This window comes from Pavona decussata, unplaced genomic scaffold (genome assembly GCF_977016875.1).
Source record: "Pavona decussata unplaced genomic scaffold, jaPavDecu1.1 SCAFFOLD_51, whole genome shotgun sequence".
Lineage (NCBI taxonomy): Eukaryota > Metazoa > Cnidaria > Anthozoa > Scleractinia > Agariciidae > Pavona > Pavona decussata.
Genome location: NW_028145473.1, coordinates 3,762,780 through 3,834,868, shown reverse-complemented (window position 1 = coordinate 3,834,868; position 72,089 = coordinate 3,762,780). Strand labels below are relative to the sequence as shown.

At 39.1% G+C, this 72,089-nt stretch overlaps 3 protein-coding genes, 1 long non-coding RNA gene and 1 pseudogene across 4 annotated transcripts; 1 reads left to right on the top strand and 4 right to left on the bottom strand.

The window, feature by feature from the left end:
* Positions 1–26,262: 26,262 nt before the first annotated feature.
* On the bottom strand, positions 26,263–63,608 carry LOC146481140 (uncharacterized). Its single transcript, XM_085108773.1, has 3 exons — positions 62,787–63,608; positions 62,357–62,701; positions 26,263–26,995 (listed from the first exon to the last, which is right to left on the bottom strand). The coding sequence occupies exons 2-3, from the start codon at positions 62,468–62,470 to the stop codon at positions 26,735–26,737; spliced, it is 375 nt and encodes a 124-aa protein (XP_084964899.1). The 5' UTR covers positions 62,471–62,701; positions 62,787–63,608; the 3' UTR covers positions 26,263–26,734.
* Positions 32,630–50,385, bottom strand: LOC146481143 (uncharacterized). The gene is made up of 5 exons (XM_085108775.1): positions 46,546–50,385; positions 46,415–46,489; positions 45,616–45,698; positions 34,631–34,749; positions 32,630–33,734 (listed from the first exon to the last, which is right to left on the bottom strand). The coding sequence occupies exons 1-4, from the start codon at positions 46,648–46,650 to the stop codon at positions 34,677–34,679; spliced, it is 336 nt and encodes a 111-aa protein (XP_084964901.1). The 5' UTR covers positions 46,651–50,385; the 3' UTR covers positions 32,630–33,734; positions 34,631–34,676.
* Positions 50,614–51,681, bottom strand: LOC146481142 (uncharacterized; annotated as a pseudogene).
* LOC146481141 (uncharacterized) lies at positions 53,259–58,439 on the bottom strand. Its single transcript, XM_085108774.1, has 2 exons — positions 56,685–58,439; positions 53,259–56,573 (listed from the first exon to the last, which is right to left on the bottom strand). Exons 1-2 carry the CDS (start codon positions 56,956–56,958, stop codon positions 56,485–56,487), a joined length of 363 nt encoding a protein of 120 aa, XP_084964900.1. The 5' UTR covers positions 56,959–58,439; the 3' UTR covers positions 53,259–56,484.
* On the top strand, positions 58,432–63,614 carry LOC146481139 (uncharacterized). The gene is made up of 2 exons (XR_014864531.1): positions 58,432–61,514; positions 62,303–63,614. It is a non-coding gene; the product is annotated as an uncharacterized LOC146481139 (long non-coding RNA).
* Positions 63,615–72,089: the final 8,475 nt, after the last annotated feature.

Below are 72,089 nucleotides of genomic sequence, written 5' to 3'. Positions count from 1 at the left end.
ACGGTCACTATTAAGCCTACATTCAAAAACAGGGAGCGTTTAATACTGTTAAGCTTGAACATGATACATGCAGCAATGAAAACACAACAAATTTCAATCCATAGTACTTTATTAAAACCAAATCTGAAATGACACAACTTATACAAATCCGCTTACTGTAAATTCGCAGGAAAACAGAGGTTGGGCCGCGGCATTTTAAAGACTGTTTTGTTGGTCTTAAAAGTCCCGTAAATTATAAAGTTTGCATTGCAGATTGTCTGAATTGTCACTACACTCATTCCTTTGATCGGTGACGCAGCAGAATTGCAGGACTCATCTTGGTTTTCAAAAAACAGGCGGTTTAGAAAGCGACAGTAATTTCTTCATTCCATTTTCATTCCGCTGAGTGTGCAATGCATGCGCTTAAGTTCGTGTATAGTTACAACGTTTAGCCGAGGGCTTTAGACCGTATTTGATGTCCAGATGTCTCCTCATTTGAATACTGAAGTTGTTGTCTCGAAATTCTTGTAAATTCTCCACTCTCCGCCGCTTGAAAAATATTAACGGCTTGTTTTAAGTCTGAACAAGGTGAGAGTTTGCGATGAATCAAAGCTCCAGACTCCAGCCCAGACCCCGCATCTGCAGAGTTTGGATCAAAATCAACCAATCAGAAGAGAAGTCCTGTTCCCTATGAGGTCTGCATTTTTTTAATGAACCAATCAGGAAGGGCTTTCCAAAATTTGGATCCTTTTGTGTTGGAATTTTCTATTTCATCCAAGTTTGCCTTTTTTTTAATTTATTTATTTATTTATTTATTTATTTATTTTTTTTACCGAGAACTAAAATGGTGAAAGTAGAGATCGGCGTATTAAATCGCCGATATCTGGCATGTCAGATATCGGCGATTAAATTCGCCAAATGTGCCCGTTCCCGCGATTTTTTTACGCTCATCGCTGCGAATTGTCAGTAAAGTCAATTAATCAGGTTGGGCGGGTTTATCACAGGAACAACGCCGCGATCAGCGAAAAAAAATCGCCAAGTGTGTCCGCATCAATCGGTGGCGAAAATCACTTGCGATTTTCGCTGGCGATCAAATTCGCTGCGATCATCGCATAAAATGCCAGTAAGGCGTATTGCATCTTACGTAGGATGGCGGTATCTTATAGCCTGCTTAGGCGTCTTAAAATTTCCACAAGACCAAAAAACGTCTTAAAATAAGGACCCCATCGACTCAGATAAATATAATTAAGACTGGTCTTTCTTAAAGTAAGATGCCTCAATGTTGATTAAGATAAGCGCTTCTCAAATGAAGACGATTTAAAGACAATATTTAAGACGATCTTTTATCTTATATACTAACCGAGACTCCGATAGTCTTCATTTGAGATCTCCTGTGTTAAAATAAGATGATCACCGTCTCAATTTAATGTGGTGGTGGTCTTGCATAAGACGGGAAACGTAAGGTAAAATCTTAGTTTAAGATTTTAGTTTTTACGGAGTAGTCAATCACCAGACAATTTTGTTAACCCTATGGTGTTGTCCATAATTACTGTACACACAAATAGAAATATGGGAAACGTTTTATTGCATTTCCGTTTTAACATTCTTGCGTATTTGTCAGCCACAGGAGATTTTAGGAGGCAGCACCAACACTAGCTTAAATGATCATGAGCGTTCAAAGCGTGCAACATATAGCGGATATTAATACATGCAATTCCGGATCAATGAATAACCTTTTCCTATATTCGCGCCTTGTAAGATAACGGTCAAGTCCTGATAAGATTCCTCTGAGAGAAGATGTCTAATATTGTTCACCTTTCTAGCCTGTGAGCAAGCTCTCTTAGGTCAGCCACAAGAGGATTAGGGTGGGGGTGTAAGAAAGGGGGGCTTACAATGGTGACAAAAGAATTTTCATTTCCACCCTGGAAATGGCTGGAAACTGGAAATTTCTTTGTAAGTGTGAGATCTGACAGGCGCTTTGCTTAAAATCAACTTCAACATCATTTCCATGATTTCATATTTTCTTTATCTGCTGAACAGAATAGAATTTTCCTTAATGACCTCGGCTTTCGCTTCCATTTTAACTATTTTTTCCCTCCGCTTCTCCTTCTCTCTTTTGAGCCGCAGATATTTCAGTTGTCATCCCGCGTATGCAAATTAGTCAATGTTTACACCCTGGGCTTCCTATCCTAAACACAACAAGATGCCAATGAGGGGGCGTTCACGTGGGATCCAACACACACCCAGACATGCATGCACAAAAACGTCCTGCAGGCCTTGAAGAAGCAAGGTACCCAAAAATTACCCTGAGTCAGGGCTGCAAATAACTAATGGGTAGGCACCGGTCATGTTGTCCGGTCAAAGATGTTTTTGCTAGGACACTACCTGTTTTTGCCCGGTCAAATTTTAGCAGTCGTAACTGTTGTGATAGTGAACCCAGATTGCATAGAAATCCATTTATAACTAAAAAACAACTGAATCCAAGTCAGTTTGGCAATAAAAATTACAAGTAAATAGTTTTACTACTCTTTACTGCAGAAGCAGCCTCACATTCAGTACGTGGAACGGTTACGCAAGATACAACCGTAATTGTCCGTTCTACTTTTACTGATCTGGCAAAATCACTTATAATAATTTTAAACATTACACTTTGGCAATTGCCACATCATTTCCTACAACTGAACTTTAAGTAAAATGTGCAGAATATATGAAAGCTGAAGGGTTCAATCGATCTCTTTATTAATTTGAAAAAAGAAGCTAACTGAAATGTAAACATAAACAAGAAACACTTAACTTTCATTCATATTGTCTTGGGGTTTCGAAATTCGCAGCACTGTATGTAGGTAATTGTATTAAATGCATGGCGTCTTATTCAAAGTACTATTGTTGCGCTCGCTGACTTTCTTCCATTTAGAATCCCTTTAAGACAACGTTATTCTTCCACTTTTTTTTGTTATACGCTCCATTTTTGAGTTGCATCGAGTAATGAACAGAAAGTTTAGTAACCAAGCATGTTTTGCAGGGTGTGCTGGAGTTAAGTATGGTTTGTTCACTTTTCGCACTATGCAGCAAATGCTACATGGAGTATTCTCAGTGAAGCGAGATTATTCTTCGTGAGGGTGCTTTCCGATCATTCAGTCAATCAACAATCAATCACTTTATTTAAGAGTCAATCATGGTATCTAGCCAAAGGTAAAACCGTATACTAATTGGGAATACTTAAAGTAAATAAAATAACGCCGGGAAGGCACGATGATTTGCGGTCGCGACAGGACTTGATGACACCGTAGAAATTTGCGACTACCGGGAATTTCTCGACCACTGATTTGTCTGGCTTTATATTCGTTTTTTTTTTCTTTCGGAAACATGAATGTTGCCCCCTGTGATTATCAAATAGAAAATTTCTCTGAACGAGTCGGTAATTAGGGCCGGCAATCCAAGGATTTGTCCGGTCAATACCCGATTTTGACCGGACATTGTCCGTTGACCAGCTGTTATTTGCAGCCCTGTGAGTATATTGGAAAACGTTTATTTGACTCGTTTAACAGCAATTACAATATTTACAGAACCAAAGTAATTTAAACAAAACGTACAGGAGTGGAAAAAATGTTATTGACAGAAAACTTACTAATAAACTCAAGTACAAAGAAAGGCAGAGTGATCAAGTTTAAAAAAATGTTTCAACTTACAAAGGTGTACAGTCAGCTAGACTTGACATATTATAAAAGTAAAGTAAAAAGGAAGAACTGTTAGCCCCAGCCTTCTGGACTATTGGCTAGTTGGACCGTCATAATACACAATGTATCTGGAAGCTTAAAACATGCTGTATGAAACGGGAATTAGTGGTTTGGTTTTATTCACAGATTTGTTCATTATTTGTGTATCACTGTAATAAAATTGTTCAGTTTAGATATAACCGCCGAGAAATTGTAATTGAATCAGAGTAATCTTCAAAAGAACAAGAACAAAGAATGGCAACTATGACAGTGTAAACATTATCTCCACTCAGTCCATAGTATAACAGAACACCTAGTGTTGTTATTTATTAAATTGAATAAATCTTCAAACAGCAACACTGACAGTGTAAACATGATGTACACTCACTTCATGGTATAACGCAACACCTATTGTAATCTAATACAACTGATCTTCAAACAGCAACAATGACAGTCTAAACATAATGTTCACTCAGTTCGTATTAGTATCAGCTAATGTCTACTGTTTTGCTAAGGACATGTCTGACACAATTTTGGTTGAATTGTTGTACGTCAGTTCAACACTTGAGAAACTCAGCAGAGCTCAGGTTATGTCATCTTCATTGGACATTGCATGGTTATTGGGCAGAAATGACGTAGCTCTGATCAGATCATCAAAAACAAGAAGGTTAAGCTGACTGGTCCCTGTGTCAACAAGGCATTGCAAGTTGAAGGTGGTTTTACAACTTGAGAGCTTTTGCTTCTTGTTGAAGCTGGGGCATTTGATAAGGAGCGATTGGTCAGGAGACACCTTTTTGTTGCAATTTACACATGAACAATGCAGATTGAAATTGTTTACACCTATTATTTGGTCTGTTACTGTAGATGATGTGTATGGCTCTTGAAGTTGTTGTGGCTTTGCAAGTGTTTCCTCAAAGTCAGCATAAAGGTGGATTGAACAGCCTTCTATAGGTGTATTGAGGGACACTTCATTTGAGCGAGGATCCTTCCTTACTCAAACATTAGAAAAAATATAAGTTTTTTGTTCTTCTACTTCGTTCACAAATTGTTCCCAGAGAACAATTGTAACAGACCCAGAGGGATCAACCAGACCTCAGTCTCCTGCAACTTGGTCCTAGCATTCATAAGGATAGTGGGGTAATTTGTTGCAGCATCCTTCATAGTGATGTTTGATATTTTCACTGGAGAGTTCTTTTTGGAGAGTGCACTGAATTCCCCATGCCTTGTTGAAGAGAAGCAAACACCTCTATAGTGGCCAAGAACTACCACTGAGTCTTCGGCACATTTTTTCTTTTTTTTCTTTATTATAAGTAGATTGAATGTAAAACAAAATGAAAATAACCTTTAAATCAAATAAAGCACTTCAGTCAGATCGAGAAAAATCTTATCTTTGACGTACTGGCTGGAGAGCGTGGGCCATCTTGTGAAAAGATGGCCCATATTCCAAACAGAAAAGTGTTCTATATACGGTTTATAAAACGCGAAGGAGTGGAGGTCGTTTCCGAAGAGGATGGATCGTTGGAATGCAAGGTAATAGCACAATAAACCCGTAATAATCAAAATGAATCACGAGTTTTATTTGCACTTTGGATTTGGATTATGCACTCAAGACCTTTCTTCTAGGAATTCTGATAAGGACATTTTAGGTGGTTGAGGTTTTAGTCACCACAAGAACAGTTGAAAAGTTCCTTGAATTTCTGAACAATATCACCGTAAATCCCTCTTATTTTATACACTGGGTCTTTCTTCCTCGGTTTGTTTGTCATCTGGGTCAAAAGAATATGTGCGATTTTAATTTGAAGAAACGTTTTCGAGAGCACAAAAAGGTTTTTACTCGTGGAATGTGAAATAGCTTTGTTTCTGAAGATGACAAAAAGAAGCGCTCATCGCATTGGACAACAATCATGTCATTCAAATTGATCAACACAGCTAGAAATGCCTTTAACTCTTCAGACGTGACAGGTTGCCAATTTTGTGCCTCTGTCTTCTTAGCATTCTTGTTTGTAAACTCGGCGATTTTTCCAGTGATTTCCTCCATGAAAAACAATGAGAAAAAAGTCAATAGCCTTACTGGAATCAGGCAAGTTTATTGTTGGGCCAGGTGTTAGCGTGAACCATCCCATGTTTATATCGATGTGCTGCCTCTCCCAAACTTCGTATGAAACCACGTGTGGATGAAAAGACGATTGTGTTACTTGAACTCTCCTCAAGATGTTGGCAATTTTCTTAGCCCCCCAATTGCTAAAACAGCTTGGTTACACAGCAATAGTGTATGCTAATTCATTTGGCTGCTAAAGGGGCCATGAATGTTAAGGTATCTTTTTCCCTGTGGCCTCTAAAGGGGCCACAGGTGGTCAAAGGGTTAAATTGTGAGCTTTTCAGTTCTTACAAAAATCATAATACCTTAACCCTTTCACTAATTAGGTGCCACCAGTGAATTGGTATAAAATCAAAACATATATTCTCAGTAGGGTTTGAGGGAATGTTATACTAAGAAAAATACACAGAAGTAAAGTTTGAAGGTTGGTTTACTCATTTCACCAATAAAAATACATGTACAAATAATTAACTGAAACGAAATATACAAAAATGTTGCATGAAAGTGGTCATCAGAAAAAAAATTCAAATTTGCCGCATTGAAATAGTTCAACATCAATTCTGAACTTAAAGAAGTCGATCTCGCGCATTTCAAACACTTTACTCTGCCTGTGTATGAAACTCACCGTGGCAAGTGCACGAAAGTGCAACTTTGCAAAGTTTACACTCAAATCGCGTCTCGACTTTGTACCCTCTAAGCGTTCTTCTTCCTGCTTTGATACACTGCTCATTGGAAATAACAAGATTAAACTACAATTTGTAGTTTTACTTTTCAAAAATGAAGTTACAAATATCTCTGGGAGTGCTGACACATATAAAGGTTCGTTTGCATTATTTTAAACCACATGCACACAGTTACACAACACTGGACACATGCACAAAAACGTACACCACTTTGACGGAAATGTGTTCTTCTCTACTGACTGCAGCACCATTTGCTGATCAGCGCAATCAACTCCTCCCATGTTAGCCGTGTAGTGATCAGCAACGTGTGGCTTCTGGATGGCTGTTCTTTTTGCGTTGTACAGGTTGCAAGGTTCATCGGGTGAGATACAAGTGGAGAGGAATGAAATATCTCGCTTTTCATGTCACTTAGTGAAGAGCAAATGTCCATGTTGAGCCCAAACTATGTCTCCTTGCTTGAGTTATTCTTTGCACATGGCGGAAAGTCCTTTTGGTTACAGTGAACTGTTCCACATGCATACGTTTTCTGGGCCAAAAGGTAGTCCATGAGACCTGTACCGGTGAAAAAATTGTCAAAAAAGACTTCTGTATTTATGAAGGAATGGACGGGTCATACTTGTAACAACATCGTAGCCAAGCCCGTTAGCGCGGCCTTCATTTCCTTCGTGTCCAAGCTAAAGAGAGAAGTTTGCCACGTAGCCATATTTTGTGGGCTTTGCAGGCATATACTGTCTGAATGATAGCCGACCCTTGAACGCTATCATTCCTTCATTGACAGAAAGGCTTTTGGAGGGCTCATAAACTGCTTGAATTTTTTCAAGAACACTTGAAAGTACTTCACGAACTTTATACAACTGATCATAGTTTGCATCGCCATGCTGTGGTTCCAGAGTTGAATTGCTGAATTGGATGTACTGGGTAATTGCTTCGAATATTTTTTTGTCATGACACTGTGAACGCTTGAATTTCCGATAAAGGAATCAGAAGACCAGTACATTGCAATTCTATGAAGGCTGTTTATACCCATGATGATACAAAGACCAAAGTATGCCGTCAGTTCTTCGCCCGTGATGTCTTGCCACTTCTTGAGCATAGCTGGCTTGTTTACTAATTTTTGCTGAGCATATCGGTTGGTTTCACGGACAATAAGATTCACAATTTGGTCTCCAAAAACCAAATTGAAGGAAAACTTGGCCTTTGGCTCATTTGGCACAGCGACTTTGATGCCTGGTGTGCCGCTAAAATCCTCAAAAGTCAAGGCTTGAAACTTTTGAGACCACGCAATCCCTTTGTCATCTTCATCTTCGACAACACTTTTACTGTCGCTTCGAGTTTCACTAGAACTCTCCAGCCCTTCTATATCTATGTCAGATTTATCGGGGTCATTCTCTGATTTAAACTCTCCTTTAATTTCTTCGTCTGAGAGCTCAGAATTGTCCCCAACTTGTCCTACAGTCAAATCTCTCGATAAGGTCGCCATCTTTTGACACGTGAAGTGATAGAGAGAAATTACATACGCCCTCTACCCTACTTAGGCACATCCAAATTATGTGCACTTGGCAAGATATAATTGGTTTATTTCTACCCTTAGCAAAGGAGCAAAAGCAGAAGACAAATCTTGACTCACAGGGGCATACAAGGTCACTGAGATGGTCTTTGTCTGCTTGGCTGCTTTTGGCCGCTCTAGGAATAACAGAACATTTCCGGTTGGCCGCTTTTGGCTGCTTTGGTAGTGAAAGGGTTAAAGACTCTAGTTGGAATTTTACCAAAAAGGATGTTCCGTGTTTTGCACAATTTACGCTGGCAGCATATCCAGGAGCAGAACAGTAAAACAGAGTGGCGTCTTGATCCTTCCCGTTTCCAACGGAGACTCCGTAATGGCTTCACCATTGAGGACATACTTCCCCTGGGAGTCTCCTTGAACATTCACACTTTCCTGGGAATGTCTGATCAGATGTCAGCTGAAGATGTAATCTTAACACAAGAAATTTCTATCTTAAGAATTCACATTGAAAGGGGTATCAACAAGGTCAAGAATTTTGTGATATTTGAAGGGGGTAATTCTTTGAGCTGGTTTGGGGTAATCAATCAGATGTGGTGTTTGTGGTATGTTACGCAATATGCAAGATCCCATTATCAGTGCTTAATTTTAAACCCATAAGTCCTTATTGGTGACCAAAGTTTAATTTCTCCTAACAATGAATAAAAGGTGATAAGTATGCACAACGTATTCAGTTGAAAAAAAATGGAAAATATAATGTTGATTGCTGTTGGAAGTTAAAAGGTCAAAAGGAACTGGCTCTAAAGAAATCCCAGGGCAGGAAACTTTCTTCTCAATTTGCTCGTCCATTCGGACAAGTGCAATGTGTATTTGGATGCTCCAGTTATCCCCATATGTCCTTTCACTTGAGCAAACTAAGCATGACTCCTTTCGAGTTTGCATTGTCCATTAACAGCCGCACAGAAAAGAATTAGGCATGCATAAAGTGGTATCACATGATATTTTGTCTCTGGACACCACTTCAGCAACTGCAGATGAATTGAAGGTTTTTGCAATTCTTAAAACCTCTTGGAAGCACGACATATACTTTCACTGGTCAAAGTTGGACGGTCTTCCAGCATGGCAGGTGTCACAATGAAGCTGAATGTTAGTTTGGCAAAGCTCACATCTAATTTTCCACAACCAGTAAAGAAATTTACCACTGACTTTCACATGGGTGTGGTTGTGACACTTCACAATCACACTGTCATTTCGTGATGCAATTCTCGTCTCCTCTTGCTCTTTTTTATCTTGGGTTGTGTTGATAATTGTACAATATGGCCAATTTTTGTTTGGACAATTGTTAATGTATGCTGTCAGAGGTCAAAATGCCCAACTCTTAAATGTTTGTGGAACTGTGGTTGTGGACAGGACTCATTTTTATACAGCGTTTAAATGAAAACACCATTCTGTGAATAACTGAAACCCTATCTTGCGGTTAAAAGTGATCATACATATTAAAATAAAAGATAAGATACACTTACCCAATTACAGAGGTACAATTTTGCCATCTGTCAAAAAATTCAATGCAGCAGTCATTTCATTTCTTACTTCAAGGCAAAGGAGTATTTATAGATGAATGATGAATGCAATTGATATCCAATGAAGCTGTGGTCTAGGGAGTTTACAGCCTATGTATTTTCAATGCATGTTTCAACTGAAGAAATTTTATATAAATATAGCTATAAATTGGTGAAATTATAATTTATAGATGAATGGTAAATGCAATATTGATATCCAATGCCCCCGTGGTCAAGGGAAATATGATATAAATACAGCTATAAATTGGTGAAATTATAATTTTTTAGTAAATTAAAATTTGATTAAACATGAAAGGCATTTGCTTCAAATTGGGTCTGGCAGATATGTCACCAGAGTGGCAGGCAGTGATAAACATCTTTTTATGTCCCAACCCTGTATGAGAAAAAGTGGAACCATGAGCAGCAGAGGTACACCTTGGTTGATGCTTAAATTTCCTATCTTGGCGTTGAAGTTCATACTGTTCTTCCTGTAAATGACAATAATTTCTAGGTACAGGTGCACCCACAGTTTCTTACATGCTGTAACTCCGAATGGACTTCCCCTCAAGACTGTTAAATGAGCCATCTCCTGAACTTCCTCCCTCAAAAGTGCACCTGTTGCCTTAAATACGGTTAAGATGTTGAAGGCGTCCTTCACCATTGTTGACTTCTCTCCTTCAATTGTCAGGAATTATGTTACCACTGCCGTCTTTGCAGTCAACAAACCCAGTTGGTATGTAGTTGGCATTTTCTGTCAGGCGAAGATAATTGTGGACGCAAATGGCTGTTTGCGCCAAGAATTTGACCAAATCAACATTTGCCTGTATGGCCCTTTTGTATATTCTCCACTTTGCTGTCAAAGTGCCAAAAGCATTTTCAACCATATGTCTAGGTCTGGAAAGCCTGTAGTTATAAATTCTCTGACACTCAAGATTTTTTCCCCGGATATGGCTTCACGAGCCACAGCCAAGTGGCAAGATGTCATCTCCAACAACAAGATGGGGAAGGCTTGGGTGATGCAATTGTGATGGGTGATGTTCAAACATCTACCCAAATAAAGAGTTTGAAGAAACACTGGCAATATGAGTGTAGTCAGAACCTCCATTTCCACGAATGTGAAACAGTATTTGGCATCACAAATTACTAATAACACCATGATACTATAAAGGCTTTTGATACGTGCCAAGCTCTTGCCCTTTTCCTCTCTTTGATGCATTACCCACAGAACAAGAAGATAACAAACCCACAAGGCACTCTCCTCTTTTTACAGCTGCTATTTTGTTGCAAATCTCATGATTCTATTATAGATTGAAATGTTCTTGTCAATGCATTTCTTACATGTACAGCAGTTGTTTATTCATCCTGTCTTTTATAGTGCCAAAGATTATGGCAAAGATTCCCTCACTATTGTGAGGGAACCTATGCTTACAAGCATCAATGATTTTATTAGGTTTCCTCACCATTTATTTATCTTCTAATTATTATAATTATTGTAAATATTAACTTATAATTGCAAGTAAAGATTACATTAGTGCTCTTCTTGAACCTCTCACCCTTCTTTGCAAGCCTTGTCTTTCAAGTCTTTCTTTTGCCTGCGTGAGACTTTCAACTAAGAGTGTTATACTTGCTGTTCATCTTTCTGGGCACTTCCAGTTACTGTCAGTTTCCTATTTGAAATTACTGCCTTCTCCATGACAATATGTTTGCCACTTGCACCTTTATTAAACTGCAATGGTGTGCTAGTGGCTGCTACTTGGAGCTCATGGTATTTATGTCTAGGAGCTCTCATCCAGACCAACCTGTTGATGCTCTCATTGCTGTTTTGTGAGAACCCGGAAAGGCATTGGCAGAGGGATTCCTAAGATGTCAGGTTCTAAAAATCCTAGCAACAATGGATCGAAATGATCTTTCTCAAATCCTTCAGGAATCTTTTCCTGGGGGTTAATACTGGTGTCTTGTTTTGTCAGCAATATTTTAACCCAATAACGGCCAACCGGCCAAAACCGGCCGTGAATCCTCGCGGGCTCGCGCAAGGATTTCTACCTCCCCTAGAAGGGATAATTTTGTCCTTTATTGTTCTAATTGTCATTGGAAAAGACTGACCAATCAGAATCCACCGACTGCGCATATATTTTTAGGCGTTAGGGGAGTCTAGACACCAAAAGGTTTTTGTTGTTCGAAAAATATCGGATTTCAGCCATCATGGCGGGCCACGCGCTTCAGGCTTAAGGTTACTCCAAACCTTCGAGGGGCTTTTTTTGGCCGAATGTTTATTTTTCGATCAAATTAAAGTTAATTACTTAAACTTACATTTTCAAAAACAAATTATTTAAAATCTTAAAACACGCACGAGAACATTGAGAAAAAGGTATTTTCGTAAAAAAGTTAATAAGTTTTCAAGGTGACATAATCTCTGTAAGGCGTGGACTCCCCAGCGACCTTTTCGCAGCAACGGCTTCATTTCAACTTATTAGCATTTTTTATTTACACTCGAGTTTGAGTGCTGTGGTTTTGGAAATAGGCAAGTCAATTTCTTATCACTTTACAGCACAGAAGGTGCTAAGTATCTTGAATCTTCCTAGACCAGTGAGCAATGTTTAAGTGGACTGCACATACGAAGGCTCCTGAGAAAGCTGTAAACGAGCTCCTCGAAAGAGAACTCAAAAACGCGATGCTACAACTGAAAAGACACAGGCGTACTTCTTCTGTTCACTCATTCAATTTAAAAAATGGGAAACTCCCATCCTTTTAATGCTATAAATGTAGTTTAATTAATATTGAAAACCTTATATATTCTATTTTCAATCTTGTATAATAGAATGTCGATTTGAACTTCATTTTCATTTGAAAAATTCAAGCCAGTTTTTCATTATCTTGCACGCCTGGAAATCATGCGTCAGTCATTAACGTGTAGCCAAAAGTTTGAAAATTCATCAACTAATAATTTAATTTTTAATAAACTATTTGAAAACGTACTACCGAAAGTAGCTACACGTTTAGTTTTTCTTACATCTCCAGTGCGCGTAATGTCCTCTCTGTTGATGCGTGTTGCGTGATACTTACTACTTAAAATTCTCGTTCTTGCACCAAAATAAAGCTATTGAAATGTGCTATGAGATGCAATGAGATATTATTACGCGCGTTTGCTTTTTATTGAAAAATATTCGCATAAACTTTCGTTTCCGGTTTTGTTTACAAGTTCACGATTCACTCTGCGCACTTGTACTTTTTACTGATTTCACCTTGAAACTGTGCAACTCTTATGTTGTTATTGCTGTAAATGTACTTTCATTAAATTTAAAAACCTTATATATTGTAGTTTCAATATTCTATAAAAGACTGTTCATAAGAACTTCATTTTCAATTGAAAAATGGAAGTGAGTTTTTATCATGCGGAACGCGTATGAAATTATGCGTCACTCATTAACGTGTAACCCGGCAAAACAGTTTAAAAAGTCGTATCTCTCGACATATTCAACAAATAAAAAAAATAAAACCATGCTTTTAAACCTCATTTATTACGTCGTATCTGGTTAAGTGTAGGAGATTGCCTTTGGGGGTTCTAGTATTCTTGCACATCTTGGTTTATAAACCCAAATCTGCTCATCAATTCGAAGACTTGCAATGTTACTGAACACAAACAAAACTTACCCGATAGCTTTCATGTCGGCCACTAGTGCCTCCGTATGATGCTGCATTGGCGCTTGCTTGTCGGTTTATCTTCTTTTCTTTTCGTTTCCTTTTTGTTAAACGTTTTTTCCCCTAGGTAATACCGAAAACGTGCTCGCAGAAGCTAACTGGGAAAAACATCACTGAAAAACTATAACTTTCCCGTGAAGCACCATTTTGCTTCCTGTGAACGTCAGGGGTTCTACTATGTTATTGGCTGGCGGCTCACAGTGTGAGCCCGGTGTTGACATAATTCTCCGAGAAGGCGTGACATGCTTCTAAATCTTTAGAAGGCGAAAACTCGCAATACGATTTCTGCAAGATGCCTCCTCTTCAAATGAATTAATAGGGTATGTAGAACTGATGAAATTTCGTGAAATTTGGCCCGAAAGTTAACTGAACAACAAGGAACAAAAGGGTGTCGGCATTTTTTTTTTAATCAAATACTTCCCTCCTGGCGGCCTTGGAAAACAACACGTCTGCAAATTCTTTTTTTACTGGAACTTGACAGATATAATAAAAGAAAACCAATAGGAATACGGGGAAATGCTCACACCCTTTGAGAGATTGATGATTTGTGATTAACACTGTGCAGCTACATTTCGTCAGAGATCACGTTTGATACCCGATTAATTCGACAGAATGGCCCTCTGTCATTTTACTGTTTACCGGCTTCCTTCGCCTTAGCAGGGGAATAACCAAAATAGCTTATAATTTTATCGAATTCTGTATTAAATAAGCTTTTTATTGATATATAGATTGTGGTGGTTTCCTAAAAAACAACGCGCGTACGAATTTTTTTCGGGAAGGCACCCGCGAAGGTTTGGAGTAACCTTAAATATTCAAGACGCCAATTTCGCGTTTTCGGAAGGAAAACACAACTTTTTGAAACGGTAAATCGAAAGAGGAACTTTTAAGGAATACTCGACAGTTTCAACAGCGGAAATCCAAGCATTAACGGCGGAGAAATTATGCTTCGAGGAAAATTTGTAGTGTTACCGAGGCGACGAGCTGGCGGACATCTCAAATCGTTGTTTTCGCCATGGACTTTCTTGGTGATGTTCAAGTGTTTCTCGCAATACAACTCACAAAGAATTACAAGTTTGATTGTGAATTTGTACTGAAATACTATTCTAATTGATCGATTCTTTGTATTCCAAATAGTTTTGCAAAAGTTTTAAAAAAGGGGCTCCGCACGGGTCGATAAATTCGCTTCAAAATTGACTCGCAAATGCTTCAAATCGCTTGCGAGTCGGTCGCCTCAAAGCAAAAATTATACGCGTTTTCTTTTAAGACCAATACAAAGACTTATTTGAATGAATTTTTCATTTAGAAAAGCTTTATTGCCTGTTTTTCTTTCTATTTTCATTGATGAAACGTGATGACTGCCTAATCTTGCGTAAACAAACATGTCTTCTCGAGAGCAGATCAAATTACTGCCATGTGGCGCGAGGATCAAATTTCATCGAAATTTTTGAAATTTTTACCTTCAGGTTTGTTTTTCGAGTAATCTTTAATTCGCAGCTAGGGTATTTTATTCGACAATTAGAAATTCTAGCTATTCTAGACCAAAGGAGGGCTGTTTCTTAGACCCAGTAAGTTGTCAATTTTTACTGCACATTAGGTTATTAATTAACAATATGCTAATTTGTGAAGTGATTTTATTCGTGGAAAACACGTGGCCGTTATTGGGTTAATGTGTGTTTATTCACCACTTTGCGGGCTTTCTGGCTGACTGAATTACAGTGGGGTTCAGATTAGGTAATGTTTAAAACCCAAGCAGCAGTGTTTTATCGGGATTTAAAACCACGAGGTGCAGCGGAGTGGTTTTAGACCTGATAAAACACGTGCTGCAAGTTTTTTTGAACGGCTTCAAAAACATTTGTGGAAAAGCATGTGTCAAGAGAGTTCATAACAATGATGCTCTTGTGAACGTTGGAAATAAGCATAGGAAAAAAAGATTAAATGCCACAACTAATAAAGAGGTTTTATCGGGTTTTAAAACCACTGCGCGTGATGTTTTATCGACAATTTGATAGGTCAATGGCCTTATGAATTTTTAATGTGTTTTTGAATGAGTTGTGTTTAATTACAACACACTGAGTAATGTAAATATCATCCCAGTGGGCCGAGTCTTGTGTGGCTAAGCACAGTTTAGGTGGTACAGCTTTGCAGAAATTTCTCATTGATATTGAAAACACTTGACTATCTACACCTGCTATCTGACTCTTAAGAATTTTTTTCTTAAGATACAGTTGCATCTTTTGCCAAATCAAAAGTAAAACGTTGAAGTCCTGTTTCCGCTGCTTCTTTCACAAAAGCCAAGCTTAACATGGCTGCAAGTACACCTGAGAAAAATTGCACTTGTGAGTGAAAGGGAGTGATACATCAAAATTGGAAGAGATGCATCAAATTTGACATTGACAACTCTCCAATTTTAATAATATAAGCTAAGCTCGAAACCACCTGTAAATGAACCCATTTAAAGATGACATCAGTTAGATGTCATGACATCAGCCTTTTCGTCTGCATTTTCTCAAATGCAGCAAGCAAAACAATCCCTTTTTGTCGCCTTGATGCAGCCTCTGTGAAAGATGATGTATCCACAGTAACATCTGATGCCGCACAAAAAATCACTTCCAACAAACGTCTGACGTTCTTGAAGCTCAAGTTCTTTCCATATGAAATGTGTTCTTTTCCTTGCTTTTGAGGCCTCGGTGTGCTCTTGTCAGTGGTTGATTATCTTCAGGATTAATTATTTCTATTCTGAGCTTCCAAAAGACGAACTTTTTTATAAGAGAAAAATATATACACTATTTGCAATCTGTATTTTTTTTTTATTTACCAAAGTTTTCGTTTTGTTGCATATGTTTTACTTTCTAACAAGTAATTCAATTTTCAAACTTGACAGAAATACAAAGAACCTAGATTTTCAGCTTTTCTGAAAGGATGGGGGTTGGGGAAACTAGAACAGGAAAGTACCATAAGGAATTCAAGGGGTAGGAAATGGCGACATTTAACCAGTGTGAAGACGCTGCAGCAAATGCAGCGACATTTTGGGAATGTCAAAAGTTGTATTCATAAACAAGGCGTGCTGTGAGGTCAGTAGTTAACATGGCACAGTCACTGTCATTCTGTTGGTGTTGCACTGGCATGTGTTGCTTTTGCCAAAACAAGAAAATTTTTCATTGTAAGGTGGTCTGCAATGCTGGCAAATAAATCTTGAGATCATCCGACACCAGAAAGCGTAAGCTGTTGCTGGGTGTAGAAGCTCATCTGCAAGACAACATAGGGCAAAGATGTGGTGATTCAACAGGAGGTAAGCAGTCCAGCTTGAAGTGCTTTCCCTCAAGTAAACCAGGATGATTTTCTGAATAAAACTATTTATTCTAATTCGCTGCGCCGCTCAACTGAATGTAAAACATTTCCCGTGTAATAGACAACCACTGTTTCTAGGATTTATTGTTTGGAAGAGAAGTCTCTCAGGGGTGGCCAGAGGGATGCCCCTCCCCCTGGAAATTTTTTAAAATGAATATGCTTTGAGATGCAATCTGGTGCATTTTGAGAAAGGGTAATAAACTCGACAACGACACTTCCATTTCTTACAAATGCTCGTAACTACCGCAAAATTCTAGATAACTGTAAACCTGTAAATAAAAACTGACCCGGTAAATGCGACTGTTAACTGACAATGTGTCTAATCAAGTGTGAAAACAAATACTAGTAAACAAATCATGGCAATTAATCTTTCGAAAATCTCCCTGATCAACTTGAGGATCTAAATGTACTTTCCTTCTCTAAAAAGTTGAATTGAAATTGAATTGAATTGCAAAACAAGTTTGCGCTTCTTTACACTTTTTTAATGATCAAGCACTGTCTCCAGGACATGATCTGACAACTGGTAAGGGTGGTGGTGTTCAAGTGCATCCTCATTGAGCCTACTGCGGAGCCTTGTTTTTATTAGCTTCGTGGCGCTGAAGGAACGCTAAACAGTGGCTGTTGTCACTGTTAATACATTTACAATCGCAGCTACCTTTGCCAAGTTCGGAAAAGCAGTGGCAATGTCAGAGTTACCATTGTCTATCAATGTCGAAAGCACTTGTTGTAACGTACTGTCTTTGAACATCACAAAATGACTAGGCGGAACAACTTTCATTCTGATTCTGTATTCTCAGCGTTAATGTCAGGTCAGGGCACATGAGAACCTACTCATCCCAGTTAGCCAGGTTCTCATTACCCGTGCTAGACTGGCTCATGTAAATCAGAACTCGGGACCTAAATGTCATCATTATACCGGTACAGGTTATCACGAGGCAACCATTTTTCAGTCTTAGTGACTAATACTGATGCTGCGTAGACCCGAGTAGCAGCATCTGACATAAGAACCCGGCACTCAATGTTTTTAAATTTGATAATAAATATTTTTACTTCATTGTTTCTAATAGCCACAGTAAACTTTCTCACTTGTTCCTTTGGGACATATCCAATCCTATCCCACTTATCATTGACTTTGGCTTGAATAATGAGTGCATTTTTGTCCCTCACATTATCAGATTCAGGCAGGACTCTCAGTTCAATTTCCTCTTTACTGCAGGGCTTATCTCGGCACTTCATAAGAGTGCTCGGGCAGTCTTCGTGACAAGAACTGCCACGTAATCCGACATACTCTGTAAACACTGGAACTGAATCCTCTTCCTCGTCACCCTGCTCGTCGTTTAGCTCAGCTACATCATTTTCTTCGTGTCTAGGCCTTGCTCCTCATCTGAATGCTCTGATTCGTCCTCTGATGATCCGTCTTCGTATACACTGTGAATATCAGGCCTACCTGAATTTATGAGGACACTTCCTAGTGCAGGAAATGTAGTGCAATTGCACTGGCATCTCGTCAATTGGAGCCACGGACAGCAATCGGCCAGGGGATCTTCCGCCAAAGAATTTTCCAACTCTTCCATCGATTTTGGTTGAGGCAATCTTGTGGGGGCGCTTGTGAGGGACACAATGTCGAAATCGATGATGAATGAAATTTTTCTTCCATTAGATTCCTATTTAAGAGTCGGGAGAACAAGCAAATTATTATAGGTGCGATAACTTTTATTAAAAGCTTCACGGTGAAATGATTGAAGAGTATCTAGAACAAACGCAAGCGACATTACAGTAAGAATCGAACTTCGGCGGTACCGGTAAATAGCGAATAAATAACGTATAAGATGAAGGAAATATTATTTACCGTGAAATAACAGGATGATTTCACATTCAGAAGTACTGGACTTCGAGCAGCCGACAGCTTCCCTTCAGACTCCGTGCTCCACACAAAACAACATATGCATCAAACAGCAAGCTCGCTCGGAAAACTGACATGCCCAAGCACATATAAGATTTCCATACAAGGGAAACTTGTAATTGGTACAAATTTCTTGGTCCTTTCATTGATGCAGTGAAGATAAACTAGCTTGTTTACTTCAAAAGGGCTGCATTCATTGTGTTGGAGTCGTAATGTGAGATCACGTGAGCAGCGACCGGTGATAATATAGTTGGAAGCAATGCAACATGGGAGTGGCCTTACTTCCTCCCTGATGTCAGGTTGTGAGATGCCTGTTTCTCCCTGAAATTGGATCCTTTGTGTGACACTGTGGAAATTGATTAGGGTTCGTATCTTTTCTATGCCATAGTCTGCCAATTTATCTTCAGTAAAGAGATGTCGTGGATCAAAAATAGACAGCAGAGATAAGATCTGTAGACTCCATCCTTCTATTAATGACCATTAATGTGATCAACAACACTTTGCATATACGGACAATAGACCTTGAGCGGAAACAAGTTCTTTTCTTCCTCTGTAATGATAACAATATCTTTGGGGGTGAAGCTGGGGATTTTGGGGGGAAGGGTCTACCCCTCAAATACCCTAGATAGAACCCTGCTATTGGGGTGTGTCAACATGAGCTGTATGTCTCTCGCTAACATCTCTATTGTGTTATTTGAATCAAAACTACATGATAACAATATGCAAAATAACGAAACTCAAACTACAACTAAACAGAAACTATTAATGTAGTATAAAGTTTACAAAGAATCTGAACATGTGCAGATATAACAATAACAACGACTTTATTAGTCACTTCATTTAAAGTGGCTGTTCATTAACCATTACAATCCACGTAATAGATGTAAGAAGCATATAAAAATATCTATTAATCTAAATAGCAAAATCTAAGAACCCCTCCAAAGCAGGACTCTTAAAAGCAGAGAATTAGCTAAAGTATTTGCAGTTCTTAGAGATTGAAGGAGTTCATTAAAAAAGCCAAATGGCTCTATATACAATAGACTGCCGGATGGTTGTTGTTCTGAATAGCGGCACATACAGCTTGTTTCTATCTCTAGTATTGCGAGAGTGGACATAGCTCTAACTGTGAATTTGTTGCTTAAGTAAGTTTGGAAAAGTCTGTTCAGGCATTTAAATGCCATTACAGTGTTTCTGATCTCAAGTTGCTGAGCAACTGGCAATCGGCGGAGTTGCGTTAATGTGGATTTGACGTCATCAAAATTTCTTGCCCCAGTGGCAACCCGTGCTGCAAACTTTTGCACTGCCTGAAGTCAAGCAATGTTCTTCTTTGCTGTACTGGCCCAAAGCGATGAACAGCAAAGCATTTTACTGAAAAACAGAGAATACATGTTCATTAGCGTTGATCTATCAAATGGATGTTCTACATGATTTATTTGACATAAGGTAGCTGTTTTCTTCTCTGCTTGGCTCCTCCAAAATAAATTCATTTTTTTTATTTTACAAGATGTAAACAAACTCTAGTTTTTTATTCACGCGCTTGCCGCGACGTTCTCATTACTTACGGTGGCAATCTTCTAGCCAACGAATGATCTCCACACATTTTTCTGGGTGCATCAATCTCCCCGCATCTTCTAAACTCAATGTTCTTTCCATGTTTTTTCTTTTTCGCTTTTAGAACCCCACACTCACTTGCGGTATTCACACACTTACAGAGACGTCCTCTTGCCACGCTTTTCTCGGAAAGAGGAATTGATAACTTTCGGCACCATACTTCAGCGCGCATTCTGCGCGCCCTACGTCATCACTCCTTTCCATTTTTTTATTTTCTTTTTGACCGCGCTCGACCAAGCCCATTTTGGGGGGCAAAAGTTACCTACATATACTACTGAGGGCTATGCATACAATACCAGGCAACAATCTCCTGCTGGTGCTCAGAACTAAGACACAACGTCTGCTACTGTACAGGAATCCAACAACTCAGCCTGTTCTCTCAGACTGACTTCTTCCTGTGAAATAGCTCCTTAAGCATTCCATGGCATCTCTAGAAATACTCACTAAATGAAGTTTTTTCAGTAGGAGTCCTTGTTCGATAGTGTTGAATGCCTTTGATAAATCAAGCAGCACCAGGGCTGTAATGTGCCTTCAATCCATTGCCTCAAGAATCATATCCAACAAAGATGTTCAGCGTTTCTGTAGAGTGCTGTATTTTATTCCTGTCTGATGTTCAGTGAGACAGTTCGTACATATCGTATACTCCATTAACTGGTTGTGAGCTGCTTGCTCACAGATCTGGGATGAGCGATGGGGATTGATTATTATTAGGAGTCTTATGATCTCCATCCTTCAATATTTGTACCACTTCAGATTCTTTTTAAGCAGAGGGAACTGAGCTGAAGTCAAAAGCGACCTGTTCACAATCTCAGTTAGAACTGTCAGGATAATAGGGAGAGCATCCTTTACCACAGCTAGCTTAACTTGTCTTTCGCTTGTGCCTTGTTTAAAGGAAATGATTGAACAATCTTCCGCAACTGTAAGGATGTAACTGCTCGGAGATGGAACTGCTTTAAGCATAGTGGTAGTTAAAGGGGGTAAACAGGAGAGCAGTGGTATGTCTCAAATGAATAACGGGACATACCAGCCCAAGTGAATGGTATATTGGGCTGTCTTTTGTAGCATACCTCACTTTGTAGGTTCCGCTGGTTCCGAGGAGAACTTTACACCAATAGTATCCCTTTCTTTTTCCTCTGGGAGGCCCAGGAGTGTGCCTGTTCTCTTTCTTTGAAAAGCCAACTGTTCCTTGGTGTAAAGTCCCTCTTCTCCTGCTGGGTTAGGACTTGTAGAACCTAACTCTAGATCATTTGAACGCCACTTGCTCAACTCAATGGTCCTGCAGCAAGTATTTCAGTTGCTGTTGAGCTGACCTACTTTGCTTCTCATAGGATGAGCCTTCACTGACTAGGTCATCCACATGCAGACTTTAGTAAGTAAGTAAACTTTATTTGATAAGTAGGTTAGTTAGGGGATCGGCAGCCGAAGGGCTGATGTGGACCTACTATACACAAGATTTAAAATTTTACAAACATGAAAGGTATAAACAAAGAATAAGGACTATTGCAAGGCGAAATTGTAGACTTCCTTGACAATGTTAGGGTATGTTGACATGCAGCTTTGAAGGAGGGGTTGGATACCCCCCTCACCCTGGAAGAAATTGGGATTTCATTAAGCCCTGGTGCTGGTCTAATAGTCAGATTGTTAAGCCAATAAAATCTGAATGCATCCTGGTGTTCATCATGGACCTGGGAGAAGGCTTGACTTAGTGAAGATGCCGGTTCAGGAGCGGTGTTCTTGGGTGAAGGCATTCATCGAGGAAAAGTGCTTTCCTATGGGCCCTCACCAAATTTATAAATTTTTATTAACCATGCTCTCTGCTGTTTCATTAATAAGTACCTTACATGGACTATAGCTTCGTGCTGTTTGCTGCGTCGTAGACTCATTCCACTATTCCTGGTTCAATTTGGTCTTGGATGACTTGGTTGTAGTGCTAAGCCATTTCTTGTTTTTAGGTCTTTGTACAATAGTACTTAATTCTACAGTAAAACAAGTCTTACCTTTAAGTTGAAGTTTGATTTGGATTCCATCTTGTCATCAGTCTGGAATGAAGGAGTAACGTAATCAGTGATAATTTAAAGAATAACTTGCTAGTGCCCACAGGAATGACGGACAGGACTGGTAGAATCCATATCAAACTTTAACTTAGTCTTGTTTCATTGTAGAATTCTGTCTGTCATCAGTCCTAGGTCACTATGGAGTACCGCGAGTCTTTAAGATGAGTGCTTGGAAAAGTGTACTGCAGTACAGGTCACAACAAGACATATAAGACGTGTGCAATGTCTTTCTGGAAACTGCACAAGGATGTCTTACCAGTAGGACAGTCCTCATTTTGCGGGTTTTCAGGAGTGCTGGAATGGTGTTTCAAGATAGCTTTTGTTCTCGGGCCATTTGCTTTGCATTCCCCTTATTTTGTCTCAAAGCCATTCCATAAAGAAGGGAGAGGAACGGGCAGTTTCTTTTCTCCCAATTTTTTTCCCTCCGTAATTTTTTCGGCCGTTTCTCCCTCTTCCCTGATTTTTCACCTTTCTTCCTGATAAGTCTTTTAAGAGGCTTATTTTATCTGCTACTTTACCACAGTGCCTCGTTTCCACATGTCTTAAAAGAAGGAAAACGTATGAAACACGTTTGTCATTTCATAATATCTCGTTCTTCCCATACTACCTTTTGGTTTTGTCATGTAAGTTTGATGCTTTGATGTTTACAACATTTATTTTAACTACCGTGTAAAGATGGATGACCTTTAAAGCTAATTTACTCTTACGAGTAAGTCTTTAAAACATCTCCCTTTTCTGTACGAAAGTAGGGAAGGGTCTTTGTAGATCTCTCTTAGCAGAGGCTGATTTTCTATCAAGTGCCATTTGCTCATCTGAATGGTTTTAAGATTAGGCACAGAAGGGCAATTTCTGTAACAAACCGCAAAATGTTTTTGAGCCTTTTTTGTCTGTTTTGTAGGGCTGACATTCTTTCGTTGAAAATGACTACTGAGAGAGTTTTATCTGTACGGTTATTGGGGTAACCTCTGTAGCGTAATCTCTGTTTTAATAGAGCAATATTTTCTTCGAATGTTCTTTTTGAAGAGTTTTCTGAGAAGTCTTTAGGCTTCCCTTTTGACAAAGTCTGTACTGGAAAGTTTCTGTCGGTTTGAAGTGCGTGCGGTGTAAAAAATACATTCTTTTTTTAAATCTTTCGCCCTGGGGTACACATGTGTAAATGAAAGAGATTTGGATGTTTGAAATTCTTTCCACATGTTCGTTTAGTTTCGGGTCATGTACCGCAGAGAGTTCCTTACTAGTAGTTTGTTTACTTCAGTGCTTTTTCGCAATTCAAGTCCTTGAATTCTGCGAAGTTTGATTGCGGTAATGTCTTTTAAGCAGTGATGTGGATGCAGTGAGTAGTCCTTCATTCATAGTATTATTTTCCTCCATAGTATCTATCAAGCAAGACTGCAGGTTTGATTCTGTCAGTAAATCTCATCAGTTGCTACTGTGTTAAGGTTTTGAGGAATGATTGTGAAGGATGGCCTCATTCCGTACAAAGTGAGGCGTGCAGCTGTTTAAGTACTCGTTCGGTGGATCGAGAATCAAGGATTTCAATTCGCTAATGAGATTTAGCCATGAGGTGGTTGTATTTTCGATCCTGAGTGAAGTTGCATTTCTTGAGAAGGTCTTAGAGCGTTTTATCCAGCAAGTGAGATTTCTATTTCTGCAGCATGGGCCACTGGTTCATTAGCAACAGAGTATTCTTCAATCTGTAAAACACCATGGCCTTGACCTTGATTGTGACCTCGACAATAGCGATTTAATTTGAACTGAAACTTTAAATAATCTAAAATTATTCTATGCATCGGGTTAAATTCACTGAACTTGTAGAGTTTATTTCACATTGCTGGATGTTATTCTTCTGGTGTTTCAGCGTTAGGTCAATAACGTCATAAACCATGCAGCGTTAATTTAGCCTTATACCAATAATAAAAAAAGCAAGGAAGGAGACTTTCGTGATTCAATTTTAAAACAATCTTCAGTGACGCTGTAAACTGCTTTCATGTAAATAACATTCACTCACCTTGATACTCAAAAAGCTCTGAAAACTTCAGATTCGCTAAAACCGACACCAAACAAAAGAAGTCACGAAAGCCCGGAAATCAGACAGATCAGTGCTGTCGTCACCAATCTGGGTATGCTGTACAAAAGATGACCTGACAAGACTCACAAGGAGAGGGCAAGAAATTGTTGAGACTACATGCGAGAACTTTTAAATACACTCTGTACTATGCAGCCAGGCCTTTGAACTTTGGAAATATCCAATAGAGATAATCTTGAAAAGGACTACAGGAACCAGGGAATCATCTGACTTCACACGGATGTAAAAAAAGCGTCCAAAATATATTTGCTTGAATAGGCAATGGCAACGAATGAACAAATTTGAACACGTAACTAAAGATATATATAATTACGACAAGAACAACAAAATAAATTGAGCTCATAATTCAACTCCAAATTTTAACCAGACTCCTCCATTAAGGCAACTACAGATAACATAAAATAACATTTCATACAATCTGAGAGAAAACTGTAATTAGGTGCACCTGCACAATGCATGATTTAAACTTCACTTGGCCTTAGGTACTTGGCCTTAGGCACATATAACCTTTTTGCACACTAAGCAAAACACACCCCCTCCCCCAACAAAAAAGGGGCGTAATAACCGACTTACAGATATTTACTAAAGTTGGCTGTAAAGAAGTATTACTCTTTTGGTACTTTTGTATGTACTAATTTGCACTATCACGTATTAAAAATTAAAACGCACTAACCTTTCATAAACAAACGTATATATACATACGGCACCTGCCCTTTAATCCTTGGGGTGCTCTACAGGCCCTGAGCCATCTTCATCAGCGTCTCTATTAATGGTGATGTAGACAAATTCTATTTTAGTGATTCCATATATCTTTTTTACATCTCAATTAAATGTAAACAACATTCTTGAAACGACATTACACACAAATTTCATATCCTCACCCTGCGCCTGCTTCTCCACGGCTTCCTACTTCTTGAATAGGAACCATGGGCCCTTCTTCAAGTACATCAATGAAGAACTTTTGCAACAGCCATAGAATAACAACTGTTGCAATAAAAACATCTGCAAATATTTAAAATTTGTCAACAAGAATTCGTTGTAATCCTGAGCTTACATCACTCAACACGTTGAGATTTTTACGAAAGCTAAGTACACCAAATTGAAACTTTATCCACAATCTTGTGAAACCACACTACAACAGTCTTTTCACATTTACGAACTACTATTTACCCATTTTGTTACCAATAACTTTAAATACATACCTTTCGTTAAATCAACCCTCTGATCTAAGTTTGTTTCTGAAATCTAATTGCTCAGCAAAAAAGTCGTTAAACAAAAACGTAACAACAAGAGGTCAAAATGGCCTTTGAGATCAATTACAACACATGCTACAGTTAAATTAAAAGACATGGCTTTGTTCAGTGTCTATCGCGCAAATCCTCTAAATCATAGGTAGTATTTAATAAAAAGAAACTCCAGCGCTAAAAGAAAATTTACAGGGAGCACCGCTCTTTTCATAAAGAAAAGGGTGTTTTTTGTTAGTCTGAGTGGCCGGCGTAATCGGGGAAGGGGAAGGGGAGCGAGGGAGACGAGAAAAAATTAGGGGGGTTGGGGAGAGGGAAAAGGGTAACGCCTGTCACAAGAACCCCATTTGATTCATTTCTGCGTCCGCTAGCAAACACAAATTTCTGATTGGCTAATTTTTGACAGTAAGCCTCTTGAGAACTGAAGCAATCTAATCTGTCTTACTGCGTGCTGTGATGCAAAAACAAAGTTGCGGGCGAGGAAGATGTATTATTGAATGCTTTTGCAGATTTGAAGTTGGTTTCAAACAGCGAATTTCGATTGAAACAAGAGATTCACTAGCTTGCGAATACAGCCGCCTCTCATTCGCTCCCGCTACTACGTGCGAAACGCGTAGCGGAAGCGAATGAGAGGCGGCTGTATTCGCAGGCTAGAGATTCACAAGATTATGATCGAAACCGCCGTAGTGCCTGACCATTGCCTTAAATGCTACAGAATTTACTAACGGCCGAAGTACTCGAAGCAACCCCTGGGCAGAGCACGTAATCTGCGTAATCAAAACACAGGAGGAAAATTGTATTAAGCTTTCGCAACACAAACTTCACAGTTACAGAGCTTAGTGGAGCGACAACAAAAGACACAGCCGTAACTTAAGCGGCCTTTAGTCCTCAATTTAATGGCATTGCATAGCTTTCAAAGAAGCTACAATGCTTAAGAACGTATCAAGGGACAAATAACCACGATAAGAAGCACAACATCTTGCAACAAAAGCAAATATCCGGGCCCGGCAATCTGACAAAAGCTGTATAGTTATTACACGGTTCAAATCTTTTCCTTACAACAATAAAAAAAGAGGTTATACTGTCACCAGACGCACTGAAATGAGCCATACCAAACCTAAACTAAATGCCACAAACAGCATAAGAACGACAGTAGCTAAACAGAAACGTAACAACAAAACGTCAAAATGACGAGTCAGTAAGGTCCTTGAATTAAGAGCTACTAAGGCCTTAAACATTCATGCCATCTTTTTTTAAAGAAGATTCTCCATCCTCCGTTTTTTTGCAGGTTGTCCCGTCTCCCTATTTTTTTGCTTCCTTTCTCCTTCCTCCCTATCTTTTTTGGCCATCTCTCCTTCCTCCCTAAACCGTTCCTCTCCCATCCATAAACGGTTTGCATACTTCATCCTTGCATAGCTTTTACTGTCTCTGTCACCCATATAAAGCATGTAACAAAGTTTTTGCTTTTCTTCTGACTGAAGGTAAATCTTTAGTTCTCCTTCTGCTTCCATGGCCTACAGATAAGTGAAGTGACAGAAACAAATAAGAGAATGGTATGGGATGATACCTGCAAAAAATGTTACAATTATGCCCCAGAATGGATATTTCAGAGGCCAATCAACTTTTAAGTGTTTGAGTAAAAAATGGAACGTGGTGAGGGGTATACATTTTCTACATCCACACTAGTCGTGACATTTATGACACAATTCCCTGCGCAACATTGTTTTTGATGAAAACGTCCATTAATAGCTATAAAACAAAAAGAAAACTTTGTTAGCAAGAAGATATGAATCATGAAATCCTTATCTTCTTGCTACCATGGCCTATCTTGTATGAAATTATTTATGATCTCTAAGTAGTGCATACATTGTATCTGTAAGTTATGATTTTATAAAAACTGGATGAAAAAGGAGAAAGATAATGAAAAAGGTAAATGAAACAGTCCACTCTAGTGTGAGTTTGTTCTATTTGGTTACTGTCTATCAATTGTTGACTAAAAACCATAATTAAAAGTCTTAAAGGGATACTCTAGACCCCAAAACAACTTGCGCTTAAAAGGTAGCATTTGGACTATAATAAAGGGTAAACGGCACAAAAAGTACAAAAGAAAAAAGTAAAAGGCCGAAAATTGCCAGAGAAAGGCGAAATTTTCCCCGTTTTCAAGACCCGAAGTAAAATCGTCTTTGGTAGAGCACGTGATCGATGACGTAGAATGAAGAACTGCTCTTGTTTACAACACTGAAGAGGCCACATTTCTCAATTTTGAAGTTGATATGTTCCTTCTTCATTTTCTCTTCATAAGCATTGATGGCATCTTGCTCATGTTTACAACCATGAATTACAGCGTTAGTGTTCAGTTTGTGTAATTCCGGATAGCAGACAGACTGAATGAGAGACTGAGAGGGCAAGGCAGGGTTTGTCTGACATGCAGCCTTGCTCTGAGAAGCCCCGATTCTCCCAGCTCTGTGCTTGAAAAAACTGTTGCCCTTTGTTTGAGCGATTGTATCTCTCTCAACTTGTTTGATTTGCTTCTTTGTTATCTCAATCTTTACCGCATGGCAAGCTTTCAGTAGCTCAGGATAGCTAAGATCAAGGTACTGCTTTTCAAAGAGGTCGCTAACGGTAGGCACAGAACGGCTTTTGAGGATGTAGCTGTCTGCATACTTGGGAACCAAGCTGAGAGCGATGGGTTTGTTGCTAGACTTACTCAGTTGAGCAAAAAATGTGAGGTATGTCCAGGATCGACCTTGTTAGCAAGAATTTGCTAGCAAATTATTTTCGCAATTATCGCAAAAGAAATGATTAAAAAATTATGCTGCCAAGTCATTTACAAATATCGCAAAAATTGCAAGAATAACAAATGTAACAAGATTCAAGACTTAGAAAAAGATGAAGGCAAGGAGTGCCCCGAAATGTCCGCAAATATCGCAAAAGTAACAAGGATTTTTCTTGCTAGCTAAAAGCATTCATTACAAATATCGCAAAAATCGCAAGAATAACAAATGTAACAATATTCAAGACTTAGGAAAAGATGAAGGTAAGAAGGGCCCCGAAATGTCCGCAAATAGCGCAAAAGTAACAAGGATTTTTCTTGCTAGCTAAAGACGCCCGTGACAAATATCGCAAAAATCGCAAGAATAACAAATGTAACAAGATTGAAGACTTAGAAGAAGATGAAGGCAAAAACGGCTCTGAAATGTCCGCAAATGTCGCAAAAGTAACAAGGGTTTTTCTTGCTAGCTAAAAACGCCCGTGACAAATATAGCAAAAATCGCAAGAATAACAAATGTCACAGGATTCAAGACTTAAAAGAAGATGAAGGCAAGAAGGGCCCCAAAATATCCGCAAATGTCGCAAAAGTAACAAGGATTTTTCTTGCTATCTAAAGACGCCCGTGACAATTATCGCAGGAACTATGAATGGTAAAAAAACGTGTTTGATCACATTAATTACAGGTCTGATACGGTTTGAAACTGACATAAACTAAATAATGCCGTGTCCAATTAGCATATACCTGTATCTTGAAATGGCTACATTGAGTTACATAACTACTTATTTCTTCTGATTGAAGAAAAAATTAACGATTTCCGATAATTGATGTTTACTTACAAATTAATCAGTTAGAAAGGTATGACTTAGTTTTGGCTATTTCTTAAACAAAATTGTTTAATGTCAGTATAATTCTTTAGGCCCAAGATGGAAATACAAAACTTTCCAGACTGATTTTGAGAGTCCTTTTTAAGACTAGTTGTCTGAATTTGATTTACAATCAAACGTTCTCCCTTTGGTTATCGATTTAGTAATTCTGATAATCGTCACCTTTGATGATATGCTGATGTTGTTAGCAAGACATATTTGTTTGTCACTCTTGGGACCTTAAGGGTTGCGTAATTCCAAATTATACTAAATTTCATTCAATTGTTAATACCTTATGCAAAACATCTTATACTTCTAATTTGAAAACATTTCTTTGAATAATGTTGGGAAAAAACGAATGCTACCTGTTTAGAGACTTGTTCTTAAAAACGTGTTACATGTTATGTAAGAATTGAGGTTATTGACTATCATTGACCAGTTCAATGTTGTCAACTTATCTAATTATGTTTTGAATAATGTCACTGTTCACTTGATGATGTTGATGGTGTCTTTTCAGCTGCATGTCCATCGGCAGTCTTCTTTTTTTTTGTTTGGGTGTGGTCCACAATTCTGCGTGAATTGCGCCTGGGCATCTGCTGCAGTTGGGTGGGTGGTGTTATTAAACGCACCATTGTAGGCCTGCAGCATTACACCAATCCGTTGTAATTGGGTAACAAAATCGGCTAACTGGTCTGTCAACTGGCTAGCATTTATCTTCTCGAAAAACACGGTCTGCAGGAAATGGTGTTGCAAATAAAGAGAGTCATTGAATTAGTGTTATTTGTAAAAGATTGGAAACAAGGTTATTGGGAGTAAACTTACAATTCTGACAAGGCACTTGTAATAGATTTGCATATGAAGTTTACTGGAACATTTTCGTCCACTGTGTTTTTGCAGTTGGATTAATGTGTAGAATAATAGTTGAGAATGTTTGTAATACTTTCATTGTTCACTTAATGAACTTTATAGTATAAAAACTTATATTTAAACAGCATTTTTTCTTTGGCTCAGTTGTTTGAAGGGCGATTAATGTTAACCTGAGGATAAATTTTAATTGGGGTCCCTATTGAGTATTAAGTTTAATTCCCAAATTGAGTCCTAATTCTGGGTTTATCTTTAAACCCTACTTGGAGTAACCTTGCACAGTTATCTAGTAAGGAATTGTAAGTGATTGCATTGTTGGGTTGAGTTTGTCTAATGGTTGTGGGTCGTGGGTACAAGTCGTGGGTCGTGGGTGTTGGTGTGGGTAAGGATTAAATAATTGTTCATTTTTAATCATAATAATTTAATAATTAACAATGTCACTAATTTTTGTTAAATATTAATAATTTACAATATTTCAAGTTTTGGATTTATGAAAATTAAACAACACTTCCCCTACTCTGTTACTCTAGCAGAGATCATCGACCGCCAGGGCACGTTGACATAGGAAAGCTTTGTCTCCACCATAAACTGGCCAAAAACGCTTTCAAAGGGTCTTACGAAAGCTAAACTTATTTCCCTAACAACGGAAGAACGTCACTTAAAAACGCGAACAACAATGAGAATGGAGTGTCTTAGTACTGGGGAAGGTTATTCATATTATAAGTTATACGAAGAGGCTAGCTCTCTCCTTTAGGCTTTAGATATCCGAAAAAGTGAAGAAATTCAAAAAAATTTAGCATTCCAATACGAGAACAGGAGATTGGTTTTCGTGAAAAGGTAAGGGGTTGAGCCTCTCCGTATAGGTCGCTATTGATCACTTTATTGAACCTCTGTACGTTATAAAAATAAAAGTTTAAAGTGCAACCTCGTTCCCAGGTGCTCTCTCTTTCTACCTCGAGAAAGGACCCCAGTTGTGTGGCTCCTAAGATCTGAGAGCTATCAAGAATAGCAATATCATGGGAGGTATCGGTCATTAGAACAAGGTTATAGCCAAGGCTTTTCCACATCATGTAAGAGCTTTTGACCTGCAAATGCAAGTTGTTGTTGGAATCATGTGTCCAGCTGCAACCCAGGGTCTTGTTTCGAGAGAAGAAGAGAGAGGACACTGGAAATGAGGTTGATAAAATTGCCGATTTGTTAAAAATATATCAATTACTGTTAGAAATAATATGGCGACCAAAACTTCAGACAAACGTCCAGTTCAGTAGACAAAGTTAAATTACTGTCACATGTAAATTACAGTTTTCAATCATGTCGCATTGAGCATAGTCAAAGGATCTCAACTTGTCAAAAGCAATAAAAACCTGCCCATTGAAGAAGGGGTTTTTTCGCTAAATATGGCCAAAATCTAGGTGGTAATATGTATTGCTGTAATCAGCACTATACAGGAAATGTCCTGTATGCTCATCTCTACGAACAAGTCGCCTGTCCACATGCTTTACCACGATGTTGTTGGGAGAATTTCTGTGCCTTTCAGTAAACTCAGCCCCACAACCATAGCACTTCCTTACATTGCCTGGCAACGTAACCAACTCATATCTGTGAGGAGAATATCCGGAATGCCAACCTTCGGCACCGGAAAGGCGTGCTGGCTGCCAATAATCTTGCCCTGTGGTCGAAGGGTCACGCTGTTGAACAGTACAGCCACCTGCCAGCGTTTGAGGATGGTGATGATCATACGAAGGCCCCATGAGAGTTGGTAATGGATGCTCCATGTGGTGACTTGTGGCCGGCAAGCATCTTAGTTGCATTACTTCGCTTGACTGAAGAGCAGAATTGGACTGGACGCTCGCAAATGTCTGCGGTATTTGCAGGGCTTTAGCTTGGTCTGGCCGCTGTGTTTGCTGCGAGGAGAAACCCAAGTTCCTTAACTTCTGTTGCTGCAAATTCAGTGAAGTGACACTTGATTGAGCCTTCTGCTGTTTCCTTTTGCGAGTCGTCTTGTTCTCCGGAGGACGATGCCCCAAATTAGGGTCAACTAAAAGACCATTTTCCGATGCTACTCCCATGATTTCGTCTCCAAGTTGGGCTGCCCTTCCTACTTCTCGGCGGTGCATTTTTGTTCTCCGTTCTTCATAAGAGGGGCCAGCTCCACCTTTTGAAGTCGCTTGCTTAATGGACATGAGTTCAACCGCGAGAAGGATGCTGTCCTTAGTGTCTGTGTGAGCTGCGTCGAGAAGGGAAAGGTTTGACGGATCTTTATGAGCCCACCCGGCATGGATTACCTCGGCCTAATTCATCCGTGGCGCGTGGGTCGGAGCAAATGTACTGAAGGTGAAATGTTCTCCTGTTATCCCACCAGCTCAACCAGAAGGAAAGAAATTGCTTATCTGGTTTTTCGTTAATGAATTCTTCCAACGATTTCTCAACCTCTAAATAAGTTTCCTTCAAGTTGCATGTAAGAAGATGTTCGCACAGGTCTTTAAAAGTCTCGCCTGCATCTTGCCCTAAATTTCGGGCCATTTTGTTCTTGCTCTCTTTGAAACTCGCAACTCTTTATGCAACTTGGGGCATCGTCCCCAAAAAGTTGCTGCAGGCCATTCATGTTAGCTCCGGCCATGTCGGTGCACCAGCCTAGAGGATTAAATACCGTGTTGTTGTCACCTGAGACTTTTCGTAGACCCTCATTAAAAAGAGTCCAAAACAGCTCAATGTTTTCTGAGTTCTCTTGTTCAGTTTCCATAACAGCAAGAAGTATTTGCCTTTTTAGCAGCGGATGGTGTACACCGGCCGTAAGCGTAACAAAATCTCTGCACCTTTTAACTTTTCCATCAAAAAAGCAATATTCTTCTTTCAAAAAATTTTCACCATTCCTGTCCATATTCAAAGCTGTTTTCATTTTATCCTCACTGGTTTTAAAAACAAAAGATGGTTTATAAGGATTGCTGCGCCGATCATTGTCTTTAAATATTAAGAGGCTGTCCTTTTTGTCACAGTACTGTTTCAATGTCACCACTGCTTCAAAATTTTCACCACTTGGATGGATTTCTTGGCGCACCCTTTGTTTTTTATTTTAAATCCATTTTCAGTCGAGCAGTTGTGCTGCTTGTTTTTCTACCTTCTCCCAGTCTTCCTCCGTCTGCAACGATGACAGAACAAAGGCAGGCTGTATTTCTGCCGGCTTCAAGCGAGGATGTTTCTTTATCATTTCCTTCACACGTTCAGTTGGTTTCTCCGGCCTTGATGTTACGGGGCACGTGTGGTTCCCACAATGAAACACCTGTACGCCTCTTTTGCCGTACTTTACATAGCGCCTTGCAGTACAAGCTACAAATTCAGCCGCATCTCCACATACTGAAGAGGCTTGGTCGTTGTTCGACCCATTTTTAAATTGTCTCGTGTTTGTCACTCTGAACTGGACACAGAGGCCACTGTATTAATGCATCGGAAAGAGCCCTTACAGTCTGAATACCGCATCTCTCCCTTTTTTTCCATTGCGTTTCTTCCACCTCCGACCATCCACGAGCAGTGCGGAGCTAACTTCCTTCGAGGTTTTAGCAATAACAATATCATGGGAGGTATCGGTCAATGTTGTATTTTACCAAACCGTCTATGCCTTGTGGAAGTTTCTCTACTTCCGCGACTGGAATACTATCCCACTTCTCAGGGTCACACTTTCTTTGTTTGCCTTGTTTGGGAACGTTGTCTGGTATTCCCTCGTCATCGGTTGTCTCTGATTCTGCAGATGAGTCCCTATTAATAATGGGAAAATATTGAGTCAAGTCGGTGTTGATAAACTGACGGAACACACATTTTGGAAAGCAATTACTCGGCTGCGTAGGCAAAGTTCTTTCAAATTAGGAAACAAACAAACAAGAAGGTAGAGGGCAACAAAAGTTGAGTTAATTGTAACTTAGCGAGCAGCCCCAGTTATTCAAAAGGTGCATAACGCTAACCCGCTTGATAAATCTCTCACCAGTAAATAATCAATCTGGTTTCCCTTATACTTATCCGCTGGAAAGTGATTTATTTCATAGATAACACTATCCAAGTTACTCAAAAATAAATGGTCTTTGCTTTTGAGTACTTTTACAAAAAGAATAACATAATTTAGGTTCATTTGACCTTTAACGTTAACCAAGGTCTCATGGGGAGGTTGAACTATTTCTTTGTATAGCCGACGTCGTCGTCCTACGCGCCCGACAACGATGCCGCTGCCAGCTTTTATGACCATGAAAAAATACATGCGGGATTCTCCTATTTAATCAGGGGCGGATCCAGAAATTTTTTTTAGGAGGGCATGCAATCGTCTCTTGTTCTACTTCAACACCAATAAACCACATGGTGTTTTTTTTGGTAGAATACCAGTTGTATCAAGAAACCGCCGCTCATCTCAAGGGGGGGGGGGGGGGTGCACACCCCCTGCACCCTCCCCCTAGATTCGCTCCTGTTAATGGTATTGATATGCTTACAAGATTCCCTTATTTCTATGGTTCTCGGGCTCCCAAACGAAATGCGAGACGTTCGTCATTTTGCATGCTTTAGGTGTGGACTTCGTTGTTGCCCTCAGCTTAAAGTAAAGCCTGTAATTTTGAAAACATTATACACGTAGAACATACTCCAGATAAGTACTGTGACACTGTTTGTACCCTGCCTTTTTTATTTTTGCTAGTGAGAGATGGTTCGTCAAATCGATCACTTCTGGCTTACTGGACAGGCAAGAATAACCAGAAGGTCCCGGTTCATCATGTCCACTGATGCCATCAGCCTGTATAAAATACGGATGGAAATATTTTTATTGAGCCATTCGCATGCACGTGCATTACACTTTTTTGTACGTTTCTTTGCCCTTGTTTGGGCTCCGTACATTACCGAAAAGAAGAACCTGTTTCAAATTTCAGACTTAACAGGTTCTTTTTCAGAGTTTTGCTGGTGTGAATTGAAGTATCTCTCCTAAATTAAATCTTTCACACACGTATTCCCTTAATTTTTCTCTTACAACTGTTTAACTGTGTATCCACATGACCAGCCATTACCATAATTATGCACCATTTTCTCAATTTTTTTGCAGAGGGCGCAGAGGCGTTATTTGTGAGTTATTGGAAAGTAGTGACAAAAAGCCTTAGGAATAACCTACAGAGCCAGTGGATATAGAATAGAGTGTAAATTTATTATTGCAAATTGAGCTTTTTTCTCAGTTGCGCACCCTTTTGGGGGGTTATATATGACGTTACTGGAAGCCTTTTTGAAGGCAGACTTTCCTGAGAGATCATTTCTGACTAAAGTTAGGTTAAATCATTGCGTTAATAAAAAAAATATATGCAGGGAAAACTTTCGAACAGGAAAATGCATGAACAGCCAATTGTGAGGAAAAACTCCATCTCTTACAAGCACATTGAGGGAAACTGGCCACTATAGGTACACTGATCATGAGCCATGAGTAAGGGGCCAACCATTTAACTTTTGAGAGGGGGGATGATTTCTGGTGGCCAAGAGATTTTTTTCTCAAAACCTGGTGTACAGGATATTTTTTTTCTTCTCAATGCTCTGCAGGATATTTTTTCTGCTTTGTAACATTCTTTTTTTTTTGTTTTTTGTTTTTTGTTTTTTTGCTCTGCAGGTTTTTATTATTATTGTGTAGTTCCAGAAAATATCCATACCCCCACCACGGAGGGAATTTTATATAGGACCCCCCCACCCCTTCGGATTTTCCATTTTAGCGAGGACGCGGTAACCCCCTGCCCCCCTGGAAATTCCAAAAAAATGTCGACCACCCCCCATACCCCCTGGAAATTATATTCTTCATTGCAATCAACAAACAAGAGGCCGTGTATGTATCGTCAGGCATGTATTTGAGACGATGTTGTTAACGTTGCGTACACGTGTAAGTTAAAAGTCGCGAATTAGCTTAAATACGTAACCTTAACTTTCCTTTTTGTACACAGAAGCTGGTCTAATACGTAAAATATAGTATTGCCAGTACTCGATGGAAGGTACTACCGTACTAGTCGTACGCAAGGAAACAAAATTTTGAGCTGAAAGTTTACAAAATCTGCTGCGAAATTAATTTCCCGTACTAGCTTGAAATGGACACGATCGCAAGCACATCTAACGACGTATATATTTTTACGAAATGATGCAATGAAGAAGAGAAAAAGAGAGACAAACGAGTAAATGGTAAGTTTTCTGTACTCATCTCGCCAAATTCCAGTCTCTAATTATGTAAAGATACTTCAAAAAGCAGTCATTCTCGACGAGTATCCTGCAAACGACTGTCCCTGCAAACACATTAATTGGCAAGTTACCAGTCCACCACGGACATCTACAAAGCCCTGGATCCCACAGTGTTTATTTCACCCAAATTCTCATCCTGGGAGACCCAGGGGCAGTTAGTCGGGGCGAAACGAAGTAAACACTGCGAAACTCGGAGCGAAGAATGTTTTCAGTTCTTGAAAACATTCGTTGCTCCGAGTTTCGTCGTGTTTTATACTTCGTTCGCCCCGACTAACTGCCCCTGGGCCACCGAGGATGTCTTTTTCTCAGTGTTGAACTTGAATACATACCTGCGTTTATATTGAACCCAGATGCTGTTTCCAATGCAGTTTAAGAACCATTCATTTCAATTAATTTTAACCTATTGCTTTGTGCTTTTAAAACAACAGCGTAAACAGTTGCAACCTGATGTTGCTGTCAACTGTTTGCAACTACTTATCAAAGGAAGCAAATTTTGTTTTAAATTTAGCAATAAATTGTCGAGTCCCCTGATAATATAGATGATCATTGTAAGAGGGAATTCTAGCTGAGGGGAAACCAAGTCTAGAGGTGGCTGGCGTTAATTCCAGGTAAATAGTCGCAAACTTGTTGAAAAACAACATAAGGCTCTCATCTTACATATACTATACTGTTCTTTTCCAATGTCTTTTCGCAGTCATTCAAGCAGCAGTTCACTGGCTTTCAACAGAACGAATGATGCCATCGGCAAAAGCACCGGTTACGTTTAAACCATATACAGCACGATCCTTGAAATAAAACACAAAAATTTGTCATCATTTTCGTCGTATCGTTGTACCTCTCCGCGGTACCATCCAGGGTCCCAGTTTGTCCCTTCAAGGTCTTTCTCAGTCCAAAGAACATCTACAACTGTGCCAACATGCGTGAGAAAATTTGGACCATCGCTACAATCTTTTAATTTTGCTGGCTGTTTCCTTTTTCTTTCAGATCTTCGAACGTCTTCGCTGATCTTCTTTTGCACTTCTTTTGAACATTTGACCCCCATTTTATCCTTTTTTGGTAGCCTCGTTGGGTTTTGTTTGACAACATTTAATCTTGACTTTTCCTCTAGCTCTAACAATTTGTTTTCTAATGTTGCAAAGATGATCTCTGGATCACGCCTAGAAGAAGTTGCATCGATTGTAGGTGGGCTGTTTTTCAACAAACCTTGGAGGCAACTGTTTCGGGTAGTCAGTGTTTCCGTTTTGCCATGAGCAAATGTCCTTTTACGAATAATTCGAGAGCACGAGACCTGATTACGTAGAAGTTCCTAGCTGTTGTAATTTGATGGAGGATGGATAAACGTTCACTTGAAAAAGCCGCTTCTTGGTGGCCTGCCTTAAGAAGTCCAACTCTAACAATTAGTTCTTCTTTTGCACCAACCTCCAAGACATCATGCGCTCTAAGAATGGCTCTTTAATGTGCCACCGAAAGCTTCATCAGTCCTGTCGTACTACTGGGTATGGAAGAAATATTTCCATCATAAAGATCTTCTTCTGAGAGCATGCTGACAAAATTTTCAGCCTCGCCACTGCTTTCCACAATCTGCTGCACCAGTTCGTACTTCTTTACATTCGGGTTCAAACAGCCTCCGGCTCTCTCAATGAGAGCTGCCCTGTTTTCTTTGTAGAGAGGATGCAACTTCCAAGCTTCTCGTTTCAGATCTTCTTCTTTTTGCTGTCTTAACTGTTTCTGCGCATTGGCATAAAACTGCGATGTTTCCTCGACAGTGATCCAAGCTAGGTGGGCTATTGCCCTCATTTCGTCTTCCAGAGGAGAAGGTAAGACACGGAAAGCAGATTCCAGTAATTTTTCTGGAAGAAAGAAGCCAGGACATTCATCCCAAGGTCCCCTTGGAAAGTCACGTCTTGCCTCATAACTGAGGTAATGAAGCTCCCCGCTCTCTTTCCATCTCTCGTAGTCGGGGAGAGGCTGACGATCAAACCTCTCCAAAGGTTTCCCTGACCTCCAATCGTCGTTTTCCCGGAAAATGGATACACTGTACTTATCAATACACGCCGTTTTTGCCGATGTCAATGTGCGAGAGTCCTCGCTGTAGCACCCTTTAAAGTTCTTCTCTACGTGCCAAACATTTTCCAGATACTCTAATATATAATTTTTCACTGGCTCGTATGTAGTTTCGTCCTGTTTTCTTCTCTCATGGGAAAGTAAACTAAACGACTTCAAGGTGCTCTCGTCGTTAAAGACAATCTTGTCGTCTGCACCAATCCCCCGAAAGCACTGTATTGGCCCCTTATTGTAAACTGCATTGCCTATGCATTTGCAAACTTCGCTTGCCATTTGTTCCATGTTTTGTTTGTGCTCCTTGCTTCCCGGAGACACATGCTCGTGAATTGCTTTGGAACAGAAAGGGCCATGACTAGACAATGCCCTGTTTTCAATGGCATGAACCCTTTCTACAGGATTCCTTTTGCTTAGGTACTCTGCAAAAGCTCTTTGCGTTACCTTATCCAGGTTAAGAAATTTCAAAAACCGAACAAGCAGCATTTGCACGAGAAAACTTGACGGGGATTCAGAAGGACCATTGTCAACTATAAACCCCATAACTTCTTTCAGTTGTCCTGTTTCTGGATTTCGAAAATATTTCTCCAGCGACGGAAGAGTCATTAGATAAAACAATTCATTAAAAACGCGGAAAACAGTCTCTGGTTCACTGAGGGACAAGTTAATCAGAGTTATTGCTTTTCCAGATCTAGTGACATTTATAATGCTGTCAGTTCCGGGGATTTGCAAATCAATATCAGAGATCTTTGGTGTGTCCATAAAGAGATGGGTCATGGGTGTGACCGCATTCACTCTTGATTGATCGAAAGAGTGGTCAGGTGTTTGGAAATTTGACCAACTTTTTCCGGGTTTCAAAACGGGTGCAATATCCCCGCATATAATGCACTTAGTGTCTTTTGAATCCAGGAAACAACCGCTTACATTTTCAGACACTGAATCAATTAGGTAGTTTACATGAGAGGTTGACCAATGAGCATTTACCGGATAAATGTTTTGGCTTGTGTTCGGGGCTTTGTGGAGGGAAATATTGGCGTTAACTCCTTTGCCGTGATGGTGTCTTTCCGCTTGTTTTGAGCCTCTCCTGTAATTCATTGTGTACGTGTACAGGCAGGAGGTAGAGATCTTAAAATCCGGTCTCACTCGATTTATCAACTCTTTCGCATGACGCATGACAGTGGCATTATCAGTGGCTTTAAAAAGAGTCGTGTCCAACAATCGCCGATCAGCCTCGAGCCCACCTCCACCTCGAAGAACTCTGTCGCCCTCGCCAAATGCAAACTCGATGTAATGGGCGAGCTCAGGAAATTCCTCGCATTTTAGTTGCCTGCCTCGGCCATCTGCAATTGATTTAAACATTTCTTTTTTTAATTTCAAAGTAGCTCGCTGAATATTTGCACGTTGTTGAGCTGTGGTCTTTTCTGTTGTGGCAGCCTTTACCTCGAGATCTGATCGCATTTGTTTAAATTTATCCAGATTTGAATCCAAGTCATTTACATGTCCACGTACACTGCCTTTGAAATGTTTTTCTTTAAGAGAAACAACACTTTTTATGCTTGTTATTTTTGCAATGATTGCTTCGAAAACATCCCTGTCTTTTTTCGTATCAAGATACTGCAAAACATCATTGAATTTACCTTTTAGGGTTGACTGAACATTGTCAGCTACATCGTTGCTCAGCTGCAGATTCTCCAAAACAGTTACTGTATGATCTACTACTTCTCTTATCGAAGAACCCCTTGATTCAACCAGAAAGGCCTTTTTGTCGATGTATATTTGATCGATGTTAAGGTGTTTTGCCAGCTTTTCATACGTATCAATAGCGCAAAAATAGTCACTAACTTCTTTGTTTAAGAAAGCAGCTTTTGATTCTTTGTATAATTTTGCAGCATCCATGGTCGAGAGAAGTATTTTCTTTTGAATTTCTTTAGCCACATCCATAGCTCCCATTAATTCTGCTCTTTTTGTTTTATCTTTACAGATGTTCAGTTCGTTTTCAATTCTTTCAATATTCTCTAGGAGGGTTCTGTCAACTTTACTTCGCTGAAGTGATTTCATCTCATTGTTTGGCCCTTGTAGTGATGGTAATTCTGCCCGTCGTGCAGTTCGCGTACTATTTTTAGTTGCACTTAAGTTTTGTTTAAAGTAGAACTTTTTTGAAGCGCACGGAATTGGTAACGATGACCGTCGCTTTAAGTATTGCTCAAATAAGTAAGCTGCTTTTGTTTCCATTAGAATCCATGCCTTGTTTAGCAGTTTGATTTTCATTCTCGGTTTCCATGTTTTGGTCGTCTCTGTTGGTATTTTCTGAATTTTCATTTACTTCAACCATTATGGGAGTCTCTTCGAGGTTTTTCTCGGGCAACATTGTGTCCTGTGTTTCTCCCGTTTGTTCTTTTACCGTGGCAATCTTTTCACGACCCATCGTTGTCTTATCCGTTTCGTCCTCAAATCTAGTTACGTTCTCGGTCTCCATTGTCACTCGTTTATGTTTTATTTGTTGAACTCCGCTGTTTACACGTACATTTTCCACCCCTTTTTCACTGATCTCGTCCTTTAAAGTTCCCTGTTTGGAGTTTTCCCTAGTCTGCAAAGGTCCAGGTGTTTCAATTTGTTGTTCGGCGGTGCTTTTACTCTCACTCTCCTTCCTCACAGTCTTATCACTTTCTTTAGAGTTTCCAGCAGTTAGTCTTGTACTTTCTTGTTTGGCCGTGGTCTTTTTGCTCTCAGTTTCCGTCGCGTTTTCGCCGCGTGGACACCGTTCAGAGGTCTTCTTTTTTTGCGCCGTAACACACGTTGGATTGTGTGTTGGTTTTGCGCTGCGTTTTTTCTTATGTGATACCTTTTCACCTTTAAGTCCCACAGACCAAGATTGCTGCTTTGGGTTGTCATTTGTTTCCAATTTTCGCTCTGTTTTAGTGTTTTCAGTGTCGTCTTTGCTTCGGTTGCGCTTAGCCGCACCATTACTTTGCATTGTGCCTTTTCCTTTGACAAATTTCGCATTTTCCGCCTGTTGCGTTTCTTTGCGCGATGCATAGCTTTGGTGCGGTTTACGATTCTTTGCTGACTGAGATGAACCCGCATTTTTTCCTTGGCGTTTTAACCCTTTTTCACTGTTCCATTGGCTGTTGGTATGCTTTCTTTTATGAGTAACAAATTTCCAATCGGCATCGGGCTTTCCTTCGTGCGAGCTTTTCCGTAACAGAGGAACAAAGTGATTTACTTTGAATTCTTTAGATCGATCTGGCCATCCACTTGTATTTGTCCACATAATTCGAAGAACTTGGTCGCTGTTTTTGCTATTTCTGGGAAGAAATGCGTTTTGGTAAATAGACAACAATTTATTTGTTTGATCTGGGTATAAAGTTTCAAGCGAGACACCAACGACGCTTGCCAGACCCATGATTTGCAAAGTACCACTATAAGTGAAGTTCACTGACAAAACCATCACCTTGTTTAGGAATGCTGCTTCGAAACCTTCTTTAGCAAAAACGCTCTCTGACTCTGAGTTGAAACAAGTGAGATCAAAGAGCGATTCCATAGGGAGGAAACCGGCGCCATCTTTTCTTGAATTGAACTGGATTTTAGCTGCTCCCAACACTGGATGATTTCTGTAAAAATCGCGGTGAATGGCAAGTTCAATACTGGTGCGAAGTCGCAGTTCAGGCGCGAGTCTTTCATCCTGACAAATTGCAATGCTGGCAGAATTAAAAAGACAGTTTCCATCACCGGTAGAACGTACAGGCAAGAACGGTTCTTTAAAGGAATCTGGGATGATTTGCAAGGAAACTCTATCAATTTGATGCTGGCTAACATCCTCGTCCCGCAAGCTAAATGATACTCCGCCGTACTTTTTCTCCAATATTTCACACAATGATAAGTACTGATTGAAGTCCTTACGACATGAAGCCAAGCGCCTTAAGTCCACTAAAGCCATTGACGATCCGATACAATCCACATACAAAATTAATGTTGTTGAGCTCAAGTACGAAACTTAGCATTAACTGGCAGTAAAAGACTTTAAATTATAAATCTTTCACACTTTAATTTATTGGTATTCGACCACTTCAAGGCTATTTAATATTGAGATGTCAATCACTCGCTTGTCAATTGTAGCATATAAACAATAGGCCAAACAACAAATCCCGATCACTTGCGGTTTCCGGTTCACTGGTGACAATTATTCAGGAAATTAGTAAATGGTGTCAAAACCATATGAAAACTGAACTGATCACATTTTTTCCAGTTTGCGTGCCAGTGTAGATATGAGCGAAATCTTGCTCTACGTTAACGAGGAGTTATCTTGCTCTGTGACTGTTGACGACGAAGACCTGACAGTTGAAAGCTTTCGGAAGAACGTCCTTTATGAACAAGTTGATGATATTCTTAACTTCCCGTACAAATTTACCAGGTTGGTTAACAACAAACGTCTTGTTGTTGGAGCAAAGCAGGAGGCTGGTATGAAGATAACAAGATGCTTCGATATTAAAACAGACGAGAAAGCGATCTACCTTGTAAGAGAGGAGGCTAACCCTACAGCCGAGGAGTCCGCAGCGACGGGAACAACAGCTAGCTTAAAAATCACCAAAGAAAGTGGTATAGAGGAACCCAGTTTGCAAGCGGAAATCACAGACGTGGAATCTCCGGCTCCGAAAAGATGCAAGATATCACGTCAGCCCACGATCTTGGACTTTGCCACTGGCCATTCGCGTCCGCAGAAAGTAAAATCTGATGCCTATTCAGCTGCCAGGGCAAGGAAAGTTAAAATCTTTACTGAAAGCGAGATAGAAAGGTGTACAGGTATTCAGAAAGTATACCAAAAGTTCTGGAACGAGAAGGCTGAAGAAATCTGCTCAAACAGCTACCTCAAGGCATTTAAACCTGGCGAGATCCAAGGTGCTATTAATGTTGCATGGACACTTGAGAAGACCCGGCATCTCAAAGAAGACATGGAGAAAATGCAAGGAGAAATCGTCCAGCCCTGTAACTTGTCAAATGCTGTTTTGAAAAAGATGCAAAGTTCCAACAAAACCATCGAAAGAAACCGTAAGAGGGTGGAAAGTGCGCACGAAACGCTAAGCAAGAGCCAGAATGCATTAATGGAAGAACGATTTGAACTCTTCAAGTCCACTAATGGTGACCAGCGCCGAATTGCTGTCGAGAAGATTGAGAAACGGGAGAGGGAATTGGCAGCCAATCTGACGGAACTCCGCAGGACTCACGACGCTTTGAGGAAGGCTCTTGACATAAAGAGGAAACTTTTAGACAATCTAGACGCTGCAGATCAGCAAGAAAAAGATGGTTATCTTTCATCAGACAGTGAATGAGTCCCCTTCGTATACGTTACAAAAAGTATTTAGCCTGTGTGGTTTGACTTTAAGGTGCAAACATTTTATATTTCAAGTTTATTCGAGTTGACTGAAAACTTCCGTTGCTTTTTTGCATATGTTGTGTTAGACCGTTACCCCCTGATTCTTAACTTTGTTAGAGCAGATAAAATACATTAAACTAAAGCAAAACAGAATAAATGAGATTTCATTCCCTTTTTTCTTTAAACAAGGTAGCTTTTAATTCAAATTTTCTCTTTGGCGTAAATAATTATTATTCATTGTTTAAACTAAAAAAGAACCCCTCCAAAATGTCGAACGGTCGTTTACAAAGCATATCTTTCCGTGCTTGTACTTTTCGTTTCCTACTAAACCTTTTTTGTTTCACTCTTTTTGCCGTGTGTATTGATATTCCAGAGGAATAACTTAATTTGCCTTAGGACCCGACACCGTTTCCGCCTGGCGTTGACTGATTGCACTGAGTAATTCGATCGCCTTTAGTTTCGTTCGCTCGGCTGATTGAGCTGTTTGATTTACCCTCCCTCCCTCCCTTCCTGGGGCTGCTCTCGAGTCCTGAGGCCCTCTCGGTTCCTTCAATAAAAGGATGCCCAAACAGATTCACTGGCTCTTGATCTTGTCGGCTGAGGTGCGGGGGACGTTGAGGATAATTTTTTTTATATAATAAAATATAACACTCCGTGACCAGGGTATTGCGAAAACAGTATTTTCCGGCGGCAAAACAACGTAAAGAAAATTGGCTATGTTTTCTAATCCAAACCAAAAAACTGTTTCGGGAGTAAAGTAATGTATATAGCATTATTTGTTCTAATAAAAACTTATATTTTTTATTTTATAATTTTGTTTTTGTCGTTTCTAAAATATTTCTATTTTGAAGAATTTTTGCGCTCGGCTTCTTCAGCTGGCACGAGAAATATACCCCGCATTTCACGTCTCTCCGATTTGTTGAGATGCAAACTGAATCTTTGTTTACTGAGAGAAGTAATTCTACTGAACTATGAACCAACGTTGGTGACTTCGTTTTTAACGCTTCACGCATGAACGCTCGTAGAACGAAGGTTGAAATATTCACATAACCATTCTGTTAATTGATTTGATTATCGATCGTGTCGGCAAAACAAGATTGAAAGATAAGGATCACTTGGCCATTAATCGAATTTAATCAGCGGAATCCTAATGAAAGACTGGAAAATAAGCGGCAAAATTGAGTGATTGAATGAACAAAATAGACGCATGGGGCCGTGCGGTCGGGCAGTGTGTCTTCTTCGTCGAGCTTCAAATCTTTCACTTCAGTTCGATCGAAATATGCCGTGTGCAAAAATCCAGTTCCACGAAAAGTAAAAAACGCCTACTTAGAAATAAGTTTCAACGTGTGCAAGCTCAAAAACACGTGTGCTTGGTTGATTCTCAAACGACCTGAAAAATGAACAGTATCTGACAGTCATTTATAAATTTTGCGAAAGCGAAACGACCTGGCAACCCCCAGGTAACCACTCCTGTTTGTTGTAATCTTTGGAAACTGGTAATGAGTAATGGCGGCTACTTTCGACGAAATCGTCTTTATTTGGTGCTAGTATGCTTCCAAAGCACTATAAGGATAAAGGAAAACCTTCTTTAGCTGCAGCGCTGTTGGAAGTACCGTAATTTAACTACTTATAACTTTAAATCGTCCCAGGAAAGTTGGTATGTGGCGCCTACTAACGCGTGAAGTGAGTCGATCGATTTCCTACCATCTGGACATGAATTTCGCCTCCAACCCCCCCACCCCTCCGGAATTTCCTGGGCCTTTGACCCCCCACCCCCCTGGAATTTCTAATTCCCTCCGTGGTGGGGGTATGGATATTTACTGGAACCACACATTATTATTATTATTATTCCATTTGCGTTGCACGCATTTTTTTTCCAACAAGCGCTTGCAGGAATTTGTCTTTTCAAAATCACCCACCTACCCCCTTAAAAGTTAAATGGTCGGCCCCTGCGGCTACATTAATACGTACAGTGCAGCTTTCTGGTTGCTCTGAATCGCTGGATAGTATGACAGCTGATGCTTTCCTTTTAATTTTTTCGCCTGTGCAACCAACTTATGAAAAAAGCAAGGAATTGCAAATAAGTACATCAATATATGACTTGAGAGCTACATAGATGCTATTGGAATACTTGAAACAATTTTTTCTTAAAAAATCTATTGCTATTTGCGCTGCTCACGAAACAGACACTTATAAACCAAAATAGACCAGCAAGGGTTGATAATGTGGTTTAGTGGGGCCCATATTCAAAAAACTAATAATAGTCTTCATGCATGTAATTCCAATATCATACGTACACTGCTTCTTCGTCCTTCTTTCGAGCCACTCGAAATATCAAAATGTTTCCTTTTTCTTGTTTTTTTCCCAGTGACATTAGGAAACTTTGAAGATAAAGTTTTCGGTCAAAATATAAAGAGAAAGAAGCATGAGATCGAATGACTCCTACATGTAGGTTTTTTTTGTAAATAAACAGCAATGACACACACTTTCTATCCAACCGATCAGATGGACCGCAAAACAAAACTAATAATAACAATACATTACAAATTCAAGCGCTTATATTTCCATGACGCAGGTAACAAGTAACGCTATAAAAGAACAGACAATATAATATGGTAGAATATCTGTTAGCTCTTTTGCGTGTTATGTGCCATTTAGTAATGGAAATTAGATAATATAGACTCATCAAATAATTTCTTAACTTACATACCTACGTTTTGGCAAGTGTTGTACAACTAAAAATTATCAGAAAAGAGCAAATGTTACTTACGTTTTTTTTTGTTCCAGCGCCTTTTCCATTGTTGCTTTTATCATCACTGACGATGATCACATCTGGTTGCTTTTCCTGCAAAACATTTAATTTTGAGCCTTGTAAGCGTTAATTAGTTTTCCGTGTCATACCTTTTTATATTGATAAGTTCCAATTGGAAGGCGTGCAATTCCCGGGGAATACTCTTCTTCTTCCCACGACTCAAATTGCCGTGTTTTCTCTTTCTTTACCTTCATTTAAAGAAAAAAAAAAACACTTTGTTTTATAAAATGCACTATTACGACAGCATTTACATTACCAATGAGGGATGGTTTATAACCTGTTTTAATGTCAAAAAATGTCAGATTAACCTTTACATAACCTTTAAAGCCAGGTGTTGGCCTGTTTAAATAGTCATCGTTATCATTGTCACTGGAAGAATCGATTCGTTCCTCCTAAGGGAACAGCGAAGGATACATTATCAGAAACAAGGACGGTAGCTTACTTAAGGCAACAAAAGATGAAAATTACTGCATGTTAAAACTGGACAACAAAAATAATTAACTACCTTGACACTTTGAGCGATTTAGCCAAAGCAATAGTCGTGGCCTCCTCTTCATTTTCCACTTGGTACGCCCGTAAGCCAGCTACGCGAAGTTTCATCATAATTATAGTTTGACTCCAATCCACTTACAACTACAGCGTAACTAGTACTTGGCTTAAAACTCTTGTCCATGTTATCTAAATTAATCACGCGAACTCATCCAAGCTAAAATTTAATCAAATAGAAGAGCTATCCGATAGTGCTTTCAAGACAGTAGCCGAACACAATGCACAGATGCACATGAAACAGGGAGGGAGCCACAACACCTTAAAATTCTCTTGCTTTGAGATATCTTGTCAGGAATATCTTTTTGTTTCGGAAATGTTTAACACCCCTTAATGTACCGTAATAAAAAACCCCTTGTACGAATTAGACAATCGTCCTTTTTCGACTGCTCAGTCCATACAATGCACAAATGAACTACACAATAATTTAGAGTGGCTTCGTCACTTTCTTTTCTTATATTTCTGCTGTCATCGTCTTTTACAAACTACCATCGGAACTGGAGTACAAGCAAACATACACAAAAAAAAAAACATGTCAACTTAATTTTTTAGTGTTATCGGCACAATTGCATTAGCGTGATTTCGTGTGAAATGAACGTTTGTGTGATAAGAACTTCACTGCAAACGTCATAGAAATGTCCACTATAGGGGTGATCCGTTGTCCGAGGTTACTAAACTTCAAAACAACACAAAGACTTTTCTTCCATTACAAATAAAGAGCAAAAAGAGTTTTAGATCTGACAATATGGAGGTGTTCCCCCAAGAGCGCGAGTCTTGGTATACACCTAGAGTTTATATTGCAGTGTGCAGTACAAGAGCTCCTTTCGGAGAGAGAAGTGGTTTGAAATAGCTGTAATGATAAGAACCCACATAACTTGATAGACAGCCTGGTATTTTATAGTTTTTGTTGTTCAGCGTATATTACGTTTTATTACATACGCTCACCTGTGAGATATTGTTCTTGCCATTCGAACATAAAATTCATATTATCTTTTCCCCACCATGTAATATCCTGTAAATTTTGAAGGGCGACATTCGATATACGATACGTGACCGCAAGAAAAGCCAATCCCTTTCTTGTTTAATTTTATTCACTGATTTGAAAGTACAGATGTCTGCTTTTAAATCTCATTTTTTGAGTTCACCAAATAAATTTGCCTCTTTTTTATGTATTATATATTATGAATCAAAATTTTAAAAAAAGCAAACGTATTTTTCCTTCCCAGCTTCATACATCAATTATTTTTTTAAATTATTTTCCCATAACTTTTCTAGTGTTTTGCCCCTTTGAATGTGATTGAATCGAACTACATTCCTAAAATAGCACACGCACGAGATGTTCCTTTTGAAAAACACATGCATTCTAAAAAAGGTGTTGAAAGTGTGGAAAAAATTCCCTGCTGGTTAATAATTAAATAGAGATTGTTAATCGTCATATTATTAGTTAAATATTAACTTCGTTTAATAAAGTCCAGTCCAAAGTCCAGTCCAGAGTCCAGTCCATATTTCCTGTTGGCCTGTTTTACCCTTCCCACCCTTCTAAAAGTTTTATTTTACAGCCTGTACTTCAATAAATTGTTTTTTGCCCCAAACTCGTTGCTTTTCTTTTGTGTCTACCAATTGGAATCAATTATATGGAACTTATCCCGGCTTCCTTAATTTTCCGATTTGCTCTTTTTAGCATTAAGTAACTTGTGCGCGTGTTGTTCAAGCGTTTGACCAAAACAAATTTTCTCAAAATATTATCAAGAGATTATACTAGTCCTGAAAATAGCTCCTGTGGGTTCCTGCCTTTACCCAACCCCCCCCCCCCATTTTCATGCATTGTATTTGGAAAAATCAAAAACTTATACAATAGTAGACTATTAGTGCTAATTATTAATTACTTATTAATTATTAATTATGGTTAAAATTAATTTTTAAGCATTACCCACACCTACGACTTTTACCCACACCCACACCCACGACCCATGACTTGTACCCGCGACCCACAACCCACGGCCATTAGACAAACTCTGTTGGGTTTCACTATTTTGTAAAATATCGATTCAATTTGTCCTGAATCAACTGCAATAAGGATGAGTATCTAAAACGAATGATGTGGAAAAAGTGGACTTAGGTAAAGATAAATACTTAAACGGTTCTTTCCATGTGTTACAGACCCAAGCCTCTTTTGTTTTAGGGAGTTGAATACCATCAACACCTTTGCTTTTCCTCCAGCCAGACGAAACTTGTTAAGTAGGGTCATTCTAGAACCGCTTATGACGTGTCCGGGTGGTTGTTGTTCAACTATAAGTCTTAATTTAAAAGAGAAATATCACCAGATTACTGGTAATCCCTGTTCAAAAACTATGGGTATTGGACAGAAACATACATGTACAATGCGCGGATCTGATGACCCATTTTCATTTCCCCCAATTGGCTATTGTTGATATTTTGTAGCGATTGTTATGACGGGTTCCTGGCTATGAAAAGTTCTGCTTACGTTTCCGTTTCGTTTCTAAAATTTGCCCCGTTCTGTGAGCGAAACTCCTTTTAATGCATTGTAGCTGTACGTTGATGGAATTAAGAACGAAGCATACACTGATTGATGTTACAGTATTTTGCTACTGACAGTAATTCTAAGTAGCTTCACGTTTGTAACTGATATTGTTATTTAAAATAAATGAATGGGCATACACATCTTAATAATATTCACTTGGTGGTTGTTGTTCAACTAGTGCAGAATTTTGTTAAATTTGTATTCTTGCTGTTTTCATCATATTTGTTACTAAATCCTTTCTCATAGGAAGAAAAAGTCCTGTTTCTTTTGCAATTTTTTGCGTAATTTGCGGACTTCTCGAGGCCCTACTTGACCATTTCCCTTTCTTGGTCTAGATTTTGGTAAAATTTGTCATCCTTACTATTTTCGCCGTATTTGTTGCTCAGTCATTTCACATATCAAGGAAAAGTCTTGTTACTTTTGCGAAATTTGCGGTCTTTTTGAGCCCTACTTTACCATTTCCCTCTCTAAGTTTTGATTTTCGTTAAATTTGTCATTCTTGCGATTTTTGCCATATTTGTAATGAATGTTTTTAGCTAGCAAGGAAAATCCTTGTTACTTTTGCGATATTTGCAGACATTTCGGGGCCCTTCTTGCCTTCACCTTTTTCTAAATCTTAAATCTTGTTACATTTGTTATTTTTGCGATATTTGTAATGAATGTTTATAGCTAGCAAGAAAAATCCTTGTTACTTTTGCGATATTTGCGGACATTTCGGGGCCCTTCTTGCCTTCATCTTCTTCTAAGTCTTGAATCTTGTTACATTTGTTATGCTTGCGATTTTTGTAATAATATTTGTTACTCAGTCTTTTCACATGGCAAGAAAATGTCTTGTTACTTTTGCGATTTTTGCGGACTTCTCGAAGCCGTACTTCACCATTTCCCTTTCTAAGTTTTGATTTTCGTTACATTTGTCATTCTTTCTATTTTCACCATACTTGTTACTCAGTCTTTTCACATAGCAAAAGAAAGTCTTATTACTTTTGCGAAATTTGCGGACTTCTCAATGCCCTACTTTACCATTTCCCTTTCTAAGTTTTGATTTTCGTTGATTTTCGATATATTTGTCATTCTTGCCATTTTCGCCATATTTGTTACTTAGTCTTTTCACATGGCAAGAAAATGTCTTGTTACTTTTGCGATTTTTGCTATTTCTTCTATACTTTTCTAATAGCCGTTTTCTTTGCAACAATTGCGAAAATAATTTGCTAGCAAATTCTTGCTAACAAGATCGATCCTGGACAAAAGTGAAAAATGCCTCCATTTCCGGTTTTGTAGGTGCCGGAATTTTGTTTGCCACATTTCGATTTGTAGAATTTTCAGGGCTAGAAACATTGGGAAGGCTATCAATCTTGGCATCTAAGTCACTTTTCACTTTTCTTGCGGACGTAAAGTTGATATCTCGAATCCTCCCATATTCTACTTGTTTGACGTATGTGGGTAGGAGCCATGAGCACTTCACTTGCGTGCAGAAAAGTTTGCCATTTATTTTCGTCCTCGCTTCTAGATCAGAAAGCACGCTGGCTATATGCGAACAGGATTCCGCAATACCAGCTGTGCAACCCATACAATGAGCAGCCGCGACTGTTCTTTCTCTTTCCGTGATTATCCAAAAAGGAATGAGCGAGTCGTCCATGCCCGGAGAATATCTCACCCTTGCCAAAACAACAAACTTGCTTGCTATGATGTGGCCTTGTATGCTTGCAATAAAACCAGAGACCATTTGGTTGTACGCTTCCAGACTTCGAAAAGCTTTAAACTGTTTCTAAGTGTAGAAGCTTGTCTCCAAAACGAGATAACACAAGATATCTGTGGATTCGGCCGGAGGTAAACAGTCAGGCTGAAAGTGCTTCCCTTCGATCAACACTGGATCAATTCCGATTGTGGATATTTTCTGCAAATATCGATCTCTGACCGGCAAATCCAGCTTCTTAGCATATTCAGAAATCGGAAAAGAATAGGCAACCTTCCAATTATCCTCGGAGCTTGATTCACTTTTGTTTAAATCCATTTTTACTGGTGGGAATTGTAGTTGTGACCTACCAATGCCGTATTACGCAATCAAAAGTGGTACACCAATATAGCGGCGGGCCAATGCGTGACGTCACATGAAAACGATCTATATGGATTCCGGGCATTAGCGCAGTTCTTTTGCTTGTTTTTTTTCTGAACAAAATAGTACAATGGAAATTGCCGACAGAGTTACGTTAGCAGAGCTACGAGGGCGCTCTGTCGTGTGTGTTTAGCTGTGCAACAGCGAAGTGAACTCGGTTACGGACTCTACAAAACGAGTGCGGAATAGGTTTGGTAAGCAGCCAGTCATGCATTCTATCGCAAATTCGGTGTATTTCACATCCGCAATGTGATTTCATTGGGGATTGAATAGTTCTGAGTAGCATTAAAGTTTCCTTTTTATGGTACGGCGTTGTTATTTGAAATCTAGTTAAGTTATATTTAAAAAAAAAATCCACGTGGATTTTTTCCTGGGAATCGGCCTGTTAGAGACGCAGCGTACAAAGCTCAGCGAAAGTTCGGAGATGTGGGCAGCATTCGTTATAACGATTCACACTTTACAGGAGCGGTACCTGTACAAACAGCAATACTACGACGAGAACTAAGCACATAAATAAATTCGGAAGTCATTGTCTTGTGCTGGGCCTTTTGGGATATTAACCGAGTTACCTTTCATGCCATATTGCATTCTAGCTCACTTTACAGGGATTTTTTCCGCTAACTAATTTGACTGGAAATTTTTCATTGTTTTTCATTTTAAAGCAAAATAAGGGTTGTTACCGTTGATATTATGCTGATTTAGAAAACGGTGCTCACTAGCTGTTGTTGGTCATTTTGCCCTGTCCCGCTGCGTATACAGCAAATACATATGACAACAGTCGCGTACCTGAACTGAACAAGGTTAATGAAATAACTGCGATACTAGGCATCTTCAAAAGGTAAGCTTAAGTATCATTATCGGCTAATGCTAGTTTTCTTCAGGCTGCACTGCAATAACAATTTTTTATTTTTCAAACATACAGTGAACCCTAGTTCTGGTGAGTAGCTTGTTTTGTAATCTGTCTGGCGCGAGCGGCTTCATTGGATGTGCTGTCCTCCATCGGGCTTATGCTCTTATTTTCTGATAGTCCTTCTCTAAAACAAGGTTGAAATGGCGTTTTGTGAGCTTTTCATCTTTCCACAGACACAGAAAAGTCTTCAGAAAAGTGAGCAGAGGTCGTGGGGCGAGCAAACAAAACGAATCGCGTGTGTCCAAACCATCCGTACAAAACCCGAAAGAAATGCCAATTATGAAGACCTTCACCGTTGTTACTACAATTAAGCATCAAGCAACTATAAATCGATACAGTATTATTGAATTCTCCACAAAACACGAACCATTCATTTTATTTTGGAATCTTAAATCAAGCCATTTACCGAATCTTGCTAAAGAAATCCAGGGGAATCTAACTGGAAAAGGTTTGGCGATTTCTTCTTTCTACGTCATTTCCGGTTTTCGGCCCAAGCTCTGCTTCGAATCCCATGGCGAGAAACTTTTCGTTTTTCTGGGCAAAATAGCGGAGATCGAACTCCAATTTTGGTAAATATCTTCTATTTGGGTCATAAGCTTTCTGAATTTGGAAAGTTGTTTAGGGGTCTAGAGTATCCCTTTGAATCATTAGTGTCTAATTCTAATTTTTCCTCCTAATTTATTCTCCTTCATGCAACTTTTTTTAAATCTCCGAAAAGACTCTAAAAATTCATAGCACCTTACACTGTAAACCTGTTTGAGCATTTTTTCAAGAGCGTAAAACCTCTTAGAGAGAATACACCATATTTAGGCAGTCAAGTTACATGCAAGCTATGGGATTTTTATAGTTATCAATAATAGCTCGAGTTGTAGAAACTTGAATAGTAGCTTCCTTTTATTGTTGAGGAAACATACATATAATCTCATTGACCAGAGTGAGGGGAAGAGGGGAGGGGTTGGGGGCTATGCCACACCAACTGTCACATGCAATTTTAGTATTATTCTCTCACCAAACAGCTGGCATGCAATGGAGTTGTTTACATGAACACAGTAAACACATGTGTACTCTTAGACCTGTTGCATGCAAACAGTACAAATGGAACATTAACCGCTGCAGTTCCATCATGATTCTGAAAATAATTGTCGCCATGATGAAGATACCACCCAAGAAATTCACATCTGAAAATCTTGCCAGTGTTTCTCTTCTCCATTTTGTTGCGTTCACTGCATGGACTACTTAAATAAACAACGTCCACAACCTTCCCAGTATTGACCGATATCGCAGGAACAACTCCATTGCACCCTGACCAACCTCTTCTGCTCCTCGAACTATCCAAGTTGGCACCAACATCGACAACCTTTTGTTCTTTGTCCGAATAGTCCTTGATATCTCCAATGTCCCTCGACAGTTTCTTAGCTTGAAAGGCGGCATCATTTAGTTCTTCGAGAAGAGTTTCTGCAGCTTTGAAAATAGCCTAAGTGTGCTGTGACCTGGGTTTTTTGCAGATGGGATTTGGCAGGTTGACAATGCTGCAAAACGTTTGAGCGGCGGAATAAGCGCAACCAAAAGGCCAAAACGATTGCACGGTTCACCTCATAGAATTGCAATCTCTTTTGTGAAGTGTGAAAACATTTTGGATTCTCATGAAATTTACAACTGACTCATTTGCATTGGAGAATGCGAATCCGTCTGTGGCCATTTCTTGAACTTTCCTCTTTAAGAAGTTGAAGTTTTCCGGCTTTACAGTCTCTGCAGATGGCACATTCCTTCAAAGCTTTGCTGTGAAAATGTGAAAGGCAATTTCAACCGTGCACCTAGCTCTGGACAGCCTGTTGTTATAATTTCTCTGACACTCAAGATTTCTTCCTGGCTATGGCTTTTCAGGGAAGATTTCATCTCCAACTATGGCATAAGAGAGGCCACTATTTCCGTAGTTTAAAGTGCTTGGGAGATGCAATTGTGATGGGTGATTGAAATTGCTCTCTTGTGCTTCATTCAGTGTTGTTAATCACAGTCTCCTCGACTGCCAGGGAACTCATAAGAGCTCTTTCTGTCGCATCCAGGTTGTTAGGACAAAATCACCACTTGGAACTAATGGAAACCAGGGATAAGTAAACAGGCTTTCTTTCTGTTGTTCTCTCTTGGTACTGACAAAATATCAACCAAAGGCTGGAAGTTTGCCTCTGTGTGGGTTAACTTGTAACTACAGAATGATCCAATTTGACTTTTTCCAAAGTTAGTTTCTACAAACTGTCCACTGAAGAATGGTTTCAAGCCATTATTGCGAAACCCATGTCGATGTTGATTTGCTGGAGGCCTTTATTCAGTTGTATCTCAGTTTGAAAACCATGACCTGCATCAGTTCTTTTCTCGTACAACAGACACCTAACTCCATCTCTACTATTGGTTTCATCAAGTTTAGTTTTTGAAATGGTGACTTCCTTTACTGGCTGTGCAGATATTTTGTCCCCCCTTCCTTTTTTATGCCATTTCTAGAGCTGAGATGTGCAGGCAACATCTGGTTGCTCATTGTGGCACAAGTCATCAGTGCTTGTACTGTCAAATGAGCTGAACTTGCACGCCTTGAACATTAAGGCAAGAACATGATTACGGTATCCCACTTTGCCGGCCTTACATGAACAGTTAGCATCAATGATTTGACCTGAAATGATGAACGTAGAGAAACGAAAAATATGGGATGCATCACTCTTCTTGAAACAGTGGTAACATTTCGCTCTTAACCCTTTAAGACCCAGATTTTTTTTACACCATATTTTTTCCCCCGAGCGACGACAACATTTTGAGTCACAGATCATCAGGATTTTAGTTAAATGCTATAAAACCATGTATGTATGTATTCCTTATAAAATTATCTTCCCAAAAAGCTGTTTTTATGTAATTAATAACAATTTGATCCTTTCAGGGTAAGCACAGTACTTGCTCACTGTTTGCGATGAACTCTAAAAGATGAAAGCACTGTCATAGTTCATCATGGAAAAGATCCCTGCCTGGTTTAGTTTTATGTTAACCAGATTCTGCAATTTCTAAGGAACAGAATGCAAAAAACCCTAGTGAATATCATAAAAAGAACAGAAATTATGCAATTTTTTGTAATTTCGATCGGGCTCCAAAATGTCAAGCCTTTCAACAACAAACCTGATCTGAAATCTAATAACAGGCAAAGGAGTTTAGAAAAAACCCTTCCATTTGCTCAAAAGGTATATCAAAAGCACAAAACAGTTCAGTGTTCTGAATACAATAAAATAAAAATTCTGAATACAATAAAATTCCCTGAAATTCACAAGCCAGTTGCAATCAGTTGTTGCTAAAAGTTGCGGAGACTAAACTCTCGATTTCAAATGTTCAGACTCTGTAAAGTTTATCATATCCAGGATCACCAACTGGGGGTGCAACAGAATTATCAGCCAGGTGAAAATAACGCCAGATTTGTAAAAATCTGGTGCGTGACATTACATTGCTGATACCGTCTTGGTGAATAAGATAATCTTCTTTCCAGTACATTCGAAAACGTGGAAGCTTGATAATGCCCATCAAAATTATTGTGCCTATGAAAGCCTCCATTTCTTCCCTTGTAACTGGGTGCAATGCCTGTTTATGTTTGTTTGGGTCAGTTCTTACCATAAAATTATAATAACTGTTGGTTTCCCGGACAATCATTTGCCAGATGTCATCAGTGAAAAGAAGATCAAAATAAAACTTAGCTGGATTGTTCTCTGGATTCACAAATCGTCTAGAAGGACCATGTGCTTGCTCAGTGAATGGTTGGGGTGCTGTGTGAATTCCTGCATCTCTAGACCACTGCAATTCTGGATCAGCATTGCGTGGTTGTCTTCTGTTTTGGCGACCACGGCGAGATCCACAAGGAACCCCCCTGAAGCACAGTCTTTGCCCTCGTCTTACACGCGCACCTTTTCCTCGACCACGAGTACTTGTAGGACACTACGATCAGGTCCGCCATTATCACTGACTTCTTCATTGCTAACATCTGCATGTTTATAAAAAGAAATTCACATAAGAAGACAAAGAAAAACGAAGTGAAATTATTCGTAAATGACAAATATTTTTCTCCAAATGTAAACAAAGAGCACAAGCCTACCAGAACCATCACTATTTTCGATGAATTCACTCTCACTTTTGCTTGAATCGCCATTGTTTTCGCTTTCTGACACATCTGGTAAGTCTTCCTTGCTTTCATCGAAATCACTGACTTCTTCATCATTTACAACTCTCTCCAGAACCTCTTCCAAAGTAAAATACTGCGCCGCCATCTTTAAATCGCCAGCATTATTCACACAAGAAAATATCGAAGAAAAAACCGTGTCTTGCAAACAGGAATTCGCCAGGAACTGATTTGATAAGAGGCATAACATTTCAATGTATCCAATAATAAGCTTTTTATTCAATCCCAGAATGCCAGTCGAAGTAAGCCCACATTTTGAAGACCACGTGTTGAATCGTACAAATTTGTACAATTGGGTCTTAAAGGGTTAAATAAAAATACGTTTGTTCACTGTTAGCCTGAATGACCTTTAAATATTGGTCGTTCAAAAATGTAGCTTTCCTCAAATTAGTTGGAATAGAGTGATGCTCTGTATTTGCCATTCTCTTCCCTGATTTCGCTGTTGATTCATTTCCACTCTAGTGAATGACGGCATTCGTTTTAGTGACTTTCCCCAGCCATCACTTGGATGCTTTAAGCTTGATGCGGCAGGAGTGTTGTTAGGGAGACTTGAAACCCCTTTTCTTTCTTTTAGTGTATATTTCATCTGGATCAGGATCGATGACCATTTCATCCCCTCTAGTCCTCACATGTTCTTCAACCCTGGAATATAATGAGCAAAAGCATTTTATTTCCAGGGCTACATGTAAAACAGCTGAAACAAAAAACTGTCATTTTTAGCACGTGCTTACTGTTTAACATGCAAAGCTTTTCGTCTTAAGACCTTTAAAAGAGTCGCCACAACAGCACAGCCAGAACCTCAACCCTTCCTTTTTCAGGGAGGAAGGATTTCTTCTGGCCAAAAAGCTCCCGGGATATCATCTTTGGTAAGAATTACACTCGCTTTGTTACTACCACTACCATACACCATTGTTGTTGTGATCTCTGGCCTACCAAGCCTCGCTTTCATGTATTCGAAACCATTTATAAATTTGGTGTATGCTCCAATTAAAAAAACTTTGGCTATGTGTATACAATTCTATAACGTATTGTTAAGTTTCCTTTCCAGTCATTTCCTGGAATAAAATACAGGCATAAAACTGGGAGTAATCAAGGATTATTGAGTGCCTTCGAATGTTTGTTATGGGAATCGAGGTTGGCCATATTTGACCTTGAGGAGGCAGCCAGCCTAGCTTTTTTTTTTAACTCGTAAATGAGCGCATGCGCAATGAACGAATTATAGCAGTAGCGGACTTTTTGCTTGGTTGGTTCTGTCGTTAACTTTCGGGCATGCGCAGTGATGAGTTTTAAATTCAATTTGTTCATGATGCTTCAGGATATTCTTATTCAATCTGTAGAGAATAATTTGACGATCATTTAGTACGAGAATGGGGATTTTTCGTTAAATCTGAGCAAAGTTATGAGTTTTTTCAGTTTTTCAGAAAGTCCAGGGTCGTAAAGTCTATTAGTGAAAAAAAAAACAAGGAAATTTTTTCATGATGTATCAGAATAATCTTATTCAATCTGTAGACAAGAATTTGACAATCATTTTAGTGTAAGAATGGGGATTTTTCGTTGAATCTGAGCAAAGTTATAGGTTTTTTCGTTTTTTCCAAAGTGCGGTGTTTAAGAACTTAAAAATAATTGAATTTAAAAATAATTTAATTAAACAATAATTGAATTTAAAATTAATTTAATTTAAAAATTCACTAGTGAAGTGTCGGCAGGAGCTTGGAATAAGCAAGACGCTTTTTAGAGCATTAACGTGGCATGCACTGATGTATGTTTAGCTCTAGTGACCTTATTAATTGTACGCCTCACTGATTTTTTAACCTATCCTCCTTTCGCGATCGAACTAACTGAATAGTTTTAGTCAGAAAGATTGCGTGATATTGCCTTGCACTACTTGAAATTTTGCCGCTAAATAATATTACCCGCCGGAAAATGTCTTCAGCTGAAAGAAGCACTGTTAACTGAAAAGTTCACTGGTAATCATAACTTTTTACATACATGGAAACTCGACATCTTTCATCATATTTTTGCTTCTTGTACAAAAGTATTTCATCAAGTAGATTAGTTTGCTAAAAAAATTAGTTTGGCTGTCAGTTTTCACGCAAAAGCGGAAAGTCCCATGTCACACATCAGTGACGTCGTAAACAAAATTATGCAAATTTCTTGTGAAATGAACATTTTTAGATTTTTTCAGCTTTTATAGAGGTTTCAAAGGGAAAAAATGTTTCATTTTCGCAATTTACATCTGGTTATTTATGGGAAAGCAAAAGGACGCAGTCGATAAATTTTCATCAACTGTTTAATACATACCGTGTGGAATTTATTGAAATGCATGTGAACCATGAACGCAACTGAGTAACTTTCCTACCGTAGTACAGGATCAAAACCTTTTTGGTACGTTCATTGAATAATGAAGCACAATACAGACAACTAGCTTTTATTGAAATACAGTAATAGCCCACGCATAAGAACCTGAATTTTTCAATTCAGCCTAAATAGGTTCTTATATAAATGGTACTTAAAGCAAATTTAGGCTACCGAGGTTCTTAAGATAGGTTCTTACATTTTCATATCAATTTGATCTGAATATACTATATATATTATAAATGTCATCTCATAATACAGTATAATGGCAAACACAATAGACATACAACATGGTACTTAAGCTTGAAAGAAAAAAAAGTTATGTCAAGTTACTTTTAAATAGATGATGATCTTAATTCAGCAGTTTCTATCTATACACTTTCACGGCAAACCCACTGATAAGAACCTAACTTAAAATTTTAGCCTAAATAGGTTCTTATGTGGAGGGGGCTTAAAATGAAAATTTTAGCCTAACAGGTTCTTAAAACCCAGGTTCTTATACGCAGGCTATTACTGTAATTCTTATTTAGCAAGAGTTAGTCATATTTCAACTTATTTTTACTTGAAGATTGTGTGGACTGAACTCCAAAGGAAAAATTTCACGCATTTATGTCAGGCATGTAATGTAATGCAACACTTTGTTCAACAGATTTCCCTTTGTGAGATCAGCTTGAGCAAAGTTGTTTTTTTCGTTTTCTCCATAAAGTGCGGTGTCTTAAATTCAATCAATGAAGTGTCAGCATGAACTTTGAAAAAAAAAAACGTGAAAATTTTTTAGTTGGCGCATCAGAATAACCTTATTCAATGAGTAGGGAATAAGTTTACAATCATTTCTATAGTGCAAGAATGGTTATTTCTAGTTACATAATCGGGCAAAGATATAATTTCTTTTAGCTTTCAAGGAAGTGTCCGTAGCCGTCTTAATTTCAATTACTGATGTGTCATCTGCATTTATGAGTTGGCTCACAGGAGCCTTTGATTTCTGTTTCGTTTTAGCCAAGGGCACAAGGAACTCAAATAATCAACTAGTTTGTTTTCTAGTGAACTCTCTCTCATCGATGGAATTTCACAGGATGTTAACATGTGCCATATTCGCTTCTTTGTGGCTGGAATAAAGGACTTTCCAGTATACAAGTTCCTAATCAAGCTTCCTTGTATCAGAGCTATGAAATGTCCAAACAACGTTGCAGTTAACTTGCAAAAATAATTGAGATTAAACTTACAAATGGAGCAGAGGTTAGAACACACAGCACAAATATGGTGGCTTCAAAGGGACACTTCTTTCCACGGAACACTTCTTTGCACGTGGGGAAAAAAATGTGCTCATGCACTTTGCTGCATGAGTCAATGACGCAGGAAAAAAACGTACGTGCTCACCTGGCTGGACGAGTCTATGACATATTTCCGTATCTGGTACTTGACCCAAACACATCCTTATACCAAATCTCATAAGGTCAATGCGAACTATATGTTCAAATGTAAGGCCTATACAATATGACAAAAACATACAGAGAAAATATTCACTAAGCTAAGGAATTTAAAAATGGCGTCTTCGACACCCAAAAAACCCAAACTTCAACGAGACCTCGCGTGAAGAAATGAATTACTAACAAAATACTAACCTCGCAATTTTGTGTGTTGGTTATCACTCTTTGCACTTTCAGGCACCATCTGTTGTCAAAAACTCAGCAGTCCAAAATTCAGATGTTTTTGAGCCAGCGAAAATGGGCAGATTTTCTAAGTGAAAAAATCGAATTTTCCATCAATTTTCTTCGAGGTTTTTGCTCCTCGCAACTGCTTCAAGCCTCTTCGCCATGTTTCCCAACTGCGTAGGCGATGAATTCTCGTTTTTCCTTCATTTTCATGAGTTTAAAAACAGAAGCTATTCTTCACTTCAACAGTAAACAAAGGCGTTGCTATGGGCGATCAACCTCATAGCAAAGTCCGCTGTCTCATATAGTCACGGGCACAAAAAAACTAAATTTCCTCATCGAATGTGACGTGCTTCCTTATTGCAACCTCATTACGATGAATGAGTTCATCAGTTTAGAAGATCATTTGCTTTTAGTTGTTCTGATTACTGCTTGAGGGCTCCTTGTCATCCTGAGTCAGGACTGCAGCCAAGAGAACTTGTGTGTCGAATGAAGTTTGGGGGTGAGTTTTGCTCATGAAAAAAACTGCACAATGACCCAGAAATTATGGGAGATCATAACAGAGCTCCTCCCCTTGAGATGCCACGCGACCATATCCGATGGTTCAGCATTCTCGCTATCAAATACAGTCTTGGAGAGCAAATGGGGATGTAAGCTTGATTCTTTCCAGTCTCCACCAGACAATCCTAGCACTAATTCAAGAGAACTTTTAAATCAGTTTTAGACTTTGTGTCTTAAAGTGTATATGACACAAAATCTTTTATTAGCTTATTAGGAAGAGCTTTCAAAATGATGAAGAATGGCATTTATTTTATTGCGATAGCATTCTTGGTTGGCAAGTTATTCAAGATTTAGGCTTATGCAAATTAGACAACTTGTGACGTCACAAGACTGACACAAAATGAAGGGAAATCACAAAAAATGGAATATCTCTTAAGCCTTTTTCTGTATGGAACTGACACTTTGTAGAGTTGTTATACTCATCACAAAGTTTCATGATATGATCCACTATGACATTTCCATGGCAACACAATGGGTTCCAGGCCCTCACCATCCAAAGGATAAAATCAGAGTTTTCCGTCCCAAGAAGCGCTTTGTGCTCTTGATGTTTATTCAGTGGGTGTGAGGGAGTATGGACATTACGCAGCACAAGTATAAGAAATTCTGTTTGACTGTGGAGCAATAAATAAGGCATTTGTCATTTTAGGAAGGTAGAGGTCTGGTAACGAGTACGTTGCTATGGTGACATCATAGCCACTATCACAATGTGTAGTTTTGTCAGCGCATCAACCCTGCAAAATTTCAACCCTGAAGATGTAGTATTTGCGTAGATATTCCAAATTTTGTGATTTCCCTTCATTTTGTGTCAGTCTTGTGACGTCACAAGTTGTCTAATTTGCATAAGCCTAAATCTTGAATAACTCGGCAACCAAGAATGCTATTGCAATAAAATAAATGCCATTCTTCATCATTTTGAAAGCTCTTCCTAATAAGCTAATAAAAGATTTTGTGTCATATACACTTAAGTAAGTGCATGTTAAACGTTGTTTAGGGTAGGGGGAATAGATTTGTGAACTCTACCTCTTGTTGAACCTGTTGTTGCAATGGTTTAACTGTTTGCATGAGTTGGACAATCATGGGATGTATCTGGGCCTCATCTATGTCCAGTCTTGATGTGGCAATTAAATACATCATATACTCCTGGGTAGCAGTGGCTTATTCCAAATACTCCTTGGCTTGCTTCTCATGTTTATGAGCTTCCCTCAAAGTTTGCAAGTGATTGTCAACATTTGCATCATCAGGATCTGCCTCAGTTTAAGCAAGCTTGGCAATTAATCTTTCATCCATTTCACTACATTCATTTTCGAAAAAGTCAGAGAACTTGAGAAATAAGCCAAGGCTTATGTGAAGTCCGGGAATACAACTCTGTAAAAGATCAAAACAAATTTAATGCCCAGTCTTAATTGAATGGACAAATTGTTTACATTTACGCTAGAAAGCAAATGCTTACTTGATTAATTGGGATGTTGAAGAGTGGAGCATGGATGACGTTGTATTCTTTGGCCTTGTTCAAGTCCCCTCCAGCAGCTTCAAACTCTACGAGCTTGCTGCGCAGATGCTCTAAGGACCTAATAGTTACTGATCCCCTCTGGTGTACTACAGTACAGAAAAGGCAGGGATGCCGACCTATAAGTAATCGCACAATTGACAAGGAAGTTAAGTAGCTCATTGTTTCACCTAAGAATGCTAATAAGAGAGGTCATTTGGCTGCTTTTTGAAGGCTCACCACTTGCTCCTGAGATTCCCATGACTTTACAGAGGAACTCGTAGTCGTCAAAGAGAAACAAGTGGATGGTTTTGCCCTTATTGGATATGATGGATAGAGAAAACTTAGAACAGTTCAGTTTCAGTAAGTAAACTGTATACTGATATTTAAATTTATTTCAATAAGTATTTGAGCAACTAGGAAATTGAATTTAGAATTCGTACTGCCACTCGTTTGCCACAAGATCATCAAGCTGTTGTTTGTAGGGCAAGGTTACTGTCAACATGTTGTTTCTAGTATCTTTGGCCTCAAACAAGGAGAAAACAACGGTTTTTTTCCTGGAGTTTGGCCTTTCAGCATTACCAAGCTGAAAGGCAAACTTCATGGATCCCTGGCGATGGTCTCCGCTAATCTTTACGTACAGTTCATCCTGTGGGATATTCACTTCATGCCAGGTTAATTTCCCTGCCCCATTAAAAAAAGGAAACAAGAATTAGATATAATTTGGGAGTAATCCATAAAGTAACTTTAAATAGTATAACAGCAAAACAAAATAAAGGTATTTACTCTGAATTGCTGTCAATGAAGCTGATTATTTTTTCCTTGAGATCACCAACATAGGCAGAGGGGGTTTGCTTCATTGTGGTGACCAACTTGTTTCCTCATCTCTCTGTGTGCTCCAGTGGAAGCAGTTCAGATTCCAAGTTGTCGCCAAGGCAGTGCAGTGCTGGTATGCCCCCCCCCCCCCCCCAAAAAAAAAAAAATTTAGATGCTTGGAAATACTATTAACCATATACTATGCTTATTACAACCGCTTTCCTCAAAATCTTAATCACTGTGTTTTAGAAAAGAGTGAAATGATAAATCTTCAAATACTGATTCAAAAGAATACATTCAATGTGTTACGTTCATGCTGTCCTTTTGATTTTGCCCTTTGCTGACCTGGTGCTCACTAATTGGTAACAATACTGAAAGTTAAAGTGAGTTTTCTATATCAGATTCATATACACTTTCTTCTGACAAGAATGTAAGATCAAGTTCCTTTGCAAGTTGTTCAACTTCCTCTTCCTGCCTTATGGGGGAAGTTGCGAGACAATTAAGTTCCCCTTGGTTAGAACTTGGTAGTTCTTGTATTTTTTCTTCTTGTGTGCCGCTGGCTCCTTCTCTTTCCTCCACTTCCTGCTCTTCTTGTGCATTTGGCATAGCCCTTTCACTTTGCTGAAGACGAGAAGACCGTGGCAGTTTTCTTCTGTGCTTCTTTTCCTTCCATAACGCCACTGCTTTGTTAATCACAGCTTCAGATTCTTTTAATGGGGGCCCATTTATGGAAATATGAAGCAGACTTTCGAGCACTTCTTTCTTCAGGGTATTTCTAAGGCGTGTTTTTAGGTGCTTTAGGGCGCTGGTCCCCCTTTCCAGCCATGCATTTGAAACAGGCATAAAGAGGCAGATTTCTGCGACTTGTAACAGCAAGGGATAACTTCTACGGTAGGATTCTTTGTGCCTTAGGAACCTCCGTAGGGCGCATTCTGTGGAAATTGTAGAAGGCGAAGTAAAACCTGATGGTCCTTACTCCAGTCAGACAGCTCATACTGGAAGTTGTTCCATTCCGCTTTCAGTTTAAGGTGTTTGCTGCTGTTCTCATCTCCACTAAAAAAGTGATTTGCAAGAGTTTGGATATCGTTTTGTCCATATCCTACAAACTCGGGATTTTGCAATAGGCACGGAAAGTGGATCGAAGATATGGAAGGATGAAACGACTGTCAAAGAGTGCTGGAAGCTTTGGTCTATATTGTCTGTCAAGGCTGTCACATATTGGGAGCATAGGTCGTGCATCTTTGCCTCTGTTGCTTTAATCTTGTCTTCACTGAACTCTAGGCAAGCAAGTTTTCCAGTTGTCTCCTTTCGGAACTCTTTGACAGTGATGTTTTCTTAAAGAAGCCTTTTAAGCGAATCTTTAGATGCTTTGATGGAAGGAGAATTAGAAGAAAAACATATGGAGCCCTTTTGAAACACCTTACTAAGAGTCGAGAGCACAGGCAGAACACCTTTTAAGATATGTGACCGTACACGGGAAAACGTACTTTAACGCTTATCCGTTAAACGGCTAAAAACTAACGGGTAGTTAACGGGTAGTTAACGGCCTTGAAAGCGTTCTAACGGTTTGTCCTAACGGTCTAACGGCAAACTGGTCATGGCAAACGGATCATTTGAGCGTTCTAACGTTTGACCCTAACGCTCTAACGCCTAACTAATTCTGTCTAACGGCTCATGAAAACTTTCTAACGCTTACGCAACCTGTTCTAACGCTTAGCTGGAGCCGTTAAACGGCCGAGAAAAAAATCTAACGCTTACATTAACGACTTGCATGAGCGTTAGAAGCGGTAGATACAGTTTAGTGTACCGACAAGATTTTCACGAACTGCCGAATATCTCACAATCACGTTGCACGATGTGAAGTATAAAAAAACCACACACGAAAATTTAAATTTCATTTTGCATAGTCGTGAATGTCAAATGTTTTCACCGAGGAGCGTTTGACAAGATCTGAATAAAGTCTGAAGCAAATTAATTTTTAGGTTGTCGTGGAGCGAAATGGCCGGATCGGTATAGGCATAAAAGCTTGAAATATTTTCATGTAAACATAGTCAACGAGCGCAAAATGAAAACAAACTGTTCGCACAATTTCTTGCCGCGTCTATTTTTAGCGTCAACATTATTTTGCATTTTGTTTACGACGGAGTTGACGTGAACTTGCGCATTCACACGCTCTGCTTGCTTCGTTTATACTGCCATCAGAAATATAAAAGACTTGAATGAAAGTAATGTTTAAAATTCATTTTATATAGTCACGGATGTCAAATGATTCCACCGAGGAGCGTTTGACGGCTTAATTCCTGTTCAATATTAGAATAATTTATTCCGATGCCAATTTCAGGATGTCGTCAAGCTAAAGAGGTTTTATCGCCATGAAAGCTTAAACCAAATACAAGACAACAACCACTTTATAGCGAAAAGCGTATGTGCTGGACATATTTATGTAAACAACTTTCCGCTCGAAAGAGCACACGAAATCAAAGTTGCGACCTGACGCGACAAAGACTTACCACTTGAATTACGACATAAACAACTGTATGCAAATTGGATAATTTTAGGTCGATTCATACCTTGCGAGCCACGTCCAAAGTTTAGGCCCCGTCCACATGTATCCGTTTTCGTTTGAACTGATTTTTTTTTTCCGTTTTCGAAAAAAATATCGTCCACACGTTGCGTTTTTGAATTTCGATGCCACTTCCTGCATCTTTAAGCACTTAACAATCAATTATGAAAAAAGTCCCACCCGAGTAACAGAGTCCGAACCACGCATGATTGTTTTAAATAATCTATTTATTTAGCAAGTTAAGGAAATTACAGACAAGTTCTTAAACGAAATAAACTTTAACCCTATTAGAAGTACGTAAAGAAACTCGAGCGCCTGATCTTTTGTTTACATTCTCTAGTGATCCCTTGTGGAGAACTTGCTAGCGTGACACCTTGCATTTATTTTCGTTTTAATAAATCTCCACAGTTTATCTTTTTCCGCTGCAGATTCCACCGGGAACTTACTAAAAACTAAAACTTTTATCGAATTCAACTTGCTGCTATCTAGACTTTGTTTCCCATGTGTGCCATCCGTATTACTGCTGCTTAATTCTTCTTTGGAGAAGAAGTAGGGGAGGAGCCTCACTGCACAACGATGTCTATCCGCTTCTTTTCGGAGAGCTTCTTGAACGCTGTGGACTTTTCTCGGGGTTACACAGGAGCGAATAACTTCTTCCCCGACTGGTAGCTCGATGCTAACTGTCTCCCAGGCATTGTTGGGTGTAACAGGCACTGCTGTGGGTGATTGTCCCGTGACGGCGTTGATTTGAGGCGTAACGGCGTCGATTTGTGGCGTGACTGCGTCGACTTGTGGCGTGACTGTGCCGACTTGTGGGCTGACAGCGTCGACTTCGCCGCTCAACCTTGAGAAAGTCGCCACGTCAATTGTTGGCAGGTCAAGGAATGTCGCAGATAAGCTGTCTGATGAAGACGGTGCGATATTGTCTGGGACTGTAAGCTGTAAAAAAAGATATAAAAAAGTAAGTAATGACCATAAGTGAAAAATACGACTGGATCTGTCAGGTTCCTTCAAACACTTTGACATTAATTTTTTGCTTCCTTGTAATTTTCTTTCAATATACTGTAATTATTATCATGATGAATAAATATGAGAAGGAGTCTAAAGCCAGCAGATATAATTTATGGCTAATACACTGAAGTCTCTTTGTCCCGAAATGTGTCAAGCGACAAAAATGTGAATAGCGAAAATTAAAACAAACATGGAAATGAAAAAGAAGACCGCACTAGTGTTCTCATGGTCATAATGGAGTAGATCGTGTGGTTCGTGACACATCACTTTTTTCCACAACTTACCGCTGTCTCCAAGGATTCTAATCGCCGCTCGATGCTGGTCAATCGCTGTGCGATGTTGCCTTCCATGGCCGTGAACGCATTTTCTAATCTTTCCATCATCTGCCGAATAAAGACACAATACGCGTTATTTCAACGTCATATTAGACCTCCCGGAAAAAAATAGGAAGAACGAGGTTCTCGCTATTTCGCTCTGAGCGTACACGCCAGCTCGAGCGGCCTTTTTCTCCGAGTTTTAGAGCAAATTAGAGATTGGTCGCAGTCTAAACACGAACTTAATAGTTACTGGAATAAGTCTTACAGATAATATCATTATCAGACGAGAAATACATGTATAGAATGGAAACCTTCGGAGAACGAATCGAGAGATAAATCGGAAAGGTTATTTGCTTATAAGGTTACTGACTGACCATTGTGCTTATCTTGCAGAGACTTTGTTGTCCCCGGAGCTGCTCCTTCAACAAAGCACACTCTCGGTCCCTCGATTCCAGCTGCTGTTTTAGGATGCTGACTTCAGAATTTTTTTTTTCTTTATGTGCGCCGCGGTTGGCAAGCCACTGCACCTCTCTATCTTCTTGTTCCAAAACGAACTTATCGTATGGGTGTTCCGTTTTTTCTTCGGCTGACTGAGGGCTGGGCTCAATTAGTGTCGCTGGGGCTCTCGTTTTAGGCTTTACCTAAAAGTCAACACAATTTAATTTACCAAACAAAAGCCTACAAAACGCAGCACTTTTAACCACGGCATTTTGATAAAAATTCATTCAAGCTGGAAAGCAAACTTCGATAATTACTACTCGCGGTGAAGTCAATCGAACGAAGCCGAGTGAGTTATCATTGAAACCCAATCTTTCGATTAATTTGGCGATCAAACATAACCAGCCTGGAGCTTTGGGAACTTAATTTGGTGTTCTCTAAAATCTTACCTGTATATTCGTGTTTGAAACATAACTTATGTGATCACAACGATTGAAGAAAGTAAAATTGGAAACAAGTGTGAGTTCGAATGTGCTTGATGACCGAATTCAAATAAATTAAACGATTAGAGCTCGATTGAGTTTGATCATTGAAAGTTCGATTGACTTCACCGGATAATAGACCTCTATGACCACCCTCGTGATTAGCTAATTGTTGAACTCGCTAATTCAAACAACAGAAACCTAAAACTAGTTATGATTATATAGTATGTGCGCGTTATGTCAAAAGATTTGAGATACTTCGTTCTCAGCCAAGAGATCTTAACCGGATAGTAATCTATATTTTTTTATAAAAGGAATAAAAATTAATATCGTCAAATCGGGTAACACTAAGGAAAGTGGTGTTGAATAACTGCTTGAAACATAACTTATGCGACCACAACGATTGTTGGAAACAAGTGTGAATTCGAATATGTTTGATTACCGAATTCATATAAATCAAACGATTGGAGCTCGATTGAGTTTGATCATTGAAAGTTTGATTGACTTCACCGGGTAATTATGATTCTAAAGTATACTTCGTTCTCGGCCAAAACTTCATTTTTACAAAAAGGAATAGAAACTAAAATCGTCAAATCGGGAAACACTAAGGAAAGTGGTGTTGAATAACTGACGAAGAAACTGACTTAATTCAGATTGTTAGACAATAATAGTTTAGTATGTAGATCATCTTTACCTTGTCGGGCCGTGATACTTTCTTTTTTGGCGGCTCAATGCTCTCGTTTTCCGCACTTGACATGTCCGGCAGGTTCTCTTTACTCCATTCGAGGTCTTTTGAGTTCAACACATCCTCGTCATCTACAAGAACAAATTGTTAAGATATTAGTTACGTTATAAACAGTGTTAACCAGTTTATAAAACAGAAAAGCAGAGAGTCGAGCATCCAAATGGCATAAAACTGTATCAGTTGCAAGTTTCATTAAGTTAAAATTTTCATGTTGGACCTTTTAGGAACTGCTCGTACAACAACATGCTAGGATCGATGCGGAAGATCTGATTTAGAAGATTCTACTGACTTTCAGCGATGTACTTTATGTATCACCGTAAATATTTATTTTGACAACTTACCATTCAAGGCCAATATTTCAGCGTGAACCTTCCTCCCCTGCCAGTTTACTGTAACTTTCATTCCCTCTGTGAGTTCTCTGTCTTTTTCTACGATGAGCCGCGTTGGCGCTATTCCAGTTAAATTTTCGCCAGGGAAAAGAAACAAAGCCTTCAAAGGGCGCTTCCTCATGTCTTTACACAACTGCCGTAACGACATTACGAAATGATATAGCTGACGCACGCTTACACTTAGACTTCTATTTAGGTACAAATGCGAAACAAAATCGTATAGTCCTTTTATACCCAGTTAATGAAAGCAGGTGGATCGAAAATTCCGCCCTTTAATTGGTGAGGTAGATTTCTTTTGTTAGCCGTTATTTACATGTGAATGCTCAACTCCGGGCAATGATCGAAATCCCCGTGCTACCATTGGAGAAACATATTTTATTGTTTTGTTAATTTTTGGCATGATGCGCTGCTATGACAACGGCCTTCAAGTTAAAACTTGAAGTCTCCACGACTCACCAAAGACTAAAGACGTTAGGCAAACTGTTTTTGTTTTGACTGGCGTTATAACAGAGTAGCCGGCATGAGGCATTTTGATTTTTCTAAACGCGTAACGAAAGCCGCCAACAAAATGATTCCAGCTGTTAACAACAGACTTTTCAATTTGTTGATCGGCTTGTCAAGAGCGACAGAGAATAAAAACAAAAAAGATACTTTTGACTTGAACGCAACAATCGAATTGAGCTGCGCGCACTTTAAATGTGAATGGAAAGTTGTGAAACGATTTCACGTTCAAAGCGCGAGTTCGTAAATACAAATAAAAAGTTGTAAAACGAGGTTTCACGTTCAAAACGCGAGTTCGCAAATATGACTGAATAAAAAGTTGTAAAACGAGGTTTCACTTTCAAAGCGCGAGTTCGCAAATATGAATAAAAAGTTGTAAAACGTCAGGTTTCACGTTCAAAGCGCGAGTTCGCAAATATGAATAAAAAGTTGTAAAACGAGGTTTCACGTTCAAAGCGCGAGTTCGCAAATATGAATAAAAAGTTGTAAAACGAGGTTTCACGTTCAAAGCGCGAGTTCGCAAATATGAATAAAAAGTTGTAAAACGAGGTTTCACGTTCAAAGCGCGAGTTCGTAAATATGAATAAAAAGTTGTAAAACGAGGTTTCACGTTCAAAGCGCGAGTTCGCAAATATGAATAAAAAGTTGTAAAACGAGGTTTTACGTTCAAAGCGCGAGTTCGCAAATATGAATAAAAAGTTGTAAAACGAGGTTTCATGTTCAAAGCGCGAGTTCGTAAATATGAATAAGAAGTTGTAAAACGAGGTTTCATGTTCAAAGCGCGAGTTCGTAAATATGAATAAAAAGTTGTAAAACGAGGTTTCACGTTCAAGGCGCGAGTTCGCAAATATGAATAAAAAGTTGTAAAACGAGGTTTCACGTTCAAAGCGCGAGTTCGCAAATATGAATAAAAAGTTGTAAAACGAGGTTTCATGTTCAAAGCGCGAGTTCGTAAATATGAATAAGAAGTTGTAAAACGAGGTTTCACGTTCAAAGCGCGAGTTCGCAAATATGAATAAAAAGTTGTAAAACGAGGTTTCACGTTCAAAGCGCGAGTTCGCAAATATGAATAAAAAGTTGTAAAACGAGGTTTCACGTTCAAAGCGCGAGTTCGCAAATATGAATAAAAAGTTGTAAAACGAGGTTTCACGTTCAAAGCGCGAGTTCGTAAATATGAATAAAAAGTTGTAAAACGAGGTTTCACGTTCAAAGCGCGAGTTCGCAAATATGAATAAAAAGTTGTAAAACGAGGTTTTACGTTCAAAGCGCGAGTTCGCAAATATGAATAAAAAGTTGTAAAACGAGGTTTCATGTTCAAAGCGCGAGTTCGTAAATATGAATAAGAAGTTGTAAAACGAGGTTTCATGTTCAAAGCGCGAGTTCGTAAATATGAATAAAAAGTTGTAAAACGAGGTTTCACGTTCAAGGCGCGAGTTCGCAAATATGAATAAAAAGTTGTAAAACGAGGTTTCACGTTCAAAGCGCGAGTTCGCAAATATGAATAAAAAGTTGTAAAACGAGGTTTCATGTTCAAAGCGCGAGTTCGTAAATATGAATAAGAAGTTGTAAAACGAGGTTTCACGTTCAAAGCGCGAGTTCGCAAATATGAATAAAAAGTTGTAAAACGAGGTTTTACGTTCAAAGCGCGAGTTCGCAAATATGAATAAAAAGTTGTAAAACGAGGTTTCACTTTCAAAGCGCGAGTTCGCAAATATGAATAAAAAGTTGTAAAACGTCAGGTTTCACGTTCAAAGCGCGAGTTCGCAAATATGAATAAAAAGTTGTAAAACGAGGTTTTACGTTCAAAGCGCGAGTTCGCAAATATGAATAAAAAGTTGTAAAACAAGGTTTCACGTTCAAAGCGCGAGTTCGCAAATATGACTGAATAAAAAGTTGTAAAACGAGGTTTCACGTTCAAAGCGCGAGTTCGTAAATATGAATGGAAGTTGTGAAATGAGGTCGAAAAGAATATCACGCTACAACAGATTTACAGCAAACAACAAAT

What these genes read in the sequence shown, in the direction of transcription:
- LOC146481143 (XM_085108775.1), bottom strand. Translation starts at nt 46,650, where the DNA reads ATGAAGGTAAAGAAAGAGAAAACACGGCAATTTGAGTCGTGGGAAGAA. An exon ending in GCGCTGGAACAAAAAAAAAC is followed by an intron (nt 45,699 to 46,414) that starts GTAAGTAACATT and finishes TTTTTTCATAAG; the next exon opens with TTGGTTGCACAGGCGAAAAA. An exon ending in AGCAACCAGAAAGCTGCACT is followed by an intron (nt 34,750 to 45,615) that starts GTACGTATTAAT and finishes TATTTTATACAG; the next exon opens with GCTGATGGCATCAGTGGACA.
- LOC146481141 (XM_085108774.1), bottom strand. Translation starts at nt 56,958, where the DNA reads ATGTTATGCCTCTTATCAAATCAGTTCCTGGCGAATTCCTGTTTGCAA. An exon ending in CGAAAATAGTGATGGTTCTG is followed by an intron (nt 56,574 to 56,684) that starts GTAGGCTTGTGC and finishes ATAAACATGCAG; the next exon opens with ATGTTAGCAATGAAGAAGTC.
- LOC146481140 (XM_085108773.1), bottom strand. Translation starts at nt 62,470, where the DNA reads ATGATGTATTTAATTGCCACATCAAGACTGGACATAGATGAGGCCCAG. An exon ending in AACAACAGGTTCAACAAGAG is followed by an intron (nt 26,996 to 62,356) that starts GTAGAGTTCACA and finishes ACTTATCTGTAG; the next exon opens with GCCATGGAAGCAGAAGGAGA.